This window comes from Hibiscus syriacus, unplaced genomic scaffold (genome assembly GCF_006381635.1).
Source record: "Hibiscus syriacus cultivar Baekdansim isolate YM2019G1 unplaced genomic scaffold, ASM638163v2 tig00110457_pilon, whole genome shotgun sequence".
Classification (NCBI taxonomy): domain Eukaryota; kingdom Viridiplantae; phylum Streptophyta; class Magnoliopsida; order Malvales; family Malvaceae; genus Hibiscus; species Hibiscus syriacus.
Window position 1 is genome coordinate 555320 of NW_024062744.1, and position 72089 is coordinate 627408.

Below are 72089 nucleotides of genomic sequence, written 5' to 3' on the forward strand. Positions count from 1 at the left end.
GGTGAATTACTACTTTCAGCGGGCCGATCATCTCCCTCTTGACTTCGAGAACTATCATGTCCGGACATCTATAAAAAAAAACCCATATCATTATATCAGCAAAACAACACACTTACTATTTTATCAGATCAGAAGTTTTCACTATTTTGTTGGCATGTATACTTTATAAGACACTCTAGACTTTGGTTTATGCCGAGAATCGACTAAACCGTAGCTCTGATACCATTAAATGTAATACCCTCAACCCATATCCGACCCGGATACAGGTCTGAGGTGTCACATTGACTTTTCAAACTTTAACTTTTGACAAAAACCAAGGAAATTTAAAGCTTTTATTAAAATAACACTGTTACTGTACACGAGTTAACCCAAAACAAGACAAAACTGATCAGAGCATTTGTAAATAACACTTTTCTTACATGGCAACACACTATACACCATCAAAATACATACTTTAACAATTACTTCTGATTTGATCTTCTAGCAGTGTTGTTGTTCTTGCCACTTCTATTTCTGTTTTTCCCGATTCTTGGTACCTACGTGTAAATCACTTACACATTAAGTCACAAACTTAGTGAGACAATAAACATATAATGTAACTTTAACTAGTAATCATACATAAACAATTACTACCATCATTTCACACAACTCATATACTTTTACATGTAACAAGTACATGCATACATATATGTCATTATCATTCATATCTCTTATCTCCTATTCCTATGATATTTTATATCCATATCATATATCTTATAGATTTGTTATTCTCTCCTTATGTCAATCAATTATACTCATTCACATATACCTTAACATGTACTCACGTATACCATATAACATATCATGTCATGTAAAACATATATCCTATCGTAAATCAAACACACACAAGCAACTATATCATCATCTTTATTCTTATCACTATCATTGATTCCTTTTATCATATAATCTTATAATTACCATTTGTACCATTATATATCACACATAACATTTCAAAAGTAAACAAACATATCATCATATCCAGTTTATTAATATTATCTCTTTATTAGCCCATGGTACACATGTGAGAACTGTAGATACGTGAGTCTATTGAGGTTGTGCACCACTATGGTGTCACCACAGCTCATATAAATGTCCCGAAGGACCTATCCAGAGGTCATAAAGATCCTCGGTAACTATCCAGAGGTCATAAAGATCCTCGGTAACTGTCCATAGGTCCCGAAGAACCTAGGTAAACTGTTCATATGTTCCTTAAAACATAGGTAAACCCTCGACTCTTGGCATGCCAACTATACCTCTAGCTCTCAATACACATAACATGGGCATTTTCACTTATACACTTTCATTGCTCTTATGATCAAATATTACTTTTCTTATGTCACATATCACATGTGCATATAGTCACATAGTTTACTTTCATGTAATTTATGTCACTTTTCATATAAACATATGATTCACTTTCACATATCACATATACTTTCACTTTCATATAACTCATGTCTTGTGATCATGTAAACACGTATCACATAAAATAACATGTCAAACATATCACATAACTGATATAATATTCTCATATATTCCTGTAGTTCAATATCACATATCATATGAATCATATAAATCATGTCACATATACTCATGCATACATAGAATTCACAAATCAAATAATATTTTAAGAGTTACTTATTACCATAGTAACTCCATCACTGGATCATTGCAAGCCAATACTTATTCGATAATATAAGTACAATGAAATTGCACTCACCTTAGCCTTGCTTTCTTTGATTTGATTCTAATTCTTCGATTGTTACGGAACAAGATTACGCTCTAAATATACATAGTAATACATTGATACATATCAGTATACTAATTGATATATTCTAAGCTATCACTTAATAGGCTAGAAGAAAGCCATTTTCATCTTTTAATGAATGCATGCATCGATGCACTACACCATGTATTGATGCATCCCTTAACAGGTGTATCGATGCACTATCCATGCATCGATGCATAAATCCTATTCGATGTTTGTATTTTAAGCAGGTGCATCGATGCACTAATTGCATTCGATGTTCATTTATTTGAGAGTGCATCGATGCACATAACCCAGAAATGATACTTTGAGCACGAAAATCCCTTCTTTACTCTCTCAACTCTTCATATTCCATCTTTTTTTCTATTCTTAACTCTTATACACCTATTTAAACTAATCTATACTCATTTATTTCATCTTAAACCCCAAACTCCTATCATTCTTATGAGATTCAAGAATTATACCAACTTTGCAACATGATTTAATTCCACTTCTAACACTTAATATGTCTTAACTAGATTGATGACAAGTCAAATCCAACTTCCAATTCTAATTATAAACTCTATATCAAAATTTCATTCAATAACTCAAAATCTTTAATCTTCCCTACCTCTTTTATATTTTGATTTTAAGATAACTTAAGTTTTCCTTAAGCTTAGTTATCATGTAACGATCAAAACCCAAACTTTAAATTAACAAATAATCAATAGATCATAAAGCTTACCTTTTCTTGGCTCTTTTTGACGTATGAAGAAGGAGAAAGAAGAAAGCTCTGGAGAAATCTCTCCTTCCTACGTGTATATATCCTTACCATATCCCATTTTTAATTCATTTCTTGGTCAAATAACCATTTTGCTCTTTAATACCTTTTATAATTACTAGCATCTTTAAGGTAATATTTCCAAATAAATTATTAAACTTTTCAACTATTCCATTTTAATCACCAAATCCTGAAATATTATAAGTTGGTCACTAACCCGGTATTGAGGATGTTACACGTCGTATCCCCATTGGTATGATGCTAACTCTCATTGTGAGTACCATGCTAGAATTGTAGGCCATTCTATCGAGGACTACTTAGCATTTAAGAAAGTTTTGCAGAATCTGATTAATACTAGAGGTTTAGAGTTCAAATCGCCACCTGTAAATACTCACCCGTTGCCAAACAACAGAGGGCAGAGAGTGAACATGGTTATGGAGAATGATAACAGGAAAGTGAAGACTAATGTTTCTAAAGTCAAATCTATTTTCATTTAGATATTCAAGCAGGTATGTGAAGTCGATATGATTAAATGTAATACTAAGCCAATGCTTGTTGATTGTGGATTATGTTATGAATATCATCATAGGAAAGGCCATGAGATTCGGTTCTATTGTGAGTTCAAAGATTTAATTCAAAGTTTAATGGATAGAAAGGAAATTGAGTTATTCGACCAAGGATCTAGAAGAAGAGAAGTGGATGTTTGAACACTCGAAAGTTCTAAAACTGTTAATGGAGTAAGCAAACATGTCATCATTACTATTAAACATGGAGCAACGAGTCTAGTGTATATAACCCCAAAGGTAGTAATTACAACACATTCACTGTCTTCGTTTAAGGATACCAGAAGGGTTCCTTGGAATTATGACACTAGTATAATAATGCCTGAAGGAGTAAGACCAATTGAAATAGTACAAGTAGCCGAGGAGGTAAAAATTATGGCTAAAGAGAAATCATTAGCTGAGACCGTAAGTGAAGTAGGCCACTTCACCAGAAGTGCAAGATGTTATTCCCTTGAAGCCTCGAAGAAAGCCGAAAAGATGAAAAAAAAAACAACAATATTACGTAGAATATTCAATGAGGAACCTCCATCAATAATTAATCAACTAGTAACTGAGACTCAAGCGTAAGAATTATTGAGATTCTTGAAACATAGTGAGTACAGTGTGGTGGAGCAGCTGCATAAGCAACAAGCAAAGATTTCAATATTGGACTTGTTGATAAATTATAAGGTACATCAAAATGCTTTGTTAAAAGTGCTCAATCATACATTTGTTCCTGAAGATATATCGATAAACAAGATGGACCGAATTTTGGAGCACATTGATGCCAACAACTACATCACTTTCTCTGACGATGAGATCCCTGAAGGTGGAATGGGATATGTGAAAGTTCTTAACATCACCACCCATTGTCATTGCTATGTTTGTTTCCTGAAGTATTAATCGACAATGGGTCTACATTGAATGTTATGCCAATGGCCACCTTTCAAATATTACCTGTGGATATCTCGTATATGAAGGCCTACCAAAATGTTCTTAGAGCATTCAATGGAACTCAAAGGGATGTAGTTCAAAAGATAGAGGTGTCATTGCTGAGAGGGCCTGATATATACAATGTGAAGTTCGTAGTCATAAACATTAACCTATATATAATTGCTTGCTAGGGAGACCGTCGATCTATTTGTTAGACTATGCCCAACGACCAATCATAAGAGGATTGTAACGATACCTTCTCTTCACCAATTTTATTGAATAAAAGCATTGCCACTATTATTTTCATTTGTATTTTTGTGTCTAACATAAACTGAAAGATAATAAAGTTCATATAATAATATGATTATTATTAAAGATCCTTAGTTCAGTATTATTATGGGCATGTGATAACTCCATAAAAAGGCTACTTTTAAAGACTTTTTCACTTAAGTTATTGATTGCCTAAAGGCTCATATAGGTCATTTTAGGCCATGTAGTTTCATATAGTTGTATTTTGGTGGTTTTGTTTTGTCATTGCTTTTTTACTTTGTGAATGTGCTATATGATGGGAAAGGTGTGGCTATTTCGTGATGTGCAAGAAACAATAAGCATAAGGCGAGCAGAGAATAATGCCACGGCATCACAAGTTGCTAAACTAGACTGCAATACCTTGGCATTTTTGCCACAAAAAAGGACAAAAAGATACTTTCACAAATGATAACTGTTATTAGCACATGTTTTGTGCTAGTAACCACCTAAATGGGACCCATTGCACCTATGGAATCAATATTCACATATTTGCAGTATACTCGAGGTCTATGATGGGAATTTTGGGGAGAATTCCCTAAGTGTATTCCTTAGATTTATAAAGAAAATGATACTATTCTGGATATATCTAATTCATCATCTTCTCCAAATATCTTTTCCTCCATTGACGAGCTCAATTTCCTCCTTTTTCTTTTTCCTATCCGTTTTTAGTGGTGTTTCTCCATTGGTGAAGCTCAAGGGAGTTGCACGTGCACCCAAGAGTGGCAACGTCCTGTGGTCATTCGTGGTAATTTGAAGGAAGTGACAGGTATGGACATCTAGTGCTTTCTTCTCCAAACTTTGCTCCATTTTATGATTGATCTTTGATTGGGTTGTTAGGAACAAATGATCAAATTGAGATTTTCCATGGTTTATTCGAACCCCACCATGAACTTGACTATATTTGGTGGAGTTCATTGATGGATGCTTTAAACATTATTTTGAATGGTTGATTAATGTTTTCTTTTGCTTATTACTTGTTTTGCTTATCAGTTCTTAATATCTTAAGATTGTAAGAGGCATAAGTGTGTCCAATTCTTAAGTACAAGATTAAGTGTTCGAGAGAAAAGTAGTCACTAATTCTTTAGTATTCGAGAGAAACTAAAGTAAGATTAGTATAAGCAATGGGTTGTAGTTAATTACTAGAATCTAATCCCTTACTATTCGAGAGAAACTAAGCTAGGATTTCAACGACTAAGAGGGGTAAAGCGTAATCAATGGTTTAGTGTGTCACTGCTCAAGCCGAGATGAGATGTTATGGCATTCTATTCTGTTAGGTTCTCATACTAGAGATAGCATAGAACATCTTTAGCAAACTCTGTTGAACAAGTAAGGCACTAGAAGACTAGATCAACTTAATAGATAAGTTTAAAACTTCCTAAGTGACTCCCCACCATTCATTCCAATAGAAGCTTCTTGTGTGAGGATTATCAAGTTATTTCATTTATTTTGTGTTTTTATTATTCTGCATTGCCTTGACATTTTCACCCATTTAGACTATAGACATCTCCATTGCCACGACATCACATTTGTTCACTCATTCATATTTCTTCACCATCATTCTACCCTACAATCATGATTCCTTTACCTAGGCATCATCAGTGTAAATATCATTACTCTACTTAGATAATTTAGTGTATTGATGTGTCCAAACTCATAAACTCCGTCAATCCCTGAGGACGATACTCATTCATCGTTATATTACTTTTGCGATTGTGTATACTTGCACATCAATTGCATATAATTTTATTCTACTCACAACACGCAACAAGTTTTTGGCGCCATTGCATGGGATTAACAACGTGAAGTTAATTAGTTTTTCATAACATTTTATTTTGCTTTTTTATTTTTTTAGTATAGTTTACTTGATATTTTTACTTTCTCTTTTTCAAGCTTATTTGGTGTATAACTAGAAGTCATTCGGAAGAGCCATTGATACCAATTGAACCTGAGATTGAAAGACTATTTAGACAAAGAAGACGTGATCAACGTGTTCAAGGAATTATGTATCAAATTGGAAATCAAGGCATTGATCAAAAGGAAGATCATAATGCCAAGGTAATTCCCAATGTTGGGCTTGTTACTAGGCCTCGTGCTATTCTTGATCACTTCAATCCTATTTTAGATGATCTAAACCCTGTGATTGTGGCACTCAAAATTCAGGCAACACATTTTGATCTCAAACCAGTCATGTTCAATATATTGAATTCTATAGGTCAATTTGGGGGCATGCCAAATGAAGATGTCATGCAACATATTCACAATTTTTGGAGGTATGTGATTATTTCCACTAATAAGGAGTACACGCGGATGTGTTGAAATTAAAGTTATTTATATACTCTTTGTGTGATCGAGCTAGGGCTTGGTTGAGTGGTGTTCTATCTGGCTCGATGAAATCATGGGGTGATATTTGTAAAAGCTTTTTGTTCCACTATAACCATCCAAACATGAACACTCAACTAAGGAATGACATAGCATCCTTTCATCAGGCTGATGACGAGTCCATGTATGAATGCTAGGATCGTTACAATATTTTTCTTCGCAAGAATTCTAATCATGGTTTTCAAGACTGGACCCAAGTAGTGATGTTTTATAATAGAGTCAATGCCCACGAGGATGATGCTTGATGCCTCGATAAATAGGACATCTCTTGAAAATACCTACTGAGGCATTTGTTATTTTTTATAGGATTGCCAACAACGATTATCAATTTCCTTCCTCAAGGCTTGGAATTAGGAGGAAATCACCTGGGGCATTTGAGTTAAATGCCAAGGATTGCGTATGCGCTCAACTCTCAGCTATCACTAATATGTTGAAGAATCTACAATGCTCGAATGAGGTGAAGGAAGTAAAGGCAACTAGTTCGGAATGATTGTTATGCCATGGAAATCAGCACGAGAGTGAGTGCCCAAATAATCATAAGTCCATCAATTATGTCTGCAATTTCAATCGAGGCAATAACAACCCCTACTCCAATACCTACAATCTAGGGTGGAGTCAACACCCTAACTTCTCATGGGGAAATCAATGAGTCCCTAATGTTAGTCAACCTACTCGCTAGTAAAATTTTGTTGAACCTCAAGGCTACCAAAATCCTATACCATGGCATAATACTAACAATAGAGCCTCATCTTCATCTAATATAAGTTATTTGGAGGCCACAATTCAAGACTTCATAGCTACCACTAAGACAATGATGTAAGATAATATTACATCAATAAAAAATCAAGGAGCTTTACTGCATAGTCAATGTGCCTTACTTCAAAGCCATATCTTGTCTCTTAGAGCTTTGGAAGGTCAAGTTGGTCAGATTTCCACGGCATTGCAAGAGCATTAGCAAGGATGTTTTCCAAGTGACACTGAAGTCACTAAGTCTCATGTAAAAGAACAATGCAATGTATTGACTCTTAAGAGTGATACTTATATTAATCAACAAGTCAAGTTTGGGGGAAAACAGTAGGATGATTCTACCCCCACCTCTAAGCAAGTTGAAATTGAATTACAAGATGAAATCATAGTCGATAAGGACAAGGATGGGGGTTCTACTAGTGAACCTGCTGAGGTACCAAATACCTATGCCAAGGCAAAAGTGACTACTACTCCTGCAATAGACCCCCCTCCACCCTTCCCGTAAAGATTGAAAAGGCACAATGATGAAATTCAATTTAAGAAGTTTGTTGACATTCTTAATCAGCTTTATAATAATGTACCTCTTTTGGAAGCCATCGAGCAAATGCCTACTTATGCCAAGTTTCTTAAGGAGATTTGTACCAAGAAAAAGAAAGTTGGGAAGTTTGAGACAATTACCACGACAAAATAATATTGTTCCACATTGAGCAAGCTTATGCCAAAGCAAAAAGATACGGGCAGTTTCATAATTTCATGTTCTATAGGAGCTAATTTTGTTGGAAAGGCACTATGCGACCTTGGTTCAAGAGTGAACTTGATGCCAACATATATATTCTTGAAGCTTGGTATGGGGAATGCCAGACCTACCTCTATGATTATAAAATTTGTTGACTGATCCCATGTTCTTCCTAAAGGGAGAGTTGAGGATGTCATAGTGAGGGTTGACAAATTTGTGTTCCCAGTCTACTTCCTTATTCTTGATTATAAAGTTTATTCAAAGACACCATTATCTTGGGTAGGCCTTTCTTAGTCATTGGTTGTATTTTAATTGATTGCAAAAAAGGTGAACTCACAATGAGAGTGGACGACCAATGTGTGACTGCCAATATTTTCCGTACTCTCAAGTATGATGATGACTCAGAAGAACGCTAAGGCATTTTTGAAGTGAATTCATTAATTGAATAGGAAGTCAAACAATTTTGCCTAAGCAGTTTCATCCAGCTATCAGATTATTAGCATCTTATTGTTCAGGAAAACATACAGGAGCATGACGAAATACCATATGGAGAGGAGCAATCTAGCTTACTACTAGCTAGATCAAGTATGCACTTTGAACCCCTTTATTTGGATGAATTTGTTCCTCCTAAGCCATCATTACAGCATGCACCTACCCTATAGCTAAAGCTTTTAACAAGGCATCTTAAATATGCTTATTTGGGTAGTAATAATACTTTACATGTGATTATTTCCTCTAGTCTTACTCCTAACCATGAGCAAAGTTTGTTAAGTGTTTTTTCGCAGCATAAGAAAGCACTTGGATGGAAGATGGCTGATTTGAAGGGGATTAGTCCCATTATTTGCATGCATAAGATTCTGTTGGAAGAATGCCATGGCAACTATATAGAGCAACAACAAAGACTCAACCCAGTCGTGAAGAAAGTGGTGATGAAATAAATATTTAAATAGCTTGATGCTGGAGTGATTTACCTCATATCTAACAGCTCATGGGTAAGTCTTGTCCAATGTGTCCCCAAGAAGGGTGGCACAATTGTGGTGACTAATGAGGAGAATGAGATATTGCCCACACGCACTGCCACGGGATAGAGGATATGCATGAACTATCTTAAGCCCAACAAAACCACAAAGAAATATCATTTTCCTCTACCTTTCATCGATCAAATGTTGGATCGATTGGTGGGCAAAACATTCTATTGCTTTCTAGATGTGTATTCTGAGTACAATCAAATTGTCATCACACCATAGGACCAAGAGAAGACCACATTCACATGTCTCTATGGCACTTTTTCCTTTAGAATGATGCCTTTTGGACTCTGTAATGCCCTGACAACTTTTCAGCGTTGCATGCAAGCTATCTTGTCTGATATGGTTGAGAATTTCCTTGAGATATTCATGGATGGTTTTTCTGTTTCTGAAGATGACTGTGAGAGATGCCTAGTTAATTTGGCAAAAGTTTTAAAGCGATGTGAGGAGGTTGATCTAGTTTTGAGGAGTCAGTTGCGAATCCAAACTCCAACGAGTCACGGCTCTCGACCTAATAGGCTGGCCTCGTCGGTACCCTTCCACCCTAATTGGAGAACTTATCATTCATTTCTCTTCTCCGCTTGACAAACAATAGTTTTCATGGCGGTTTACCAGTCCAATTATCCAAATTGCGACGACTGAAACATATAAACTTTGGTAACAACAGTTTCAGTGGAGAAATCCCATTGTCTTTAGGCTATTTGCCAAAGCTTGAGATCTTGAGCTCATGGTTTTCAGAACCGGACCGGTTAGCGAACCGGCCATGCTACCGGTTCACTGGTTCAACCGGTCGAACCGGTCTGACCGGTCGGAAGAACCAGACGACGTCATAATTATTTAAAAAATTAAATAAAAATATCAAAAATATTTAATAAAAAATAATTTTTTATATCACAAGTCATATTCAAAGTAAATCATAACATATATAAGTTAAAAACCATAAAATCAAGTGAAACAAAATTATTCAAATTAACTACAACATAATATTTAAGGTAAAACATATTAAATAATAAATATAATTATATAACTATAATTAAAAAATAAATTTGGGGCTAAAAAATCATAACAAAATGATATTGTTTGGTTTAATTTTTTTTTTTTTAAATAATCTTACATGGCTAAGAAACATAGAAGAACATCTCAAAAGTCTAAAGAGTAAAAATATGAGAACAAAACAATCTCACATGGCTAAGAAACATAGAAGAGCATCTCAACTAACTTCTATAAATAATAGAGGTAATTTGGCATTTAAAATCATGGAGTCTTTTGGTGAGCATTGAGTGAATTATTTTTTCACTTTAATCAAACTCGAATTTTAGGCTTCAATCGAGCTTCTAAATTTATTTTAGTTCAAACCTTTTCGAGTTCAAGTTTCAATATTATATTTCGAGTTCGAGTTGAACATGATAATTTTTAGCTCGTGAGTTTGAGTCGAGTTGAGCTTACTTTTAAAGTTTTCAAGTTCTAGTCGAGCTCAACAATACTCGAGTTCGACTTAGCTCATTTAACAAACGACGTCGTTTAATTTATTTTTTTTAAAACAAAATTGGCGATTTTTTTCGGTTTCCATCCGGTCTGGTTCGAACGGTTCAACGGTTCCGGTCGGTTCACTAGTAACGGTTCAACCGGTGTAAATTAAACCGGACTAGACAGCAGTTCCCGGTTGAACTGGCCGGTCCGGTCCGATTTTCAAAATAATGCTTGAGCTTGTATGAGAACCATATTTCAGGCTCAGTACCATCCACCATCTTCAATATATCTTCGTTGTAAGAGATCGCTCCAAGAAATAATATGTTATCTGGTTCCATACCCTCCGTCCCACGGGATTTGCTTTCGTTAGAGGTTCGTTAGAGGTTATCGATTTCACTCTTAATAATCTCACTGGTCATACTTCAAATGATTTGTTTGATCATCTTCCTAATTTGAAGGAATTGGGCTTGAGTTATAACTCGCTTTCCGGTAGAATTCCAACTGGTTTATACAACTGCAAAGAGTTGCAATTTCTGTCTCTTTCGATTAACCAACTGGAGGTAATTTGAGTATGCTGCGAAACTGAATGGTGGCCAAAACCACTTTGAAGGTATTGTATAATTATCACTAGCAATAATGGTGCTATAATTTTCATTAGTGGAAGAAATTTGAATTTAGTTTTACTGTAACAGGTGAAATTCCATAGCAAATTGTAAATCTAACTCATCTTGAAGGATTTTATTGTGGTCATAACAATTTCACAGGTGAAAAACTGCTTCAGGTGACACAAAAGAATTCTCCATATTTTTTTCTGATATACCTGTGTGATAAAAATTTATGACAGGTTCAATACCAGATGAGATTGGCAACCTGAAGAATGTAGGATACTTGGTTATGGGAGTTAACAACATTGCTGGTTCTATTCCTCCTGCAATATTTATAATATTTCAACTTTGTATCAGATTGGTTTGGATGCAAATCAGCTTTCTGGCCATCTTCCATCAAACATGGGCTTTTGGCTTCCAAACCTGGAAGAATTATGTCTTGCGGATAATCAGCTCGTTGGTTCTTTCCCAGTGTCTATTTCCATTGCCTCTCAGCTTACTCTTCTTGACATGCCATATACCTGTCAGGCTCCATTCCTGACAATCTGGGAAATCTTAGAAATTTAAAGCTTCTCAATCTGGCCGTTAAATAATTTAACTTCCTCAAGAATGAGTTTTCTCTCTTCTTTGACAAACTGTAGAGGCTTGGAAGCGTTGGATATTGGTGGCAACACGGTGATCGGCAGTAAACTTCCAGGCTTGGTTGGGAATCTCTCAGGTTCTCTTTGGGAGTTCTCTGCATATGGCTGCAACATCAGAGGTGGCATCCCGAGTGAAATCGGCAACTTAAGTAACTTGATAAACATCGAGCTAGCCGGAAATGAATTGACGGGAATGATTCCTGCTACATTTGGAGCATTAAAAGAGCTGCAAAGTGATTATCTTATGGAAAATATGTTTGTAGGATCAATCCCATCTGAGTTAAGCAATTTGGCTTACTTAAACTTGACGAGTAACAAATTGTCTGGACCGATACCTTCTTGCTTAGGTAACCTTAGTTCTCTAAGAAACCTATTGGTAGGCTCCAATATGTTTTCTTCCTCAATATCTTCAACCTTGACAAGGCTTACCGATCTCCTCATCTTGAACTTGTCTTCAAATTCTCTAAGTGGTCCTCTTCCTATTGACATTGGAAAGTGGAAGGTTTTGACAAGTATGGACTTGTCGAACAATCGTTTCTCGGGTGATATCCCGATCGGAGTTGCAGATCTCAAAGACCTCACTCAGTTTTCCTTGTCCAATAATAGACTCGCTGGTTCTATTCCTACGTCATTTGGTGACATGTTGAGTTTGAAGTTCTTGGACTTGTCAAGAAATAATCTATCCGGAGAGATTCCGAAATCCTTCGATGTCTCTTTCAATAGGCTTGAAGGAGAAGTTCCTGAAGGAGAATCATTTGGCCGCTACTCAATTGAATCATTTAAGGGAAATAAAGCACTGTGTGGTGCACCTCAACTTCATCTTCCAAGCTGCAAAACTAAACCTCTCAAGAGTTCCAAGGCAAAGGCTAAGCTCATAATATATGTAGCAATGTCTATTGCCTCAACAATTTTGGTGATGGCTCTCATTATCATTATCTTGCGAAGTAGGCAAAGGAGGTACAAATTAACAACTCGGGAAGACTTGTTACCTTTAGGAACATGGAGACGGATCTCATACCATGAACTTCATCGAGCTACTGATGGATTCAGTGAGAACAATTTGCTCGGTAATGGGAGTTATGGTTCTGTGTACAAAGGGAGTCTTGAAGTTAGAAGGAGCTTTTAAGAGCTTTAAAGTTGAATGCGAAGTTCTCCGCAACATTCGTAACCGGATTTTAATCAAAATCATCAGTAGTTGCTCAGATGATCTCAATTTCAAAGCTTTATTGCTCGAGTTCATGCCTAACGGAAGCCTTGATGAATGGTTGTATTCTAGCATCCATTTTCTGAATATCTTACAGAGATTGAACATACTGATAGATGTAGTATCCGCACTAGAATATCTCCATCACGGTAACGTAACGCCGGTGCTTCATTGTGATATAAAACCCAGAAATGTTCTATTAGATGAAGATAAGGTTGCACATTGAGTGATTTTGGCATTGCAAAACTCTTATGCAAACGATTCAATGATACAAACCTTGACTATAGCAACAATTGGGTGTATGGCACCAGGTGATACTTCTTGAATTGCAGTCCTATTGAATCCCACTTTAACATGCATATACATAACATTTTAGAAATTCTATAGCATTCTTTTTCATTGATATGTGAATTTGTACACAGAATACGGAACAGAAGGAATAGTTTCGACGAAAGGAGACGTGTATAGTTTCGGAATTCTTGTAATGGAAACTGTCACAAGAAAAAAACCGACAGCTGAAATGTTTGCCGGAGAAAGAAGCCTGAAGAACTGGGTGAAAGAGTCAATATCAACGCTATATCAAGTTGTAGACAATAATTTGCTTAGCACAATTGGGAGAGAGCATGCAGCAGCCAACAATTGTGCCTTGTCCGTTCTGCAAATTGGCTTAGAATGTTCAGCAGAGTTACCGGATGAGAGGCTTGATATGAAAGAGAGTGTTCCGAAACTAAACAAGATCAGAGCCAAGTATTTAAATGATACTGAACTGCTTCGACTAAGGCACCACCGTTAATTTGAGTAAAATAAACTTGAGCTGTGTACGTGATCATACTACTTGAGCTTTGCATATGTACATCTTGTTGCTGCTTGCTATTTCTTAATCATCCTTTATAAAAATCAATTAATTTTCATGGACTTCATTAATTGCAAAATTAAACATGGTTTGAATCATTGAATCAATCCCTCATAGGTTCATAATATCATTAAGAGAGTTGGCTTTAGCTCTGAAGTCATCTGTAATATTCTCTTGGTCGTTATCAGCACTGCACCCTTCCATTCCATCTTGAATTTAATTTTTGGCGTTTTGGTCTTTATTTTTAGCTTTGATGAAAATGTTATTTAAGAGATTAAAAAAAAAATAGATCACGCTCGCAAAAGGCTTTATGATCTGACTCTCTAATTTATTTTTACAATCCAAACCCATAAGAATATCGTCGTACTAATTTTATAATTTTTTTACGAATAAAACTTCAAAATCATATTCACATCAAGATTCCCTAAGAACAATATCTCTCAGTAGGGGTGAGCTTCGATCGAGTCAAGAATTTTTTTTTTAAGTTATTCGAATTGACGAGTCATACTTTACAACTCGGACTTGATTTGAATTTTTTTCAAGTCGAGTTGATTTTTAGAATTTCTGTTTAAATTTAATTGTAAATATTTATAATATTATAGTATTATTTGATTTCAATTTAAGTGACTTTCTATAACCATATATACAATACAAATATATTTCTTCATATTTTTTTCATATGTAATATACATATATCATACAAAGTCCAATGACTCGAGTCAAACTTGAAAATAAATTCATTAGTTACTAAAAATTTGGAGTTATTCGAGTTGCATTTTACAACTCGATTTGAATTTGATTTTTTTTCGAGTTGATTCGAGTTTATGAAATTGTAATTCGAACTCAATTCTAGTCGAACCGAGTTGAAAATTTTGGTTTTTCAAATCGAGTCGAATTTTGCTCACCTTTATCTCTCAGTTTCATCACTTATATATCTCAATAAAATTTTCTTATCTCGACACATATAAAAAGTTTTTTTTATTAATCTAGGATAAATACAAAGTAGTATTTATTCAATAATAACAGATAAAAAAGTACTAAAAATTAAATTTAAAGTATATTTTTATTACAATTTTAATATTTGAATTACATTTTTTTCAATTACATCATTAAACTTTTTGAATTTTCATCCAATCACTGGTGATTAATTTTTTAACATAATGGGGACATGTCATTTCATTATTATTTTTCATACAATACCCTATGCTAATCCCTTCTAATCACCGTTATCGTTCAAATTGCTGCCCAATACTATTCGTTTTTTCATTTTTCTCCTTCTTTATAGTCTATTTTTTTCTCTCAAAATCCATTAAAAATAGAGAAAATCAAGTCAAAGTTTTAACTTATCTCTTAGTTCAATTTGTGACAGTGATTATTCGATGAGATTAATTTTGAGCTATATTATTATTTTTTTTGAATGAATATTTTTATTATTGAGTTTTTTTAATAGATACCTAAATTTAAAAAGTTCGATGAGATTAATTCTACGCTGATTGGAAAGTAGGAATTTCATATGAAATTTTAGAAAAAAAAATATGCAATTCAAATAAAAGCTTAATAATAAAAACAATTTTATATCAATTTAAGAGAAAAAAAAAGTCTACATCAAATACCAAATATATATTTAAACCCTTATTTTACTGTTCATATAAATTGACAGTACCTCTCAAAATATCTTTGTGCCTAGTGATCAGCACGTTATTAGAAACCCCACCACAGCAGCCAATCCATTTGGAAACTGAAGTGTATTCGAAGAATGAATTTAAAATTTTAAAAGAGATGATTTTTTAAAATTCTAAAAACATAAAAATATATTATTAATATAAAATATAAAAATATATTTAAAATATATAATAATTTAAAATTTTTAAAGAAATGATTATTCCATCATGTACCTTTCTCGATCCATCTTGATCATAACAATATAAGAACAAATAAACCAGGAAAAAAGGATAAAAGGACAAAGTAGCGGACAGTTCATTACATGTCGTAAAGATGAAATTATTAATTGAAAAACTAGTTTCGTATATTGGCAAGCTGTGGACTTCCTCTAGACTAATTGTTGAAACCATTTCAGACAAATTGACAGCAATGTGCGGAAAGAAAGAAGTATGAGACAAATCGGGCTTTGAAATTTGGTGAAAATTGTAGTCAAATTTATTGTATAAGTAACAATGATGATATAATTAACGAGTTCATTTCATCTAGACGATATGACAAAATATGCTTTCCATGTGTCAATTGTCATATTGATCAAAAGTTGAGATTGTGAGAAGGGTTTAGGAGCAAAACTCTTTTTGCTTTCACACCACTTTTTTGTGAAGGGTGTTATGCCCTACTAATCGATTAGGGAAAAGGTCGTTTGTCGAAAGTTGGATTTGGTCCCATTAAGTTCAAAACAACTATCATCATGATGTATATGTATATCCTACACAGAAAAATCCCTTCGACTTGAATTATTTGTTTGTAAAATTAAAACTCTTCAATAGATAATTTAAAAGTCCAAAACAAGTCGGCAAAAACTTTCTTTTCAATGATAACTTCTATGTGAAGTGTGGTCGCAGGAAGAATATAAGATCTTACAATGGTTCTAAGGGATGAAAAAATTTATTTCTTGCAGTAGAGGTGATAGCTCATTATATGACTGATCTCAATCATCATATAACAATGTCATTGCTTTCTTTTTAGCTATCTACGACTTGTATTAAGATAAAATATAATCAAATGTATTCTGGATGGATGCCACTAACATTTTAACATGTATCTTTGAATTTTTTTCGACCAAAAGCTTTACATACAAGTATATAACTTCTGAATCTAAATGTTTGTGGTCTTGTGTCAACAAGGTCATTGTACATGCGTGCTGGCTATTGAACCTTGTGACTTCCTACTGCATCTTCTATTGTAAATATGAAACTTGTATCCTTCAGTTACACCCAACGTCATGGTGTGTAAACCTTACGAAATATGTTTTTTGATCAGATTTCGTGACAAAGAATTGGAGATGGGGCTTTGATGCAATACTCCTTTATTTCAAACTGTAAATCTTTTTTTAGTTTCAAACTAGGACCCAATCATCAACTTGGTTGATCCATTGTCTGAATAACCCCAAGGGCATAACATATATCCGATATATCATGGATTTCAAGATTCGTCATAGTATCGTAATTAATGTCATGCATTGCAATTGGATGATGATAACGGGGCAAATTGTTTTAAGGCATTTAGGGCTGAGGTTAATTGGTGTAAGGGCCCAAACATTTAGAGCACTCTATAATTTATGACCTTGTGAAACAGCTGCCTACCATTCATCAGCCTCAATATCCAAACCTTGTCTCTCTAATGTAGACTCAAATTCATTAGAATCATCAAGTGACGGTGTCTCGTCATCTCCTATCAATGGAACAATTGTTTCATCATCCTCACTAAACTCAACAAGGCTTTCATTGAATTGCCCAACAAGATTATCATCTATACCACTTACATCTTGTATAGATGTTCTTGGTTCTTCTGTTACCATTGATGAGGTCAAAACATCTGATGCGTCTGTCATTTTTAAATAAATCTCGATCATATCATTATTTGTTGATTGTTACAATTCAATCATAATAGTAATGTCGTCGTTGTCATGTTGGATTATTGCTAGCGATGTTCATTTTTTGGTTTTAACCTAATTAACTGACTAAACTGAATTAGTTTGGTTAATTTGGTTAGCCACCGAATTAATTAGGTCGGGCAACGATTAATATTATTTTCAATAGTCGATTACGGATTAATTTGGTTCGAAATCATTTAATTAACCGAATTAACTGAAATTATTAGTTATTAAGTATACTATATATTGAATACATATTTTAATCTCAAGCTCATTAAGAATTAAGACCTAATTAATTTTTAATTATACTAGACTCATTAAATTATCAGTACCTAACTAAATTATAACTCAAATAAAAAATACTTTTAGTATATTCAAATTAATTCTAATAAAAATATAATTATTAAAAAATTTTGATTAATTCGGTTAACCAACTGAAATGGTTGAACTTTATTCGGTTAGGTTAATGGTTAGAAAAAAAAAGTTTGGTCAATTTGGTTAATGAAAATTCGGTTATGATGGTGGTCATATTAATCGTTTGAACATCCCTAATTATTGCATATGTGATTGGACTTGATGAGATCAGTTGTCAATAACTCAAACATGAAATAGAAGCTCCAAGTTTTCTTTCAATTTTGTTCTTCATTTGGATATTAGATACATCTATAGTGAACATCATGCGGACGAGCCTGGACGACTTAAGCACAACACCAATATCATTTTGTAGAATTTTGCCATAGTAATGGACAACTGTGAAGAATTTGTTGGTTATTGTTTGAAATACTTTTTTCATTGATTCAACGAAGCTATAAAAAGTAGAAACTTTTTAGGTAACATAAGCTAATTTATAAGATCTTATCATAATATTTAAAAAAGATAGAGAAACTTAACTATTCACATCCTTTTCTTTCTAGTGAAATATCACCTCAAATAAGAATTTCTTTCATATTGAATGAAAAATCTTATTTGATACAATAGTAATTTCAAATGTAATAGAATATTAACTATTCATGTTATTTTCTTTTTAGTGATATATCACATCAAATCATAAAAAAATTTCATATTGAATGAGAACTTTTATTTGGTTCAGTAATAATTTTAAATTACGGAGTATCTTAACTATTCGTATCCTTTTCATTTTAGTGATATATCACATCATATCAGAAAATCTTTTATATTGAATGAAAAAAAATCTTATTTGGTACAATAAAGCAGATAGCAGTAGACCATAACAGACTAGTAGATCAGATAGTAGCAGCTTTGATAACTTGAGCATTTCAGTGATAAACTTTTAGTATGTTTTAGTTGTTAGTGTGGCGCTGAGCTAGTTAGCGCAGCCTTTGGATTGTTTTCCGTAGGCAAGTCAGTAGATCGAGAGATCGAGGAATAGTAGATAGATCAAGGTCCAAACTATTGCAGATTCAGAGTATGTCTTAGCAGTTTTATAAGGATATGTATATTTTATAAACCCTGTTGTATCATTTGAGTCATAAATTTTATAAAGAGTCGGTCTGTAATATTTTAATTTGGAGCTCCTTAGTGTACATATTTTATTTATTCTTCAGTTTATTTTACGGTTGTTTTATATTTAAAGAAAGTAAGAAAAAGTTGGTCAACCACTTTGGTGGTTTTGTGTAGCACCTTAAATCGATTGACTGAGTGTCATACTGGTCTAGGGTGTTATACAAGGATCATCCCAAAACTCGATCACACTTCCGTCACTCATCACACATCTTAGATGTCGAGTTTGGCTAACGGGGCGGTGATGTTTCTCCACACCCAAGAGGACTTGTTATTTTGAGTTAGTCTCGAGAGCATCAAATTTTGATCGAACAATAACCTTTCCCCTCGAGCATTTTGATTCACCGCCATATCTCCAAATCCACGGGAAAGTCTCACGTGCAGCGTCCTTAATATACGGCTAAGGAAATTTTTTTAACAAAACCGGTAAAAAAATTACCGGAAACATTATTATTTATAATGGTTTTGTTATTATTAGACGCTTTACCAGTTTTGTTAACATATCTGGTAAAGCGCTACTGGTTTTGTTATTTTTTCTACCAGTTTTGTTATTATTGAGTACTTTACCGGAAATATTAAAAAAACATTAATGATTTAGATAAAAATAATAATGTCTTAGGAAATTTTTTACTGATTTTATTAAAAAAATAATAACAAAACCAGTAGCGTCTTTCTTTAATCGTATAGTAAAATTGTCGCACAGTAGAAGTTCCCCAAATCCACTTGTTTAAGATTGAATGATTCTTGATTCTAAAGTCAAAAATAAAAACCCAAACCTCCAAATGATCTTGGTTTGCTAATAATATCCTACTTCATCAAGTGGATTTTTCTTCTCCTTTGCACCCCAAATAAAATTGGTCATGCTTTTATTTAGTTTGCCTATCACTGCTTCAGGGATAAGCAAAAGTGAGAGATAATACACCGGAAGGTTTGCCAACACAGACTTGACCAATATTATATGACCACCGAACGAAAAGACTTTTCCCTTCCATCCATTGAGACTAGATTGAAACTTCTTAATAATAGACTGCCATAGTTCTTTCAAATTTCAGGACTACCTCTAAGGTAGGCCTAGATAGACAGTTGATAAAGAATCCCAATAACACTCAATGTCAGTTGCCCTATCCATGATACAAGGATCATCCATATTAATTCTGAAAAGATTGGTCTAACAACAACTTCGAACAATCTTAATACACTTTTTATATTCCTGACCTTCTTTAGGCTAACATCCGAGAAGACTAACAAATTGTTTGCAAATTGTATGTGGGACATACTCAGACCGTCATTTCTCATCGAAACACCCATAAGTACCCCCGCATCTACAGCTTTATGTATTAGACCACTCAAAGCTTCACCAACTATGTCAAATAGAAACGACGACATGAGGCAACCTTGCCGCAAACCTCGTTTAAGGTTAAATCTATTTGCTGATTTACCGTTTACCAAAATCGCAATAGAAGAGGTCGAAATGCAACAGTTAACCCAACCCCTCCATTTCTTGTAGAAACTCATCTTTTTCATTATAAAATTTAAAAAAAATCAGTCCACTGAATCATAGACTTTTCTGAAATCGACTTTGAAAACAATAGCTTTTCGCTTATTATGCTTTAAGTCATCTATGATTTCATTAGCAATCAGAGGGAAATCTGATATGTGTTTGACTTTCACAAAAGCGAACTGATTTTCGCCCACCACTTCACTGATACAGCCTATCAACCTTCTAGCAAGCACTCTTGTCAAAACCTTGTAAAGACTGCCCATGAGTGAAATCGGCCTAAAATTTTCAAAACCTTCAGGTGCAGTCTTCTTCGGCATATGGGTCATGAAAGAATAGTTGAAGGACTTATCCGTTACACTTCCTTAAAAAAAATCATAGAAGAAGACCATAATCTCTCCTTTAATAACATTTTAGAACTTTTTGTAGAAGTCCAGATCAAAGCCGTCGGAACTGGGAGCACGCGACCCATCAGTTGACGAGATGGCATCCCAAATCTCTTGTTCCGAGAATGGATCCCTGATTGATCTTCTTGACTCCACGAATAGTTTTCTTAAAGGAACTTCAAAATGTTTTACTGCCACGGTCTTCACTTCATTAAAGCTGTCACAGAAATGGGATTCAAGGGCCTTTGATATGTGCATCTGACTGTTAACCACCGCATCCCCCACCCTTAAGGAAGAAATATGGTTTACTCTTCCTCGCATGGCAGCAATAATATGGAAGAACTTTGTGTTTTTTTCGCTCTCTTTGAACCACTTCAGTCTTGATTTTTGAAGTCACTCTCTTCCTCTCGCCTATATTTTCTCCATAATTTTGCTTTTAACGTCCGAACTTCTTCTGATAAGTCTTATTGTAGCCCGATGATATCAAGCATCCTTCCAACCTTTCTATTTTATCTTCAATCAATTCAGTAGAATTACGATCCTTATCTCGATCAGCTGCTGCCCATGGCTTCGACGCTTCTTTCACCTTTGTCAAAAGAACACCATGTTTACCGTTGATGCAAATTTTATTCTGAACAGAAATTATTTTGAAGGCTTTGACAACCTTCAAACTTTGGTATCGTTGTTGGTTCCCTTAAAATTTACACTGATCTTTTCTATTTATTTGGGAATATTTTCTCAAAATATTTTTTTTATTGAGCTTTGCATTTTAATTTTGCAGTATTCACCAGGAGTTTAATGCAAAGCATACTTAAAGGTGAACAGATTTGTATGTAAAGTACGTGGATATGCCTATAATACATAAAGAGAGTGATTGAGGTTAAAACATTACTTGTGTTGGGTGATTGATAGCAAAATATTCATTAGCTTTTAACTCTACATATATGCATGTAAACGAACTCGTTCAGCCAACCGTTCGTGAATCGTTCATTTATGTGCATTTATTTATTAAACGAACAAATATAAATAAAACTTTATGTTAGTTTAATTAAATGAATGAGCACGAACAAAGGACTCGTTCGTTCATTTACATTCGTTAATATTCGCTAATCCGTTCGTTTATATTCATTCATTTATGTTCATCTATATTTGTTTATGTTCATTTATGCTAATTAGTTTATATTCAGCCTAATCTCCAGACATGTTTCAAATATTAAGGCTTAATAAATTTTAATCTTAAACTCATTAATATTTTAAAACCAATTAATTTTAAACTTAAATAAAATACTCAAATCAATTAAAAAAAATATAAATCCTAAAAGTATTTGGAAAAGAAAAAAAATCTTCTTAAATATAAACCCAATTAATTTTATATTCGTTTGTTTACGTTTGTTCGTTTGTATTAGTTTATCATTTTAACGAACGAACATAAACAAACACAAACACAAACAAACTAAATTTCTTAACCAACAACATGAACAAAAAATTTCATTCGTTTAGAGAGAGAGAGGGGGGAGAGAGAGAGAGAGGATTATTTGATTTAAATTATTTTAACGATTTGATGTGGTATTTTTTTTCTTTATTTGTTATGATTCCTTTCTGTTTAGAGATTGACAATGACCAATGTCCACTTAGCAAGTTCTTAGCATAAACACACACACGCATTATGTTATGTTTATATATGTATATATAATATACAGAAAGTGCCCAATGTATACATGATTTTTCAGTTTAGTGTCTAATGTTATTTTTTGTTTTAGTTTGGTGTCTAATGTTTCGTTCCATTATTCAAATGGGTCACGTTATAATAGACCTTTAGTTTTCTCCGTTAAGTGACACGTGTCACAATATGGTAATTTTAAAAAATTTCTTTTTAAAAATAAATATTAAAAATATTAGTATATTTATAAAAAACCTTATTTCTTTTAAATTACAAAAAACTCCAAATCCTAACACCGAATCTTATCCACCGTGGCGGACGGCTACTACGACGTGACCCACCAGTTGGGTTTTGAGCGGACGGCTACGAGGAAGCTAAATATAATGATGGGGAGGCAAACGGAGGTCCAAAGCGTTCAGAATCGTCCAAAATCCGAGGAGTCGGGTTGGGTTTTCAGCGAAACTTCAAGGGTTCGATTCCAGCGAACGGCGACGACTATCCACGTATTGTTTTGGGGGGTTTTGATCATGGCGACGATGTGTTTCGATTGAGCTGGGCAGTGACAAGAACGGACGAGCGGCGGCGGCGGTCGACGTGGATTTAGGGGTTCAAATGTAGGTTTTCAAAATTTTGGAATTATTTTGAAATTAAAGTGTTTTTGATTTTAAAAAATATATAATTTTTGAGATTTTTCTCATTCAAACAACCCCTCCTTTTGAGTTCTTACCCCGCCTCTCACCAGAGCCCATGGAGCTCTTACTGGAAAATACCAATGGCGATAACAAATCAATAATCAGTCAAAACCAAATAAAACGGGAAATCATCAAACCCATAAGAAATAACATGAAGGAGAACAAAAACACAAACAATATGCAAGCATTCAATAAACATGAGAAAAATCCCAAAAGTTATATATTTTTTAAAATAAAAAACACATTAATTTCAAAATAATCCCAAAACTTGAAAACCTTCATTTCAACCCCTAAACATATGCCAACCGTCGTTGCCGCTCGTCCCTTCTTATCACCGTCCAGCCCAATCGAAGCGCCTCGCCGCCATGATCAAAACCCCCAAAACAATTTGTGGATAGCTGTCGTCGTTCGTCGGAATCGATCCCTTGAAGTTTCGCCGAAAACCCACCCTGACGCCTTGGATTTTAGACGATTCTGGCCGCCTCGGACCTCCGTTCATTTCACTGCCACTATATTTACCTTCCTCGTCTTCGTCCGCTCAAAATCCAACCGGTGGGTCACGTCGTAGTCACCGTCCGCCGCCGTGGGTAAGCTTCAGTGTTAGGATTTAGGTTTTTTTTAATTTAAAAGAAATAAGAGTTTTTTTATAAATATAATAATATTTTTAATATTTATTTTTAAAAAGAAAATTCTTAAAATTATCATATTGTGACACGTGTCACTTAACGGAGAAAACTAACGGTCCGTCACAACGTGACCCATTTTGAATAACGGAATAAAATGTTAGACACCAAACTAAAACGAAAAAAACGTTAGCCACTAACTGAAAAAATAGGCATACGTTGATCACCTTTTGTATATTATATCCATTAAGTTAATAACAATGATCTATAACTAAAAGTCAGTTGGTCGTCTTATATGCTAGGATAAATATATATTTAATATTTGAATTTAATTTTAAAGTATAATTTGATGTCTTAAGTAATAATGATTGTAAATAATTTATTTAAATTATAAAAATCATATTTAATTATTAATTTAAACATAAAAATTTAATTTTTATTTTTAACTAAATTTAAAAATTAATATAAAATATTTTCAAATAATATTTAAAGGAAAAAATCCGTATAATGTGTTACAATTATTTTTGCATCTAAAGTGAATATTACAACGACTTATGAAAGACATCAAAAGACCTAATGACTTTTTTAAAGATGTTTAGAAGATTCGATGACTTCTTCAAACTCAATGCATAATCGCAATTAGAGGTGAACAAAAAATTCGAATATCCGATTTTGCCTAAAAAATATCCGAAATTAGATTTTGGAAAAATCGATTTTTTTTTAAATCGGATCGGATATTTAAAAACCAGATAGTATAACCGGTTTGGGAAAAAATTGAACGACCGGTTTTTTTACCGGATAAAAAACCGGTTTTTTTTCAAACCGGATAAAAAATCTATTTTTATCCGAAAAAAAATCCAGATTTTTAAAAAAATTGGATTTTTATCCGAAAAAATCTGGTTTTTTTAAAAAACCGGTTTTTTTGCAAACCGAAATCGGTTACACCGGTTACACTATCCGGCCCTCCAAACCGGTTAGGATCCGATCCAGTTTTTTAAAAATCCGGTTTTTGGGTTGGGGAAAAAACCGGATCGGTTTTTATCCGATCCGGATCGGATTGAAATCCGGCTTCTGTGCATCTCTACTCGCAAGTGCTTTTTCAAAAAAAAAATATTGAAATTATGGTATTTACTGAACATTATCTTTATCTTCTAAAGATAATAGTCTTCTAATTATCTTGCATATGATCTTTTAGCATTCACCTAAATACTAAGTTAATTTTCCTAAAACATGAGAAATTTTTTCCCAAAACATTATTTGGTAAAATTTAACAGTTATGTACGATATTAAAAATTAGAAAATGAAGATGTATACTCAACCAAGAGACATGCCTGCCGCACAAGAAGGCACTTAAACCCGAATATCCGTTTGGGGTTCTTTCGGGGGGTTCAATGTACTTACATTGAAGGGCACCTACTTGCAAAACACATGGCGTAGGCAATGACAAAATCACCCACCTCTGCACTTTCTACACCCACTTACTTCACGTCCATGTCCTCCACGTAGCCCTAATCCCTCCCCGCTAAAAGCCAACAATAACCGCATCGCCACGTGGATTCTAGATGCATTCCTACTCAATTCCTGCCACGTGTCCCTTCCCTTCTCTACTCTCCTCTCCTCTATAAATTCCTCGTTCTCCGGTTGATTCCAAGTTTCAATCGCCAGAGCGCGCAAAGCTGAAGAAAAATGACGGCAACGGAGTTACAATTACCCCCTGGCTTCAGGTTCCATCCGACGGATGAGGAGCTCGTCATGCTCTATCTCTGCCGTAAATGTGCATCGCAGCCAATCGCCGCCCCGATTATCGCCGAAATCGACCTTTACAAATACGATCCGTGGGACCTTCCTGGTAAACGTTCTTTCTTTATTCTCTTCAAATCATAAATCTTTTTCATTATATTTTTTCTAATGTGTGTTTTTGTTGAATTTACAGAATTGGCCTTGTACGGCGAGAAAGAGTGGTATTTCTTTTCACCGAGAGATAGGAAATATCCCAACGGTTCAAGGCCGAACCGTGCGGCAGGATCTGGGTATTGGAAGGCAACCGGAGCTGATAAGCCGATTGGAAAACCAAAACCGGTCGGTATTAAGAAGGCTTTGGTTTTTTACGCTGGGAAAGCTCCTAAAGGAGAGAAAACTAATTGGATCATGCACGAGTATCGTTTAGCTGACGTCGACCGGTCGGTTAAGAACAAGAAGAGCTCAAGGGTACAAAAACTTTTTTACTTATTTAAATTTTTCTAATAATCTGAAATGATTACGAAAAAATCACGACATTGGAAAGGGATTTTAGTTATTACTTTCCTGTCGAGGAAAATATTCTTTCCTATTTTACAGGAGTCATGAAAACGTTAAATTTATCGAATTAGGACTTTATATTAGCATTAATTAATGAAAGCTGACGTGTTTGTTGTAGTTGGATGATTGGGTGCTGTGCCGGATTTACAATAAGAAAGGTAGCATCGAGAAACAACCCCCGCAGGCTAGATTCAACCAGATCGTGGACAAGAAGCCGGATATTGCCGCACTGGAGATGGAAACGCGTGGGCTTCGACCGGCTCCGACGGGGACTATTAACGACGTCGTTTATTTCAACACGTCGGAGTCGGTCCCGAGGCTTCACACGGACTCCAGCTGTTCGGAGCACGCGTTGTCTCCCGAGTTCACGTGCGAGGTACAAAGCGCCAACAACGCCAATACTACTCTCGACTTTCATTACAATTACATGGATGCCACTGTGGATACCGGGGTTTCTTCCGAGTTCCAAAGAGGTAATCACCTGTCGCCCCTCCAGGATATGTTCAGGTACCCGCAGAAGCCGTTTTACAAATGAAGGGTGGATTTTGAAATGGGCTGTGTCTACACGTGTGGCTCCCTGTGTGTGCATCGCTACACGTGTGCGTAATAATAACAAAATTATTAAAGAAAAGAAATTTGATTGGTTGACTGAAAAGAAGATGGGCCGTATGAATTTTTGTGATGGTGATGGAACGGTGAAAGCTGGATTTTTTGTTGCGAAGCCCTAGTTTGTTGGTCGTCAAAAGTAAACGGATCATTTAGCCGATGGTATTGGTTTTGGGTCTGAAGAATCAAAATGGAATTTTATATTGAGAATTGTGCTAGAAAAAAAAATGAATTTAGAACGTAATATAAAAATATGTATATAATTTGATAATTCGAACACAAATCTTATTAAAAGAATATTTGTTTTAATTTAAAGGGATGTACTTTTTTGTATATTATATTTAATTTTAATCATTTATATTATTAATTTATTATCAATTGGTTAAATATATGTATAGTTATTGGATTCCTAAGGTACGTTGTAGTATGTTTCATTGTTCTAATTCGATGTTAATACTTATGAGCATGTTAAGAGTTGGGTGCTCCATTTTTACTCGCAATAAATTATGCCGGTTAAACCGATAATGAAAATGGTTAAGTTTACAACTTTAATAAATTAATAAAATAAGCCTTTATTTATTAATTAAGTTTTGGATATAATTTATCTAAGGTCTAAATCGTTGTTATATGAGTTAATAAAAGACAAAAATCTTAATAAGGAGTGGCGGTGGTGGTGTTAATTTGGTCTATATATCTTGATGATGAAAAATAATTAATGTATTTTATTGAATTGATATGTGATGATGAGGAATATTTATAAACTATTAATAGATTATATGGCTTGAAATCGATTAAATGTGTTTAGATGTATTAATAATGTTATATTAGCTTTTTCATCAAGCTGGTAATCGAGGATTTGGAGTAGAAAATTAGTAGTTTTGAAATGGATTTGCAAGTCACATGAGAAGATTATGCTGCTGTTGAAGTGTTAAGACGACTTAAATGTAGGCTTTGGGAAGAGTATAGAAAGGAAGAGCTATCTAAGTTGCAAAAATAGAGAGAGAGATGGATTTCGGAGGGGATCGAAATACTTCTTTCTTCCATAATTTTGCTTCTGCAAGGAGACGGGTTAATTTGATTAATTATTTGCTTGAAAATGGGTTGGGGATTGAAGACCCAAAAGATTAAAGAAGCTGATTTTTTATTATTTTCGAGGGGTTTATAATAAGAAGATTGCTCTGGACGTGGTTGACATGAATATTCCCTTTCCGAAGTTAGATGCAGCCCAAATAAAGCGGTTGGAGAACAAATTCACAGAGGAAGAAATCTTGCAAGCTTTCCAGTCCTCTGATGGTAATCGTGCACCGGGGCGGATGGGTTTAATTTTAATTTCTTTAAGAAATTTTGGTTGGATCTGAAGGATGAAATTATTCAATTTTTTGATGATTTCTACTATTCGGGGGAGCTTGATTCGCGGTTAAATCATTATTTTACTTCACTAATTTTGAAGAAGCTTAATCCTTAGTCTTTATAAGAATACATGTCGATTAGCTTGGCTGGAGGGGTATACAAACTGCTTAGTGAGGTCTTAGCAAGTCATATTCGTTTGGTGTTGGGTTCATTGGTTAGCCCGTTATTTTGGGAAGGCAGATTTTGGACTATGCTTTGGTTGCCAATGAAAGTATAGATATGCTAATGAAGAGCGAAAGATCAGGGTGATTTTCAAGGCTGATTTCAGGAAGGCGTACGACACAGTCAATTGTGAATTTTTTGTTGAGGGTGATGTATTGGGAAATAAATCGAGTACGAGTAATTTTCCTATAACTAGATTAGTGAGAATGTGAAATAAAAGCAGAAAAATAATACCCGAAATTGATAACGGAGTTCAGCCAATTTTTCTTACGTCTCCAGACTGCTGCAGATCTTTTACTAAGAGAGAAAATTTACAGGTTTTTACAAAACACTCACTACTCACAAGAAAGCTCTCTAGTAATGGGAGAAAGAAATGATTTTTGAGATGATTTTGAAGCTAAATGGGTTAGGGTATTTATAGTTGAAGCTTAGGGACTAATCTTATAAATACCCTAAAGTGTACAGTGGTTAAAAAAGTAATTAACCCATTTACAATTTTAATTAAAAATTGGGGCACCGAATTCGATGCCCCTTTTGTTGATTTTAAACGCCCAAAGTTGCCTTTGTAGAAAACCATGTCTCCCGCCTCCCTTTTTGATTTTTTTCTTTCAACAATCTCCCACTTGAAGACTGATTTTAATCTGACTTCACACCTTGATCGATGCAGCAACATTTCTGGTCTTGTTACTCTAACATGCCAACTGAAGCTGAACACGACTTCAGTTTGTCTGTAGTCACCGTCTTTGTTAACATGTATGCCAGATTTTGAGCTCCACTAATCTTTTCAAGTTTCAAAATCCCATCTTCCAGAAGAGACCAGATAAAATGATATCGTAATTGTATGTGCTTCGTCCTGAAATGAAAAGACGGATTCTTTTCTAGATGGATAGCACTTTTACTGTCGCAATACAAGACATTGTTTTCTTGTTTCTTGCCTAACTCTTCCAAGAAACTTTGGAGCCAAGCCATCTCCTTGCTGGCTTCCGTAACAACAACATATTTTGCTTCTGTTGTGGAGAGAGCAACTATCTTCTGTAGTTGAGAACCCCAACTCACTGTGGTTCCTCTTAGTGTATAGACATACCCTGTAGTGCTCCTTCTGATGTCAACATTTCCGGCTAAGTCAGTATTTACATAGCCTATTAGTATCGTATCTCCACCTTTGAAACAAAGTGTTTTGTTTGTAGTACCCCACAGATATCTGAGGATCCATTTGACTGCTTCCCAGTGTACCTTTCCCGGATTATTCATGTATCTGCTAACATCTCCCACTGCATGAGCAATATCTGGTCTGGTACAAACCATGACATACATCAGACTTCCAATTACTGAGGCATACGACACCTTCACCATGTGTGCTCGTTCTTCCTCCGTCTTTGGTGACTATTCTTTGGAGAGTCTAAAATGAACACCTAAAGGTGTACTTACTGGTTTAACATCTTGCATGTTGAATCTGGAGAGTACTTTGTTGATGTACTCAGCCTGTGATAACATCAAAGTCTCCGACTTTGTGTCTCTCTTGATCCTCATCCCAAGAATCTGCTTTGCAGCGCCCAGATCCTTCATAGCAAACTGTTTCGACAATTTTTTCTTCAAGTTTATAATCTTTTGCATGTCTGAGCCTGCAACGAGCATGTCATCAACGTACAATAATAAAATAATGAAGCTGTTGTCGAACCTCTTGATGTAGCAGCAATGATCTGCTTGGTATCTGGTAAAACCACTACTACTCATGAAATTATCAAATTTTTTGTACCATTGTCTAGGAGCTTGTTTTAAACCATACAAGTTCTTCTTCAACCTGCATACCAGGTTTTTCTTGCTTGCCTCTATGAAGCCTTCTGGCTACCTCATATAGATTTCTTCCTCAAAATCACCATTAAAGAAAGATGTCTTTATATCTAACTGCTCAAGATGTAGATTCTCTACAGCTACAATTTTCAACACCAGTCTGATTGTAGACAGTTTTACGACTGGAGAGAAAATTTCATTGTAGTCAATACCTTCTTTTTACTAAAAGCCTTTGACAACCAATCTTTCTTTGTAGCGTTGGCTCCCATCATGCTCTTCTTTGATCCTGTAAATCCACTTGTTGTGGAGCGCTTTCTTGTCTGGTGGTAATTCAGCTAATTCTCATATCTGATTTGACATAAGCGAGTCCATCTCATCTTTCATGGAAGACTCCCACTTAGCAGAATCCTCCACATGCATTGCTTCATCATAACACTCTGGTTCACCATTGTCAGTCAGCAACAAATAGTTCAAAGAAGAAGAATATCGTTGGCTTGGTTTAGGAATCCTGGAGGAGCGTCTCATTTTTGGTGTGCCTGGTTCTTCTTGAACTGCTTCAGGATTGATCTAAATATCATTTCTAGAAATTTCCTCGCACTCAGTAAATTCTTTTGTTTCAGCTTCGGTATTGGAGCTACTTGATTCTACAGTTGACCTGTCTTTGTACATCACATTCTCATTGAAAATGACATCTCTGCTTCTGATGATCTTTCAATTTTCGTAGTCCCAAAATCGGTAACCGAACTCATCACCACCATAACCAATAAAGACGCATTTGTTGGACTTGGCATCAAGTTTACTTCTTTCAGCAGAATCTATGTGTACATAAGAAATACAACCAAATACTCTTAAGTGTGAAAGGTGTATTTCTTTCTTGCTCTAAACTTCTTCTGGTATTCTGTCATCCAAAGGAACTGAGGGCCCACGATTGATCAGGTAAGCTGCAGTGTTGATTGCTTCAGCCCATAGAAATTTGGGCAATCCGGCATGTATCCTCATGCTTCTGGCACGTTCATTTAGAGTTCTGTTCATGTGCTCTGCTACGCCATTCTGTTGCGGTGTCATGGGAACTGTTGTCTCCATCTTGATCCCATTGTTTTCGTAGAAATCTCTGAATCTTCTATTTCTGAACTCTCCTCCATTATCAGACCTCAACCGCTTGACTTTCAAACCATTCTCATTTTCTACCATGACCTTCCATTTTTTGAAGGTATCAAAGACTTCTGATTTCTTCTTCATAAAATAAACCCACACCTTCCTTGTAGAATCATCGATGAAGGTGACATAATATAATGAGCCTGCAAGAGATGGAACTGGAGATGGTCCCTATACATCAGTATGAACCAACTCTAACTTTTCAGCCTTGGGTGTCTTACCAATCTTTGCAAAGCTGACTTTCTTTTGTTTGCCAAAGATGCAATCCTCGCATAGTCCGATATCTACATTCTTTAGATTCGGCAGCTTCCCTTTTGAAAAAAGTGTCTTCATCTCTTTCTCGCTCATATGGCCAAGCCTTTGGTGACATAGGTTTGATTTTCCATTAGCATCTGCTACAGTAATGATATTCTCTAAGTTTGAGGTTACATCGAGAGTACCAGTCTTCTTACCACAAGCAATGACGAGTGCTCCTTTAGTAATCTTCCATTCACAGCCTGAAAAGGTTGTGCTATATCCTTCTCCATCAAGTTGTCCTACAGAAATCAAATTTCTTTTGAGGCCAGGAATATGTCTCACTCTTGTCAGCTTCCAGGTGGTCTGGTTTGGCAGCTTTAGTCGAATGTCTCCTTTTCCGACGATCTTCAAGGTTTCATCATCAGCTAGACGAACCTTCCTAAAATCACCACTGACATAGTTCTCCATGATTTCTCGGGTGGAGTGGAAAGATGCCCCTGAATCCAAGATCCATGATTCAATCGGACTGTTGACGCTTAAAATCATGGCATCACCTGTCTCCTCTGTCATATTGGCTTCCTGTGCGCCGATATCTTTCTTTAGTTCTTTGCAATCTCTTTTAAAGTGACCATTCTTGCCACAATTATAATAGGTAAAATCTTTCTTTCTCGTTCTTGATTTTCCTCTTCTGGATTTGGATCTGCCACGATTTGAATTTCTCTCTAAAGTTCTCCCTCTGGACTTCGTGTGCAAGGCTGAGGATGTTGATGCTTCACCCGATTATCTCCATCGAATTTCTTCACTCAGTACCAGATCTTGAACATCGTCGAATTTCAATTTACTATTTCCCAACGAGCTGCTAACTGCTGTAACAATAGCATTCCAACTGTCTGGTAGAGATGATAAGAGAATTAAAGCTCGAACTTCATCGTCAAATTCAATTTCTACGGAACTCAACTGGTTTGTGATTGTGTTGAGATCATTTAGGTGTTGAGCCACTGATGCCCCTTCCGCCATCCGCAAATTGAATAATCGCCTCATCAAGTGCACTTTGTTTGAGGCCGATGGCTTCTCATACATACTGGAGAGCGCTGCCATAAGACCCGCCGTGGTCTTTTTCTTTCCTATGTTGAAAGCAACATTGCGGGACAACGTCAGTCGGATAACTCTGAGGGCTTGTCTGTCGAGAAGAGCCCAGTCTTCATTCTTCATGCCCTCTGGTTGCTTTCCTGAGAGAGATTGATATAGATTTTTCTGGTACAGAAAATCCTCAATCTGCATCTTCCAAAAGCCAAAGTCCGCACCATCGAACTTCTCAATTTTCACATTCCCTTCGTTTGTAGCCGTCGCTCCCACTCGAATCTGGCTTCTTTGGATCGTTTCTGACAATTTTTCGCGAACCGCCGTGTATTAGAACACCTCCGTCGACAAATTCGTATCGCCGACAAAATTTTTACTATTTACGAAATTTACTATTCACGAAATTCACTATTCACATGAATAGTGAGAATGCGAAATAAAAGCGGAAAAATAAACGAGTTGGGAAATTCGTATCGCTCTGATTACCAGTTGTTGGGAAATAAACGAGTACGAGTAATTTCCCTATAACCAGATTAGTGAGAATGCGAAATAAAAGCGGAAAAATAATACCCGAAATTGATAACGGAGTTCAGCCAATTTTTCTTACGTCTCCGGACTGCTGCAGATCTTTTACTAAGAGAGAAAATTTACAGGTGTTTACAAAACACTCACTACTCACAAGAAAGCTCTCTAGTAATGGGAGAAAGAAATTATTTTTGAGATGATTTTGAAGCTAAATGGGCTATGGTATTTATAGTTGAAGCTTAGGGACTAATCTTGTAAATATTCTAAAGTATGCAGTGGCTAAAAAAGTAATTAACTCATTTAAAATTTTAATTAAAAATTAGGGCACCGAATTCGATGCCCCATTTGTTGATTTTAAACGCCCAAAGTTGCCTTTATAGAAAACCATGCCTCCCGCCTCTCTTTTTCATTTTTTTCTTTCAACATGATGAAGGAGATGTGCTTTGGATTGAAATGGCTTAAGTGGATTTCTGAATGTATTTCCTCAACTTCCATTTCTGTTTTGGTTAATGGATCTCCTACAGATAGATTCAACTTGGCTCAAAGGCTTCGCCAGGGCTGCCCTCTCTCTCCTTTACTGTTCAATTTAGTAGATGGAGTGCTGAATTTACTGATCTAGAAAGCAGTAAGGATGAGATTAATTTCTGGCTGCGTAATTGGGAAGGGCTCATCGATGATGAAGTTTTCGTATCTTCAATACACAAATGATTTGATCATGTTCTATGGTGCCTGTGAAATTCAAATCAAGAATGTAAAAAGGGTACTCAGAGTTTTGGAATTTCGAGGCTTGAGCTGAACTTGAAGATATGCATGTTGTTTGGTGTTAATATTGAAGAGGGTAAAATTAAGAAGTGAGCAAATATAATTGGATGTACAACTAGAAATTTTCCTGCAACTTATTTAGGTTTACCGCTTGTGGTAGGCCGAAATTCTACTAAGTTGTGGGAATCGGTGATTGCTAATGTCGAGAATAGTCTAGTTGGGTGGAAATCTGTATCACTATCTTTTGGTGGTAGAATTGATCTAATTAAATCTATTTTGTTTAATCTCTCTACCTATTATCTGTCCCTATTCAAGTTGTTGGTGTCTGTGTACAAAAAACTCAATGGGCTATTTTCTAATTTTTTGTGGGGCGGCATTCAAAGAAAAATGACCATTCATTGGTTGAGTTGGACGGATGTATGTAAGCTGATGAACGTTGGTGGTCTAGGTTTCATGGATCTTAAGAAAAAATTCTGGTCTTCTTGGAAAATGGTGTCGTAGGTTTTGTAATGAACCATTTAGTTTGTGGAGACAAGTGGTTATCACTAAAAATAATATATCTAAAGAGGCTATCCTTTCACCCTTTTCGCATCCTCGTAGAGCATCGTGGATATGGCGAGGGATCTTCTCTACTTTCGTTGGGGAGAGAGAGATTTAGAGCCTTCGAGAGCTATTCCAACTTTAAGTTGGAGATGGGACTGCCATAAGCTTTTGGCAAGATAAGTGGATTGGCAATCGACCGCTAAAGGAAATGTTTCCAAGAATTTTTGCATTGGCGATTAATAAAGGGGGTTCGAGTTTAGAGTTTGGGGCGAAGAATGAAACAAGGTATATTTGGAATATTCAATTGAGGAGGTATATTTTTTATTGGGAGACGAGTCAATGTGAGGGTTTGATACGACTTCTCACTTGTTTCATGAGTTCGTCATCTTGATCGGATTGGGTAAAATGGACGGGTTCTAGTGATGAGATTTATTCTGTTAAATTAGTTTCTAATCTTGACTGTTCTGTTGGGCAAGGTGATTTTAATTGGAAAATGAAGGTATGGTTGGGTCTAGCCCCGTTCAATGTTGAAGCTTTCATTTAGCGGGTGCTTCGCCGTAGAGTCCTGATGAGAGTGGAACTCAAAAAAAGATGTGTTTCCATATCGGATTCTCGATGTTCGTTGTGCTTATTATGCCCAGAATCGGTTAACCACTTGTTTTTCTCTCGTTTGGCAGTTTGGAAAGTATGGGGAAATTTTCTTTCTTTATGGGGTGTCTCGATTGCACTCCCTAATGATCCAATAGGTTTCATGCAGGTTTGGTTCGACTCCCTCCCTTTTCGATTGACGTTTGATATGGTTTTGGGTCTATTGCCTTTGGCGACGATTTGGTATACTTGGCTTCTGGGCGGAACCAAGGGGGCAAGGGGAAACTTGGCCACCAATTATATTTTTAATTATTAATTAATATAGGAAAATATATTTTTAAAAAAAGTAAATAAAAATTTATCAAATCCCTCAATTAAAAGAAATTATATTTATGAAAAATAAAAAATATTTTAGCCCCCGCTATAATAAATTCCTAGTTCTCCTACAGATTAGTCAAGGTGAAATCTTGGAACTGAAAGACAACCAAAAAATATTTCACGATGTTTAAAAAAAAATTTTAAAAAATAAAATAAAATAATTTTATTTTATGATGTATATGTATTCCAATTCATTAATATATGTGTTGAATTTGATTATAAGTTAAAGTAAAATGTATTTGATTATTGGTTACTATCTTGATTATTTTAAAAGCTGAGAACAATTATCATAATATATATATATATATACATGGATAAAATTGATATTTTATGTGATGAGCGTCGTTTTATCAAATAAAATTCTCTTATCAAAGTAAATAATAGAAATAAAGTAGTGAAATGGAGAAAATGGTCGATCCACGAGGATTTGGGAATTCTCTATATAATTTTACTTCTCGATTCTAATCCAGGTAACTGCAAGAAAAATAAATAAAAAAAGAGGGGTTTGGAGAATGAGAGACAAAAAAAGTAATAAGTACAAAATTAAAGAATTGAAATTGAAACAAAAATAGAAGGATACCTAAATTAAGATTGAAAACAATAATGAGAAAATCGCCTTGAGCTAGCTTTGTTTCAATTATGTTCGATCATCGAAATGAATTTTTACTCCAGGATTCATATCGGTTACAGTCTACAAGGCCCAACCCATTGTAACTTGCATTTCTCTTTATTAACCGATCTTCTCAAGTCACTCTTTGAAATCCGATTCTTGAATGGACTAACCACAACTATTGTCGTTAGAACAAACAGATTAAGTTTTGGAAAAGCCCGACCCGGATTATGTTATCTCATCGAGAATCGAATCCGATCTCGATTTTCCTTAGCGGACTGCCGCTAAGTGTGTTTACAGGAGGTCAAATATACCACAGGTCGATCCCTCCTCCCAATTATAAATTAAAACAACATCCAGACTAACGTCAAATTTTTTTATATGAAAGCGTTTTAATTTTGAAAGTAAGGTCGATTGTCAAACTAATAAAATAGAAAATCGAGAATGTTACCCGAAGTGTCTTAAGTGCTTTTCAATTCTCACTTATGGAATTGAGTCATTTCTAGCTCTTAGCTAATAAGAAAATTAGCTAAGCATGGTAAAAACCATACTTAGCATGTTTTATGAAAACAGTAAAAGCGTAAAGTAAAGAAAGTGAAAAATGAAAGAAAAAGAAAACTTTGATTGAAAACAAACAAAGTAACAAAAGTGAATTCAAGATGAAGACACCTAATTTCGTCTATTTCAATTCGATTGAAATTATTACATTATATAATATATTTACGTTATTTCAAATTATATTATATAATACATATATATTTACATTTTATTTTGTTTTCATGTTACAGGTCCAATAACATTTACAAAGTTGTTGGCCTAAGAATGGCCTGAATCAGTAGCCTGGACCCAACAGTGATCCATTACACGCCAATACCCAACACCCGGATCCAGTGGAGCAGCCAGAACCAGTAACCCACGAACAGGTCTAGACCCAAACTAAAGTTTGACCTGGAAGAGTTAGGGTTTAGAAACCCTAACTTTCACCCCTCTCAACAGCACCGCACGTCCCAGCCGCAGACTCCCACTCCTCACGCCTCCAACGGATGGATTTATCGGCAACAAGAAAACAAACAAGTCAACACAGTAGATCAGTCCTATTATGAGTCTTTCAAACTAAAAATAGCATTTTTTTATTATAAACAAGAATGTAATTAGACAAGAAAGACACACGAAAAATCACGAGAAAAATCATAAAGCAAACACTAGAAGCATACGAAAAGTTTGTAAAAAACCTTGAAGAAATAAAGAAGGTATTATTTCCTTACCTAGTTCGTATAGTGGCCGTTGCGTGTAGTTTTTATTTTTTTCCTTTTATTTTGCTTCGAAAAACCGATGAACTAGGGGAGGTTTCGTGAGTTTCAAACTCAGATCTATCCCTCCCCAAGGCTAGTTTTTAAAAAAATGTTGGATTTTTGAAATGAGAATGCGAAAAGCTTTCGAAAAAAAGAAAAAAAAATCAGCCAGCGCCGATGAACGGCGGTCGACAAGGCGGTGGTCGGCCAGATTTCTGGGTTTGGTTGAGTGTTTTTCATTTTCATGAAGAACACATGAACAAAGGAGAGAAAAAGAGGGGAGTTCGTTTGATCCATTTGTGTGGGGGGAGGAAATGAAAAATGTTTTTGATTTTTTTAACTTTTATACTTGGCCAATGGCTGACCAGCGACCCGACCCAAGGAATAAAGATCCGTGTGTTTTGTTGTTTAAAGGGGGAATTACAATTTCGCCCCCCGTTCACGTTTTTAAAGTCCTCATTTTGCCAATGAATTCTCATTTTTTCTTCGATTTGCTTTGAAATTGACCCTCAAATTTGGTTTTTATTTCAATTCAATCCTTTTATTATTAATATATATATATATATATATATATTATTTTTTTTCTTTTAATTATTTTTTACTATTTTTCTTTTGGTTTTTTTATCATTTATCTTCCTTACATTTTATTTTCACGTATATATATTTATTATTATTTTTTCTTTTTTATATTTAAATATATATATATATATATATTTCCTTTATTAATTTAATTTATTTTAACATTAATATATATATATATATTTACTTTATTTTTTGTTTTTGTTGGTTCTTGTTTTTTCCCTAACATCTTTATATATATATTATTTTCAGTCCTATTTTTTCCCTCTTTTTATCTTACTTTTGTTTCTATTTTTTCTATATAGTTCCATTATTTTTTTCCCTTTGTTTTTATTTTTATTTTTGTTTTTTCTTTATTTTTATTTTTATTTTTTCTCATTTTGTTTGTTTGTTTTATTTTTATTTATTTTACCATGTTATTTATTTTGTTTATTTTTATCATTTTTCCTTTGTTATTTTTTGTGTTGTTCATTATTTTCTTATTTATGCATTTTCTATCTTAATTCGATTTTGCACTTTATTATAAATCTAACATCGTTATCTTTTTAAGGGTCTTCGTTCAAATCTATCACAGGTAAGTAATTTTATAATTTTCTTAAGTAAGGCAACTGGAAATTAATTAGTACCGATTGTGCAGTTCAAGGATGCTAACCCTTCCTTGACTGTTCTGACAGCTTGGCGACTCCACTGGGGACAGGTAAGTGAGTCAGGCTAAGGTTAATTTCCAGTTCTCTTTTTAATAAAAAGGGTAAGTTTAAATTTTAAGGTAATTTTTTATCCTTATTACTTACTTTTGATTATTTTTTCAAATAAATAGTTGTGCTGATGATTTCTTTCAGTGGTTTTAGCTTATCAACCTTGTTTTTTCGTCTAAGTCTCTATACCCGAGCTCCAAACCCATTTTAAGTGGGGGTGAAAGCGACACTCTCGTGAGAATTTATTCTCCGTATGAGCCTAACAAGTAAACTTTGCGATTCATATACCTTATGTCTTTGTGTGAATTTATTCTCCGTATGAGTGTAAGGGAATGTATTCTCTCGAGTTTAACTTTAGTCCACATAAGCTTGTAATGGACTTAGGACTAAGGGTACCCTTTTTTAGAACCTAAACTAGGAGACTGCAAGGAATTAGTGCCTACCCTAAAACTTCATTTCAAAACCTAGGATGTTTTTACCTTAACCATGCAGTTTTCTTTTCTTTGTACTTTTTACTTTCATTATTGTTACTTTTATCTTACTAACTTTTTGCTTTCGTGTTTATCTTTTTAGCATTTGCATCATAAAAATAGGCTATTGATCCATAAAACGGTGTTAGTTACACAAATAATCTACATTAATGGACAAAGGTGTTACAATGAAAGAGATAAAACGTCGAGGTATGACTATGGTCCAAAGACTCAGAAAGGAAAATGAGACAGTCTTCAGGGAAACTATGTGTCAGAGCTGGTTAGCTACGCCTCTGTTACCCTAAAGCAGAATGATGTCCAAGAGTTACGAAGTATTTGGGATAGTTGGAATGGTGACCGGAAATAGAAGTTCAGCCAGCGGTATGGTGATATTGCACTCCTACTCTATATCAAGATAGATGAGCCCTTAATCAGAGCCTTGATTCAATTCTGGAATCTGAGGTACAACTTCATCTCCTTTAACCGAGAGGACATGGTACCCACGATCGAAGAGTATACTACACTTCGAAAGCATCAGATTGGAGCGAGCCTATATCAAGCATATCAAAAGTCAGCCATTCAAAAATGGGTTGACAAAAGTTACAAGAGTAGATGAGAAATGGGTAGCTGACCGGACTCAACGCAGAGGAAGCGGGGAAGGAATTCTTTGGTATGACATCAAGAAACTGATGAAGAATCGCCCTGATGAATGGAAGACAATAGATCTTTTCGCACCAGGCCTTTATGGTTTGGTTATCTTCCCGAAGACTTTAGGTGCATCGACGCAGCTGTGGTGGAACTGTTTGAACAACTCACGAGGTGAGTAAATCCAGCACCGGCAATCTTAGTTGAGACCTTCCACTCTCTCAACCACTGTAGAAACACTGGAGGAGGAAGGTTCATTGGGTGTGCTCAGCTTTTACAAGTCTGGATTCACAGCCATTTCTGGAAAACTAACAGGATTGTTTACCGCCAATTCAGCACCATTTATTCACCTTTGAGAGAATTCATCACTCTGAAATGGCATGAAGGTGCCTCGAAGGAAAAATGGATGAAAGTCTTCACACACCTTCAGGACTGGGACATTGCCTAGAGAGCTCCTTGGTTAACCCACAGTGACATTCTTTTCCGCTGTGGGGATTTAGACACTATGACATTACTTGGACTATGGGGAGGAGTTAGATATTCTCTGCTTTTGGCACTTCGACAGTATGGGGCACATAAGTTTGTCCCAGTAACATACGGACTATCGGGATCAGAATTTGTATACCATGGTGACAACTACAAGAAGATGATCAAGGAAGCAACTGAGTCATGAAAGAAAGTGTTCTGAAAGGATGTCGTGGCTGCCAAGGACATGCTCACTCTAGACTATTTGGAGCAGTGAAGGTTAAGGAAAAATGACAACATCCCAGTGCTAGATCATGAGGACACCCAGACTATGGCAGAACATCTTAAGCATGTTCTTTCCGAACTAGAGATAACAAATGACGAATTTGAAGCTGTAAAGAATGAATTGAAACAAAGGGTAAGAGAGCTTGAGGCCGAAAGATACCAGTGGAAACTAGATTTACTCAGAAAGATCGGGCATATAATTTAGAGAAAGAACAAAAGAAAACTTGTTTTAAGCTTGAAGACTCGAGAAAAGGGTATCGAGAACAAGTCCAGAGCAATTCTAATTTGAAAATGACTTCTAAGTACTAGAAAGGTGAAGTCAGTAGCTTGAAAAAGAAGTTCGAAGGGCACGATGAAAGAGAGACTCTGAAATAACAGCTGAAGACTGCTCAGAGACGTTTGATAGATAGTTAGAATCAGAACAAGCGTTTGAGAATCCAGGTAGTTGATTTAGAGAAGTCTCTTCAGAAACAACAAGAACGAGATGAAAAAACCATATATGAGTTAGAAGCCATTGTGGACTGATTCAAGAGGCAAGCAAGCGAGCTTCAGATAACGTCCTTTGATGTAGTGTTACAGTGGTGTTTTCATTGAGAACAAACTTAGCAAATGGTGAAGGCTAGACATGCATCATCCGCGATTTCCTAGAGCAAGTATAGAAGGCATCTCGTTATTTGCATGGTTTGGCCAGAGAAGCTGGAGTGGTTCGACAAGGCATCCAACTAGTGACAAATGAAGGAAGAAGACTTGTCAACCTACTAGAAGTTATTTGGGGTCTAGAGGATTTAGTTTGGATATACCTTTAGATTGTTTTTCTGTCTCTTAAAAGATAAAACATTTTTGTTTAAATAAGGATTATTTATAATAACATACACATTTTTTGATCAATGCCTCTAAATTTCATATATCATGCAACTCATATTTTGCATGTTATTTTTCATGTTTATTTTTATATTTTCCATGTTTTTACATTCATATTAACTAACACAACATGTCTCATCAGAAGAAAGAACAAACACCGAGTTTACCTCTACAAGCTCTAGACAAGTATCATCCGTACACCCGAAAGAAGAAAAGATAAATGGAGGCCAAAGTCGCTCAAATCAAGGAGAACATGTTGAAGTTACAGAGAGAGCTAGAAGAAAAGATAAACCAGAACAGTCAGAGTACTTTGGATACAATCACAAAGAGCCAAGAGTTATTGGTTGATCATATTGTGGCCAAGTTATCCGGCTTACATCAAACAAGTGCACCTAGGGGTAGTTCGTCTGATGGGGTAACTGTACCACCGACCCCACAGGTGGTTATTTTACCCGGAATCTTACCCGGAGACTCATCTGCTACCAAAGGGAAAGTTGCATCTACTGTAAAGATGCAAACTTCTGCAACCAAACCTGATAATAATCCAGATGATTACCACATTTCGGATTTTGATGAGGAGGATAAGGTAAAGAAGATGAAACTGAAGATTAAGATGCTGGATGACTAAATGAAAGTGGTCAAAGGAGACCATGACTACTATGGGGTGGATGCATTGAAGCTAAGTCTGGTCCTGGATTTGGTGCTTCCACCAAAGTTCAAAGTCCTCAAGTTCGAGAAATTCGATAGAAATAGTTGTCTCTCAGCCCACATCACTATGTTCTGTCGGAAGATGACATGATATGTGGGAAATGACCAACTTCTGATCCACTACTTCCAGGAGAGCCTGTATAGTTCAGCTATCCGGTGGTACAATCAGCTGAACCGATCTCATATTAAGATCTGGAAAGACCTGACCAAATATTTCCTGTAACAGTAAAAACATATTAACGATATGAGACTAGACTGAGTTATGCTACAAAGCCTGGAGAAGAAACATAATGAAAGTTTCCGACAGTATGCACAGAGATGGAGGGATTTGGCTATGTAGGTTTATCCACCCTTGGATGAAAAAGAAACCAGGAAGCTTTTTGTATAGACCCTGAAGGCTCCTTACTTCGGGCACCTGGTCACGATCACATCAGGAAGCTTTTCAGACTTAGTTATGGCTGGAGAAATAATTGAGTTGGCCATAAAACAAGGCAAAATAGAGGGAATGGAATCAAGCAAGAAGCCTCCCATGAAGAACAAAGACAGAAAGATCAACAACGTCAACACCTATTGTGCCAACAAAGGTGTTACGATCTCTAGCATGAAAACAACTGTAGTTGTACCGTCGGGTACTTCTAAACAAAATTAGAGGGAACCCATGAAAGAAAGAGTGAATGAACAATTCGATTATATTCCCATGACGTACAAGGAACTATACCAGCAGTTTTTTGACACTCATGTGGTGTCACCTTTGCATATGAAACCAATGAAGCCCCCTTACCCCATATGGTATGATGAGAATGCTCACTGCAAATACCATGGTGATGTGTTGGGGCACACGATTGAAAATTGTCTCGCATTCAAGAGGCTTGTATAACGAATGCGAAACAAGAATTGGATCCATTTTAACTCTGGAACACCAAACGTTGTACAAAATCTCTTGCCTAATCATCATGAGACTGGGATTAACGCAATCACTACCGAGAAGGGCAGAAGAGTCAAAGTTAGTGTTTCGAAAGTAAAATCTCCTTTGGCTTAGATATGGAGCCAAATGGTGAAAGTAGGGCTTCTCACACCACATTTGGATACATCAAGGAATGAAGATAATAACCACTATTATTACCACAACGGAGAAGGGCACAAGGTGCAAGATTGCCCATAATTCAAAACTTTGGTCCAACTCATGATGGATAGAAATGAGTTGGAATTTTATGAAGAAGTTCAAGATTCTCTGGAAGCAGACGTTTGCGCTACTAGAGAGTTATCTGAGAGGAAGTACGGTAAGGGTAGCCCTTTAATAATTACCCCTAAAGAAAAAACAACAGTGATGACACAAACAAAGGTGGTGATCATAGCACCACGACCTTTTTACTACAAGGACGATCGACAAGTGCCATGGAAGTATGAATGTCAGTTGAGCGCTTTAAGAGAAGACGATCGCAAAGTAGGGAAGAGACCACCTGAACCCTTTAAGGAGGATGTACTGGCGATCAATAAGCCCATAAAAGAGGAAGAAGCTAGAGAATTCCTCAAGTTCTTGAAGCACAGTGAATACAACATTTTAGAGCAGCTGCATAACCTATTGACATGTACTTCAATGTTTGTGCTATTGTTGAACTCGGAGGCACACCGAGAGGCACTGTTGAAGGTCCTGAATCAGACATTCGTGCCACAAAACATACAAATCAGCAAGATGGATCGACTGGTAAACAATATTCAAGCTGATAATCTCATCTCATTTTTAGATGATGAGATTTCATATGGAGGGAGAGGCTGAACAAAGGCATTATATATAATCACCCACTGTAAGGGGTACGCTTTACCAAGTGTATTAATCGATAACGGTTCAACCTTGAATATGATGCCTTTAGTTACACAGAAAAAGTTGTCAATTGATACCTGTCATATGAGAGCCTGTCAGAACGTGGTCTGAGCATTTGATGGGACCAAGAGAGTGGTAATTGGTAAGATTGAGGTTCCATTAAGAATCGGACCGGTCACCTAAAACATTGAGTTTTTGGTGATGGAAATCATGCATTTCTATAACTATCTTTAATAAAGGCCTTGGATTCATCAAGTTGGTGCAGTACCATCCACGCTACACCAAAAAAGTCAAGTTCATTATCGATTGATCCCTGGTGATTATTAACGCTGAAGAATATATCGTGGCAAGTGTGACCACGGATTCTCCATATATCGAAGTAGATAAAGAGGCGGTAGAATGTTTATTCCACTCCTTGGAATTTATGAACACCATATTTATGGCTGAAAGAAGAAAAATTCCTAAACCTCGACTTTCCAAGTGTACCAGAATAGAGATCAGGCAAACTTTGGGAAGAGATTCCAGGACAGAAAGACGGTTTGGGAAGCAACTACAAGGAAAGATAAATTCAGTCCTTCCTATATCAAAACTCGATCAGTTTGGGCTTGGTTTTTAGCCCAGTCATCAAGAAAATGAAGGAAATTTAAAGGAATCGAGAAAGAAGAATAGTCAGGTTAACTGAAGATGATTTCCAACGGGAACCCATAGTATTCCCACCTCTTTACGATACCTTTAAGTTAGGTGGTTATGTGTTTGAGACCACCTCATTAGATTTGAAAGTGGCTCTGAAAGATTTGAGTATCAATGCCGTAATCACAGAAAATGTTGAATATGCAGATAGATCAGGAATTTGCCCATTGCCACCTAGGTCTGTGCTTAGCAACTGACCGGTGGAAGAACTACCAGTGATTTACAAATGTCTTTCAGAGTAATATTCAAACTTTCCCTATTTGCCTATACTCAGGGTAATATGTGATCTTTTGTAAGGGTGAATAAATATTTCGATTTAAATTCAATAAAAGATGCAAGTTTCTTCCATGGAAAATAATTTTCTTATTCCATTTCATTTGAATTCTATTTTTTTCTTTTTTCATTTCAGTACTCCATTTCATCCTCTTTCGAATTTAATTTTCGACTGTTCCATATGGGATATTTTCTTCTCATGCATACACATTTTCTTTGTTCTTTCAGGTCCCAAGATAACGATAATGCAGGCACCGATGATACCGATTCGGAGGTGGATTTTGAATCAACCATTTATCTTGGGGAAGTTGAATGCGACAATGAAGATGAGTGCAATTTACCTACCGAATTGTTGAGAATGATAGAAAGAGAAGACAAACAAATACTGCCACATGAAGAGAAGATCGAAATCTTGAATCTAGGCACCGAAGAGGAAAGAAATGAGGTTAAAATCGACACAACTCTTTCAACTGAAGCAAGATAAAACTTGATAGTCTTGTTTCAAGAATATAGAGATGTGTTCGTATGGTCATATCAAGACATACCGGGGCTAGACACATATATGGTAGTCCATAAACTACCTACCAAACTAGAATGCAAACCCCTACAAAAAAAGTTAAGGAGGATGCGACCAGAAATGCTCTTTAAGATCAAGAAAGAGGTTAAGAAGCAATTTGATGTTGGTTTCCTTCAAGTGCCCAAGTATCCGGAATAGGTGGCTAACATAGTGTCAGTTTCGAAGAAAGACGGAAAAGTGTGCATGTGTGTCGATTACTGGGACCTTAACAAGTTAAGTCTCAAAGACAACTTTCCTCTACCACACATAGACACTTTGGTGGACAATACAGCCAGAAACGCTTTCTTCTCGTTCATGAACGGATTTTCAGCATACAATCAGATTAAGATACATCATGAAGACATGGAAAAGACCACGTTCATCACAATGTGGGGAACTTTATGCTACAAAGTGATGCCCTTCGGATTGAATAATGATGGACCAACATATCAGAGAGCTATGGTAACCCTGTTCTACGACATGATACACAAAAAAATCGAGGTTTATATCGACGACATGATTGTTAAGGTACAAACCAAGAATGAACATGTCGAGAATCTGAGAAATCTTTTTCAGAGATTAAGAAAGTTCCAGATGAGACTGAACCCTAGCAAATGCACATTCGGAGTAATCTCTGGGAAACTGTTAGGCTTTGTGGTTAGTAAGAAAGACATCGAGGTTGATCCTGATAAAGTTAAGGCTATCCAGAATCTACCTCACCCACAAACACAAAAAGAAGTTTAAGGTTTTCTGGGCAGATTGAACTATATAGCACGGTTCATATCTCAGTCAACCGAAAAATGTGACCCAATCTTTCGTCTTCTCCGAAAGAACAACCCTGGAGCATGAGATAAGAAATGTCATATTGTGTTTGAGAAGATAAAGGAGTATTTGTCTCACACTCCTATCATGGTGTCCCTCATTTCGGTAAAGCATATTTTCTTGTATTTATCCATATTCGAGAATTCGATGAGGTGTGTTTTGGGTCAGCATAATGAATCCGGGAGAAAGGAAAAGGTCATTTACTACTTGAGAAGGAAGTTCACCGATTGCGAAGTCAGATATCCTCCTATCGAAAAGGTTTATTTTGTTTTAGTCTGGGCTACACGAAAACTCAGACAATACATGCTATATCACACTACTTCGCTGATTTCCAAGTTAAATCCACTAAAGTACATGATGGGTGTGACTTCCCTCTTTGGAAGGTTAGCCCGATGGCAAATGTTGTTATCTGAATTTGACATCGAGTATGTGAGCTAGAAAGCCATAAAGGGAAGTGCCATATCGGATTTCTTGGCAAACAAAACCGATGAAGATTACGAGTCGCTGGATTTTGACTTCTTATACGAAGACTTGATGGCCATATCCTTAGAAGAGGCAAATACTTCAACAGATAATTCCTAGAGAATACATTTTGATGGTGCATCAAATGCATTAGGTCATGGCATCGGGGTCATACTGGTCTCCCCAGAAGGGAATCACTACCCATTCACCAGCAGACTAAATTTCGATTGCACCAACAACATGGCAGAATATGAGACTTGTGTTTTGGGGATTCAAACTACAATGGGGCAAGATATAAAGACCTTACAAGTATATGAAGATCCAGTCTTAGTAATTTATTATCTCAGTGGAGAATGGGAAACCAGTAAAGCTGGTGGAGTACCGGAAACTAATACTAGATATGTTCGAAGAATTCGATGAAGTAACATTCCACTATGTACCCAGAGAAGAAAATCAAAATGTTGATGCTTTAGGTACCTTTGCAGCCACATTCAAGGCTGACCGGTACTCTGAAATAATGCCAATTGACATGCAGTCATATGAGTACTCGGCTCATTGTTACCAGATTGAGGAAGTGAAAGACACTATGCCTGGTACCACGACATTCTGTAATACATCAAGAATCGAAGTTACCCAGAGGAAACCACCGAAATTGACAAGAGAACCATTACAAGGATGTCAGCTGGATATGTCATTGAAGGGGAGGTCTTATACAAGAAAATCCATGATCAAGTCCTATTAAGATGTGTCGATGCAGAAGAAGCAAAGATGATAGTGAAAGAAGTACATGACGGAGTTTGTTGAACACATGCAAATGGACATGTGATGTCAAGACAAATAATGAGATGCAGATATTTTTGATCCACACTGGAAAATGAATGCATCAACTATCCTAGAAGATGTCATAAATGTCATATTTACGGAGATAAAATAAACATTTCACCTTATCCACTTCATGCGATGACATCACCATGTTCTTTCTCTATGTGGGGTATGGATGTCATCGGGAAAATCCATCTGAAGGCTTCAAATGGTCACTGGTTCATCCTTGTGGCAATTAATTATTTCACGAAATGGGTAGAGGTTACGTCATATGTCAGTGTCTCTCAGTCCACTATTTGCAAGTTTTGAAAAAAAAAAGATCATATGTCAGTATGGTCTACCTGAAAGGATCATTACCGATAATGCTACAAACTTGACCAATAAGATGTTGGATGCTGCTTGTGAGCAATTCAACATAAAGTATACAACTCTATTGCTTATAGGCCGAAGATGAACGGAGCGGTAGAAGCAACAAATAAAAACATCAAGAAGATAGTGGAGAAAACGACTGAGACCTACAAAGATTGGCACGAGAAATTGACTTTCGCTTTGTTTGCTTACCGAACCTCGGTGCAAACTTCGACTGGGGCAACTCCATTTTCATTAGTATATGAGATAGAAGCAGTACTACCCATTGAGGTAGAAATTATGTCACTCCGGGTCTTATCAGAAGTCAAATTGGATGATGCAGAATGAGTGCAATCTCGATATGATCAGTTAAACCTGATAGACGAAAAGAGATTGAAAGTCATTCATCATGGTCAAATCTATCAGAGACAAATGATTCGAGCACATAACAAGAAGGTGCACCCAAGAGTATTCCGTGAAGGAGATCTGATGCTAAAGAGAATTTGGCCAGTTCAGAAAGATTTCAGAGGAAAATGGATGCCAAATTGGGCGTGACCTTATGTCGTGAAAAAGGCTTTCTCCGAAGGAGCACTTGTCCTGGCTGAAATGGACGGGCCAGAACTACCAAATCCCATTAATGTGGACGCAATCAAGAAATACTTCATTTAGTATGAAAACCTGAGAGGGTGTCCTAAGTCGAAAAAAGAAAAGAAAAAAGAAAAAACGTTTAGGGTGAAAACCCGAAAGGGCGCCCTAAATTGAAAAAAAAAAGAAAAAAAAGAAAAATGTTTAGGGTGAAAAATCGAAAGGGCACCCTAAATTGAAAAAAGAGAAAAAGAAAAAGAAAATAAGGAGGGTGCAAGATGAAACCCCGCAAAGGGCGTCTTGAAACTAAGGATGGGTCCAGATTGAAAACCTGAAAGGGCAATTTGCATATTGATTCAAGAAAGGTCTGTAATCCATACAATGAAGCATCCTGGCATCCGAATCTTTTACAGACTTAACGAGTCAGAGAAAGGTTGCACTCTCCCAAATGTTGTCGCATTTTCGAAGATCCATTGACAAAGGCTATGTTCAAGGTCACTTAACGGCTTATCAGCTCAGAAGTTCCCGCATTATTGAGATCTAAGACATCCATTCATACTTCATTTATGTATTCATTTTCCAGAATGTTTGTCATGTATTATTTGTTCTTTTTCCTTATATGAATAAAGACGACCATTTCTCTAAATCAATTCTTTTAAAGCATCTTGGGTTGAATTTGAACCTCATGATTTATTCAATTCTGAAAAAGATAATTGCATATTACTGTACAAAGATTTTTGAAAAGTACAGGTACTCAGAATCTGATCAAAGGCTCATGCACTATACTTGAAATGGTTGAGAAGCATTTCCCAAATCAAGTATTAAAGATAAAATCTGCACGTCATATTTAAACATTCGAAGAATTCAAGATCGTGAATCGGAAATTCAAGATTCCAGAATCAAGAGTCACCAAGACAAGCAACCAGATATAGAGATTTCTCTCCATAGCCCAAAATAACATATTTCGCATATGCATTTTAGGAACACTTAAGAGAATTGCATCCATAGCATCACATATATGCATAATTTTGCATATTTTAGCCAGAGTCAATTTTAACTTCATAGCGAAGGATATTGAACTCAAAGCGGTCAATTTACAAGAGGGGATTTCAACTTCACAACGAAGGATATCCAACTCAAAGTCAATTCAGTGAAACTTACTCAAGATTGGATTTCAACTTCACAACGAATGATATCCAACTCAAAGCCAATTTGGTGAAACAATACTTAGATTTCAACTTCACAACGAAAGATATCCAACTTAAAGCTCAACTTCACAACGAATAAGCCATCCACGATTTCAACTTCACGACGAAGGATATCGTGCCCAGCAAATCAACTTGATTTCACAACAAATAAGTCATCTGCAACAACATGGGTTTATTCCCTAGCCAAGTACATCATAACTCAAGGCGAGAAGAGTTATCTGTCAATAAACGTTATCGAGTTCGATACCACTCAACTCGAAGACGTATTCACCGCAAGGTAGCAGCAAGGAACTACTTTCTGGTCAAAATTTTCACACCAAGTCTTTAAGTCAAGAAGAAGATCAGGTTCAAGAATGGCAACAAGAAGCCACTTTTCGATTTTTCCTACGATTTTAACTTCACAATGAAATATATCGTACCCTAAAGATTAACCCAGCTTCATGACAAATGAGTCATCTGTAATATAGCAACACCAAAGTCTTCATGTCAAATTTCATCTTCACGACGAAGTTTCTTGAGCTAGAAGACGATTCAGGGGCTGTTTGCCAAAGTCTTGAGTTCGGTTTCAATTTCGCGACGAAGGATATCGTGCTCAGAATTTTCCAGTTCAACTCAACCTCACGACGAGGGAGTTATTTCGTGATTCAATTCAAATTGACAAACCATCTTAACATCGGATTTCAACTTTACGACAGAGGACATTCGATATGGAAGTAATTTGTCTTTTAATCTTTGCTCTATTTTTGTTACATTATTATGAGCAAATAGGGGCAGCTGAAGACAACTAATTTCGTCCATTTCAATTCGATTAATATTATTACGTTATATAATATATTTATGTTATTACAAATTATATTATATAATACATATATTTACATTTTATTTTGTTTACATGTTACATGTCCAATAACATTTACAAAGTTGTTGGCCTAAGAGTGGCCTGAATCAGTAGCCTAGACCCAACAGTGATCCATTACACGCTAATACCCCAACACCCGGATCCACTGGAGCAGCCCGAACCAGTAACCCGTGAACCGGTCTAGACCCGAACCGAATTCTGACCCAGAACAGTTAGGGTTTAAAAACCCTAACTTTCATCCCTCTCAACAGCAGCGCACGTCCCAACCGCAGACTCCCCACTCCTCACGCTTCCAACGGCCAGATTTCTCGACAACAAGAAAACAAACAAGCCAACACAGTAGATCAGTCCTATTAGGAGTCTTTCAAACTAGACAAGAAAGACACACAAAAAATCACGAGAAAAATCATCAAGCAAACACTAGAAGCATACGAAAAGTTTGTAAAAAAACTTGAAGAAATAAAGAAGGTATTGTTTCCTTACCTCGTTTGTATAGTGATCGTTGCGTGTAGTTTTTATTTTTCCCTTTATTTTGCTTCGGAAAGTCGATGAACTAGGGCAGGGGTCGAGAGTTTCAAACTCAGATCTAGCCCTCACCGAAGCTAGTTTTTAAAAAAGGTTGGATTTTTTTTAAATGAGAATGCGAAAAGCTTTTGAAAAAAGGAAAAAACATTCGGCCACCGTCGATGAACGATGGCCGGCAAGGCGGTGGCCGGTCAGATTTCTGGGTTTGGTTAAGTGTTCTTCGTTTTCACGAAGAACACATGAACAAATGAGAAAAAAAAGGGGGAGTTTGTTTAATCCATTTGTGTGGGGGGGGAAATGAAAAATGTTTTGGTTTTTTAACTTTTATACTTGGCCAATGGCCGACCCGCGACCCGACCCAGGGAATAAAGATCTGCATGTTTTTGTGTTTAAGGGGGGTAATTGTAATTTCGGTCGCCCTCCCCGTTTTTAAAGTCCTCATTTTACCCCTGAATTCTCATTTTTTCTTCGATTTGCTTTGAAATTGACCCTCAAAATTGGTTTTTGTTTCAATTCAGTCCTTTTATTATTAATATATATATATTTTTATTTGTTTCTTTTATTTTTTTATTCTTTTTTACTATTTTTCTTTTGGTTTTTAATCATTTGTCTTCCTTACATTTTATTTTCATATATATATTTATTATTATTTTTTTCTTTTTTTTCTTTTTAAATACTACATATTCTTATTATTATTATTATATATATATTTTCCTTTATTTATTTAATTTATTTTAACATTAATATATATATATATATATATACTTTATTGTTTGTTTTTGTTGGTTCCTGTTTTTTCCCTAACATCTTTATATATATATATATATATATATATTATTTACAGTCCTATTTTTTTCTCTTTTTCTCTTATTTTTGTTTCTGTTTTTTTCTATTTAGTTCCATTATTTTTTCCTTTATTTTTTTGTTTTTGCTTTATTTTTATTTTTATTTTTTTCTCATTTTGTTTGTTTTATTTTTATTTATTTTACCATGTTATTTATTTTGTTTATTTTTATCATTTTTCCTTTGTTATTTTTTGTGTTTTTTATTATTTTCGTATTTATGCATTTTCTATCTTAATTCGATTTTGCACTTCATTACAAATCTAACATCGCTATCTTTTTAAGGGTCTTCGTTCAAATCTATCACAGGTAAGTAATTTGGATCATATTTTACCTTTTAATTTAAATTACAGTTTTCTTAAGTAAGACAACTGGAAATTAATTAGTACCGAAAGGGCAGTTCAATGGTGCTAACCCTTCCTTGACTGTAAACGTCTCCCGAATCCGACATATATTTGGTAAGATGCAGATCAGGTAAGAAATCGAGGTATCCGATCAACCTATTTGTTTTAAAATAAATGATCGGTGGCAACTCCAACCACTTCATTCAAGTCGAAGCCCAATTTCGGGCCCACCCGAAAGACAGTTCCGACATAATATATACAAAGCCTTACCCTAAGTAGGGTATTTATAGGCTTCTAAACCCTAAAATAACATGTAATTTAAAATAAAGGTAATCAAAAGATAATTCAAATGTTTTAATTTCAAACTTGGAAACTAAATTCCTAAGATATCTCCCAGATTGTGTTGACTAGGTGGCATCCAGAATCTTTCTCGTGTTGACTGGACCTTCTAGAAACTGTCACGTCAGACCTGCATCGTGCCCAGCGTTGTGCTCATGTCTTCAGCTGCGATCAGAAAATAAAAAAGTTACAGAATGCGTCCTTTTGCTGCCAAGTCTGGAAAACAAATCACTACATGAAAATAAATAGAACATAGTCCAAATCAACAGTGATATATTCATAAAACGGGAGAACTAACAAGTAAAAAGTAACAATTTAACATACTCATCAAATTCCCCCTCACTTGTCTTATGCTTGCCCCTAAGAATGCTTTGATCAAATTAGTTAAAATTTAATCTACTTTCCTTCGCTTCGTCTAATACCAAGGCAAATTATGAAACCTAAGTCCACAATAACTATTCAAATCAAAACACCAATCAATCGAATAAACACGAGTAAGATCAACTCAAACAATATTGAAACTTCCAATCATTCGTCAACCAAAATTCATCCTAACTCAATTGCTCACAAAGATTCACTCAATCCACTCAAATGTATTTCAGTTGCAATTACACTCAAAGTCGGAACTAATTAAAATTCAAATGTGTTGAATTTGATTATAAGTTAAAGTAAAATGTATTTGATTATTGGTTACTATCTTGATTGTCTTAAAAGAATAGAACAAACATCATAATATATATATATAGGTAAAATTGATATTTTATGTTAAATTAAATAATATATTCTATTCTATTATTTGTTAGAACCAAATCATAACGAATATGAAAAACAACCAAGATCCAATCATATCAAATCATCAAGAATAAAAATACAAGATGCGGAACCGTACCTGAATTAATTGATAGGTTGAAACCCTTGAATCTTTCTTTGGTTGTGATCTTCCAAGAAGATAGATTTCTTTAATTATAAATTCTCTGACGGGGATAAAAGTAAATACGAAAATGTATATTTTTTGGGGACCATAACCCCTTTATATAATTGATTTAAGAATCAGTTATTGTATGTGCTTACAACTTTGTTCCTCATCAAATTATAAATACAACTTTAATAATATCTACACTTTTATTTTCATAACACTTTTGATACCTTATGTTTTTATAGCATAACTGATCACTTAATTTATGTCATATTTTATGATGACAATATACAATATAAATATGTGCCTATAATTATGGATTTTAATCCAACATTATTTTGAAATATATATTTGCATGGTGGAAAAAATTAAGAAAGAGTGAGAAATAACGTGATCAATTGTGTTGGTCTTGCCCATGAACGTGATGCAAACATGTTAGCTTTCTCAGAGTGAAAAATAAAGGGATTCAAATTAACCGATAGGTAAAGGATATGAATTCTAATATCGGTATTTGTTCTAGAAATGTAATACTTTTCTATTTAGTAAAAGAAGAGGAATGTTCGGATTTGAGGAATTCGGGTGGTAACTAGGAAAAAAGTTTCCCGTCCGATTCGGATTGAACTCACTCGATTCATTTACACACTAAACTCAGTCCTATTAACTCAATAGCCAGAACATAGACTCGAGCTTGAGCCCGACCCAAAAACTGAACCCAAAAGGCCGAAACCACCAGAGCTGCGTTGGTACATAGTAAATTTTGACGCATTAAATTATCACCCACCATAAAAACATGTAAAGAACGACGTGGGCAGTCTCATAGCCCGTCACCAGCCCTCTCACCACATCCACATCTCCCGCTCCCTTGTTCAGAAACACAACTTTGGAATCTAAAAGCATTAAAAGAAAATGAGAGGATATTCAGCTTCAAAAGACAAATATATCTTCCTCTCCATCACAAACATATCTCTTGAGATTCACAATCAATGGCTCAAACCATGCTGGTAATGTCCGGTACTAGCGCTTCAACAAGCCATGCAGTGAACTTGAGGAGAGACCATCCTCTTCTCCATTCCCAAGCACAAGGCTTAAAGCCTAAACCCTTGTCCCATTTCTTCTTCAATCCACTCTCCAACGGTGTTGTTGCTTCATCATCAAGATCTTTCACCACTTTTGCAATCTTCAAATCTAAGACCAAAGCTGCTCCCAAGAAGGTAATCTTTTTTCTATATTTCTTCAGCTGGATGTCTTCTTGTCTACTTTAATGGTGGTTTGATTAACTTGATTTTTTAATTATACCATTTTTTTGTACTTGAAAAAGGCTGTGCCGAAGCCGAAGCCACAGGTTGAAGACGGAATCTTTGGCACTTCTGGAGGGATTGGTTTCACCAAACAAAATGAGCTCTTTGTTGGACGTGTTGCCATGATCGGCTTTGCTGTAAGTAAATTGCCATGCTATTTTTCTTTAAAGCATTTTAACCTCAATGTTTCATTTTAGGATAAAAACGCCTTTATCTTGGAGGATTACCCGTTTGCTGACTAGCGATTTACTTCTACGGAGGGATCCTTTTATCTAAAATGAAACTTTGGAATCTAAATGATCTAAAAAAATGATTATTTATTGTAACGTCAGGGACATTATCATTATGCAGTCATTCTATGATTAACCGGTGACTTTAGAGATTTGATTTGTTAGTTGTTCCAATACATTGTTTTTGAGGGTTGGTGTTGTTTTGTTAGAAATTATAATAAGCAAATTATATATATGCAGGCATCCTTGTTAGGTGAAGCTATAACAGGGAAAGGAATTCTAGCACAGTTGAACCTGGAGACAGGCATTCCAATTTATGAAGCTGAACCCCTTCTTCTCTTCTTCATCCTCTTCACCCTCCTCGGAGCAATCGGAGCTTTGGGCGACCGAGGCCGCTTCGTCGACGAGCCTTCAACAGGCATTGAAGGGGCAGTCATCCCTCCTGGGAAAGGCATTAGGAGTGCCTTGGGTCTCAAGGAAGGAGGTAAACAACTAAACATGAATCATTCCACCAAATTCAACAAAAGACTTTACATTGAATCGTACATACATTGTCAGTGCATTAAATATACACCCGTTCGTTTTGGTGTCGAACAGGTCCGTTGTTCGGGTTCACAAAGGCAAATGAGCTGTTTGTGGGAAGATTGGCTCAGCTGGGAATTGCCTTCTCGTTGATAGGAGAGATTGTAACGGGGAAAGGAGCACTGGCACAGCTAAACATTGAGACAGGGATTCCAATTAGCGACATTGAACCACTTGTGTTGCTCAATGTTGCCTTCTTCTTTGCTGCTGCTATAAATCCTGGGACTGGTAAATTTATAACTGATGAAGAAGAAGACTAGATTCCCCTAAGCAACTTGTAATTAACGTCGTCTACATTTCTCTCCCTTTTTTCTCATGTATCAATGGATTGCTGCGTTGCTTTCAAACAAAAGCATTTTGGGAAAATAATGAAAAAGGATTACGAATTCTCAACATAATTTCCTAAAGGTGGTAAATAGAATCGCTGAGGTTTAAAATCCTAAGCGAAAGGGTGATTTTATTATTATTTCTCAAATTATTCTACTTTTACATCTGTTTCTCAAAATCTATCATTTTTTAAGGATAAACTTGAACCACATATTTTAAAATATAAAGTACTCATATGATCATTTAATATTTAAGGTGTTTCTCTCTTTTCAATTTAATCAGTACTATTAGAGAAATTGTTTATTTTGATCGCCAAGCGTTAAACTCCTAACAATATTAATAATAAATTATTTAATTAGGTGATCATAATATTAAAAAATTATAATTAAAATAAAGACACCCTAAAAATCGAATGTCAAATTAAGTAATTTATCAATAATGCTATTAAAGATTTAACGTTTAAGTGTTTAAAACAGATAATTTTTCTCGGTCTCACTTTCTTTTTTTTCCTTGCATCAGTGTTAGTCCTTTTTCTTCTTCATCTCTGTGATTAGAAACGATACTAATTTTAGTGTCGATCGTCAATAGTATGTGTTCATTATTTTTACTTTATTTTATTATATTGTATCTTAGTTTTTTTTTAATTTTAAATAATTGTCTTTATGTCACATTTTCATCATTCTTTATGACACATTTCTCTCTATTTTTCGACACATTTTGTTTTTGTTCGCTTGACCGTTATTTTCGATTATCTTTTCTCTTAGGATTGGATTTGACATCACTGCGACTGATCAATATGATATTTATTTGTTATAGTATTGATCACTTGAGGAAGTACACGAGTTTTAGAAAACTTTTGACACTCTTTAATAAACAAATTGACGTCACCTTTTAAAAATATTTAACAATAAAAATTTTAAAACTCAAATTTTCTTACTTAAAAAAATCCTTCATATAAATTTAAAATTTGACACCTCAAAATAAATTTTCTAGCTCTGCCCCTTATTTGATCTTTCTTGCTTTGGACTATCGAATTAAATTTGGATACGCTATTTGAGTTCGTGGATATTTTCTCACGTCGTTCGATTATGATTTATGATTTACTGATGGTCTTGTGATAATTTAATCCTCTTTTGTGGTTTGTGTATAGATGCAATTAGATATGTTCATATCTATATTTTTTTCAAGTTTATTTGATTATATTTTTTTAACATTTTTTTTGCATGGTTCTTGTGTCATCTTAAGTGGTTAGTTTTTTGTGTTAATAATTATTTTAAGAAAATATCTTTATTATCTATTTAGTTTACGATTGTTATTGTAAATCTTTATTGTAATTTGAATTTTTTTTTTTTAATAAAACTAATTGTTTCTATCTTGCAAAAACAAAAACAAAAAAACTTCTCTAATGTGAAATTGAATAGATTTTTTTTACCAAAAAGGAAAACATTTTAAAAGTTATTCTCCGTCTAGATATTTTACTTATTCTAGAATATAATCTCAAAAATATATGCATGAATTGAATAACATTAGTGATTAAGAGGTTTGTTGTTATCTCTTGAGTTTTCATGTTCGAGCACTGTGTATGCAGTAGTATGATCATTCATTGACAAACAATTAAAAGATTCTAAATAGATACTACATTGTATTTACCCTAGATTTATTTAAAAAAAATAAAAAAAATACCAATAATAATACTAATAATAAATTAAAAAAACTATGATAACAATATCTTAAAACACGAACCAAGTGTCCTCCGTGGTAAATAAATTATTGTTATTCTTTGAGGATACGGGTTCACGCACCATGTATGCCAGGGGTATGAGCATTCAATGTTAAATGATTGAGAGTTATATTTAAATAGATACTATATTTACCCTAAATTAATAATAAAAAAAGAATAAAAATAGATAAACTTATAATTGAATCTTAATTTGATTGATATTATTATTATTTTCGTAATATTTTAGAGGTTATAAATTTAAATGCTAGCACATCTCTAATTTAGAGATTTGAGATTATGCTAATTTAAATTAATTTAAAATTTAAATTAATCAATTACTAAATAATAGCATAATTGGATTCTCTAATTGCGTATGAGAGACAAAGATGTTATGATTTGTTTCTCTTATTAACATTAAAAATTTGGATTATCTACCTAAAGCCTCTCCATCCTACAGTAATCATGAACCAATGATAATGCCTTAAAAAATTCAAATGATCGGTGAACAAACATAACCTCTTTAATCAGTATAGATCAATGCTACTAATCATTCCAAAAATAAAAATAAAAATAAAAGAATAAAAAAAAATCTAGGATGGTGACTTTTTATTTTGAATTAATCACTAATATTCGATTTATTGACCGATTAATCCAGATCAGATATTGCAGAGCCAAGGGCAGTCCTTACAACCCAGTTTGTTCCATTCACAAACACTAAAATTCGAACCACTAATTTTATTTAACGAATCTAGTGTCTCTTTCCACTAGACCAAGTGGTTGTTAATTAGGTTGATTACTTTATTATGCTACTTACTTTACTTATTCCCCTCTTAACGACTAAAATAAGGACACTTGTACATTAGGAATAAAAAATATATATAATCGGGTTTAATTATGTTCTTAGTGCTTATACTCTGCAGACTTTTAATGATAAGCCCTAGCCAATCTCACAATTTAAGTTCTTAAAACTGGTATTAATATTTTAATGAAATTCTTTTGTTTATTAAAATCGAGTAAGTACAATATAATATATGTTCAAAGATAATTCTTAATTATTTGATGTTGAACGCTCACACCTCTAACATTATTAATACTCGAACACGAGACCTCAAAGAGTAAGAACAATTTTTTTACCACTAATATCAGTTCGTGCATTTTAATGAAATTCTTAAAAATAGTATCAATGTCATTAATAAATTTTACTATTACATTTATTTTGTATAGTATCCCTTATTTAGAGTAATAATATTGTATTAATATATTGCCTTAATATTTTTAATAAAATGAGTGAATATTAGTGGGGTATCATTTTTATTATGATAGTACATGTAACCCCCAGACCGATGCGGGTAGTCCGATCCGATCCGGAAAGTCACATTAGGACCACCGGAGCGACCCACTGTAAAAAATAGCGGAAAATTTAAAACTTTTTATCAGAACATGTAAACTTATAAAATCAGTTTTCACTATTTAAAAATAAAACAGATTTCCAAACTCGTATATAAATCAAAATACAATTACATGCCCCCTAATCACATGTACCATACTCTGCAACAACACCGGACGAACTCCCTTACTGAAGTCGATAGATGCACTGGTACAATTCTTTTAACCTGAAAAGGTGAGTAATAGAGTGAGCTTTGAAAGCTCAGTAATACAGAACTACCAGATGATGCTACATGACATGTAGATAAATGGAAAGCCATATAATTTCCTTATTGAATCATATGTATACCAGTTTGCAGAATAATTTGGGGTTCCCCTAGAAGTTCATCGAGTAGAAGCCATGAATCTCAGTTCATAAGAAACCTTTCAAAGTATGACATTTTCAGGAGATCGAATAGGATGTCTAGTGTGTTCCAACAGTATAATAAAATCATAATAGGTACACTTATCAAATGATAGTTCAGTAAATCTCATAAAATCATAATGAAATTTAACTTTTGAAAATCATAGTTTAAACTCTTTTCTTGTACACCATCAGTAATTTCCAAAACTATTTTCCATATAGCTTACTCTAAGCACACAGCAAAAAGAAAGCCAACATAAGGATAAGCTTTATAGCTTGTATCCTTAAGCCCGTAAGTCCAAGTCCATATAGCTTACCCTAAGCACACAGCAAGGGAAGCCAACCTAATGTATCTTGGGGCCCCAAGAGTCACATTAGGCCCATTCTGTTTATTAGCTTGATCAGAGCTATACTATTGTAATTCAATCCAAAAGTTCAATTGCACCGTGACACAAATTCCATAAATCATCACATTAAATTGGTGCATCAATAAAACAGTAACCAAAGAACTCAGTGTACCTCATATTAAAACCAATAAAACAGTTCAGTAATAATTAGGGAACACACTAGAGAATCCAAGTATTTTCAGAGGCCATTGTAGTTATCATTTTGGATAACATGAAACTTATGAAATTTGATCGAATTCCAGGAACAAGGTCCTATTGAGGAGAATCGATTACTAACCGATCTAGCCAGACATTTAAGGTTGATACATTAGAATCCCACTATATTTTCGTGTGCTTTAGGAAAACGTTCAGGAACCTTTATACATAATAATTCTAAATTCATATTTACTGCGAGTGATTCCATTACCCAAACAATCAGGGGTATTCAGGAATATACTTTAAATTCATAGGATTTCAGCCCAATTGAACCAAATGAGATATTCAAAATCTTTTCCATATGCGTTACTTGTTTTTTTTCAAACATGACTGAAGTGATTTTAGATGAAATATAGAATCGAAGATTCAAGTCATTTACAATCTACGACTATCGATCATATTATCAAACAACTCGAGTTACACAACTCTCAAACTGATGCACGTCAACAAGTCAATTCATTATCATTCCAGTGTATTCACTCTTTAATACCATAATGCAGATCCATAGATCATCCCCATAATTATCACTGAATAAATATTCCAACGGTCTTTATTTCATTTCCACGTTTCAACAATATCAGGAAATACTGACGTACTTGATCCATGGCTCATAACCCATAATGACAATTCATCATGTAAGTTCAACAGTGTTTCCAAACTCATCAAATCACCTATTTAATCGTTAGTCATTGATGTTACTGAGTTCGTTTGGTAAGCAAGTCTATCCCGATTACTAAAGTTTTCCAGAATAATTCAGACGTTTCTGAATTTCAAATACACGTTGTACTTCATTTCATTTCAATTTATTCATATAATAAAGTCATTCTGGTATTCGTGGTTGATTTGGCTAACGAATACCCACTTATTAATACTGTATGCGCTCTAGAGTCCAGAATTATCATCGATCCAAATTTGAGAAGATGAACAAACATTCAAGTGATACTTATATCATTCAGGTAATGATATAGTACTAACGTTGGTTGATCACTTAAGTTGCGTTCCATAACTTTTACTGGTAGCACAACATCCATGTTTATTTGGATTTCTTAATTAATCCAAGACATTTACTTATTCTAGGTCATAAGGGCATTTTGGTCATTTTGGTGCTCAACATTTTTCTATTCATTTCAAAGCTTGAGTATATCCATTCATTCCTAAGCTTGGTGACATTCTTGAGTCATTTTCATTCCAGAGGTAATTTGGTCATTTTATAATTCTAGAATATTTCAATCATTTCCTTTCATCCGATCTTATTATTTAATTCAATCTTATCATTTACTTCAGTCCTTTCGAACAATTCTGTCAGCAGAATACCTCCGATAAATTACTCTTCAAGTATTTACTCCTTATTCGAATATTTTCGGGTCAAGTGTCTTCTCAGATTTTACAAACGGAATATTATAAATTTTTCTGTACAAAGACAGGATCTTAACAATTAAATTCGTACTTAATCGAGTTAAGTACAAATCCTCAAAGTACTCTCTCATTCAGGGTCAATTCAGACTATTTTATTTCTCAAGGGCATTTTCGTAATTTCTTAACCAGATAATTTCAATATTATATCTTAACGAAAATAATTATAATTTAGAGATCCTATGATCAATTGCTTTCCCGAACATTCTCTTATCTTGAAATAATTCCTTAATAGAATTCTAATATCTTGCACAAACCCTCTTGGTTTTAAAAACCGGTTATTCGCATTTCCTATACAAAACTAGCATTTCTTATGCACATAAGTAGTTTTATCAGATCAACATGTCTTTTCAGATTTACTAATCAACTTCCAGGGACAATTCTTATCATTTTCCAACATAAGGGTAATTTCGTAATTTTACCATATCGAAGTATTCTCATAATTTTTCATCCAAGAACCTTTAACATTTAACCCTTGATGATATAAAATATAAGTTACAAATCCAAAGCTGATTTCTTTATCACCAATCACAAACTTGTAATTTAATTCTAACAATTATCAATCTCTTATCTTAGTCATTCGATCCGTATTCAGTTACAGAATTTCTACCACATTCATATCAAGTGTATAAATTATTCAACTCCACAAAAGTGATCAATATTATCTTATTCATGCATTTACCGATATCAACATATTCCATAAAGCATAAAAAGGTAGTAAAGTATTACCTCGATTTCCATATCATACTGATCGACCATTAAAACTTCATTCGATCGCCCTCGAAGCATACAGATGGATCAGAAGGTACTGGGTCGAGATTCCAGTTTTCTTCTCTCACGAACCCGTACCATCAAATATACGAACTTGAATCCAATATAATTCCCCTCGTGATAAAAATTATTATTAGAACTAATTTAATAGTTTGGAAACCCAAATGATAAAACTAAAACTTTTAGTGTCGCTAAAATATTTAATAACTAAAATCAGGAACTACATCAATTTAATTTAAACTTATCATAGCTTGATTGAAATTTATTAAAACTTAAGAACAAGTTAGAACCTTACCAAACATATAGGATGGGAACTATGATTTGCCCATCTTAATTTCTCAACACCCCACAACCACGTGATTTTAAAAAAAAATTATGAAACAACTTCTTCATTACACGCAACCTTCCACCATTTCTATTTATTTTTCTTTTATTCTTCTGTGTTGTTCATATCTCAATCAAAGATGTTCCAACGACTGCTCATCGACCGCCATTATTCACCGGTGGACACCACATCGACCGTTGTCAATGACCGCCAGTCGAAACCCATATTATTCTGTTCGAATCATATCATTCTCCTTATCACAAATCTAGCCTCTGATCATAGAGAATATTGATAAATATTTGTAGATCTACCAAAATGTTTCGGATCCGAGGCTCTCCCTGTTCCCATCCGGTTCATTTGTCTCCATTAGAATTTTGGAGTGGAAGCCATGATTGCCTCGCCTGCTGTTGAGTGTTCTTTGGACATGGGTTTCTCCCGAATGATTCTTGCGAAGAGAATAAAGATAACCTCATGTCTTTATTATTTTTTTAGCACAAATGTCGAATGGTGGTGATTACGCTGTTGCCGATGATGTCGAGGATGCCTAAAGTGAGGATGATGCCTCGATGAATCAACCCGTCACTCCATGGACCGTCTCTGTTGCTAATGGTTATTACTTGATGCGTGATCTTCGACACAACAAAGGGATCACCTTCACCGAAAATAAGAGAGAGATACACACTACCTGCGTAGCCTTCTTCCCCTGTTGTTCTCAGTCCAGAGCTTCAAGATAAGAAGCTCATGAATAACCTTTTCCAATATCAAGTTCTTCTGCAGCGATGCATGGCCTTGATGGATCTTCAGGAGAGAAATGAATGAATTTTCTACAAGCTTCTCGTTGATAATGTGAAGGAACTGCTCCCTGTTGTATACACTCTGACAGTCGGTGAAGCTTGCTAGAAATATGAAAGCATTTTCAGGCGCCATCAGGGCCTTTACATTAGTTTGAAAGAGAAGGAAAATATTCTTGAAGTATTGAAAATTTGGTATGCGATGAAATGGGCATTCGATGAAGAAGAAGAGATATGAAGGAGGAAGATGAAAATGAGCAATAAACGTTGTGGAGCCATTTTGTTTTCTTTTGTCAACAAAATAAAGCTGTGAATCAACAAGTAGGAAATAAAATAACATTTCCTCTAAGCTGGAAAATAATGGATTACATGGTGACAATGTATTATCCTTAATTTATTCCTATTTTACCCAACATTTTGTCATCATTCTACCTAATTCTGAACAAACCACGTGAATGTTATAATTAACTAAAGATTGGTGTGTTACGGTACATATCGGTACTAGCACAGTTTGGTCTACCTGTCACAATAATTGTTAGTGAATATTTTTAAGATTAAAGATATATATATATATATATATATATATATTAACAATATAAAGTTATATAATTATTTGTAAATATAAATAAAATTTTAGAAATGATATAATTAATGAAAATAATTAGATATTTTTGACAAATTTTAAATTTAATCTTAATCTTATTTGGAATGTAATAAAATGAAGGACTCTAGGAGAAGGAAGAGAATTTCTCCTAATAGATTTAGAATTTATGACCTAAAGAAAGATAAAAAAACATATATGAATAATTTAATCAACCAATTAAATATACTTGTTCAAAAAATAATCAAAAATTAAGATAATTAAATACCCTATACATAGGATAAATCCACTACTATAGTTGACACTTTTAAATCATACATGTTATACAATAATCTTAATATACTTTTAAAGAAATATGGGAATTAAACAATTATTACTCTGTCATAATCTTCCTTGGGGTGAGCCCGGAATTGGGCTTCAACTTAAATAAAACATGTTAGAGCCTCCATCGATCATTATTTTCTAAAATTAGGTTGACCGTACACCTCACTTTATCATTTGGTTTGCTGGGTTAGGCCTGCTGGCTCGGTTGGGCTGCACTTTAGACTGGATTAGACCTGCTAAAATTTAATAAATAAATAAATAATATAACCTAAAATAATAATAAATAATATAAATAATAAAAAACTATATAACATATATTATATTTCCAAAAACTATATAATATATTAGTATATTTTCAAAAACCGTTTTCAAAAACCATTTTTAAAAACTATATTATATATAGGTTTTCAAAACCCGTTTTAAAAAAACATATATTATACGTTTCAAAACTATTGTTTTTTAACTATATATAGAATATATTTCAAAAACTATATTTATTATATATACTATGATATATAAAAAAACCAAGATGAAAATACGTGTCTACAGCTGCCCCTCTTTGCCCATTTATCGTGTAACGAAAATAGGGCAAAGATATAAGGACACAAATTTTCGTTCGGTAAGAAGATGGTCCAAAAGTGAATTTGCTCCTTTGAGTCTGATATCTTTCTCTATGATTGAAATCCAACTTATCGAATATCTTCCATCGCGGAGTTAAAATTCGACTTGAAAATTCTAATAAATCATGGCTCTTTGCTGTTGAGCTGAATTACGAGTGACTCCTTTGTTATGAATTTGAATCGATCTTGGATGCTTCGAGCATGATATCCTTCGCTGTTAAGTTGAAATTTAGTTTGAAATATGAACTGAAAAATGGTTTCTTGTTGCCAAATCGTAGTCAACCTTAGTCTTCTTCTTGGCTTAAAGACCACGATTTAAAATTCAACCGAAAAGTAGTTCCTCGCTGCTACCATGCGGTGGATACGCCCTCGAGCTAAATGGAATCGAACTCTAAAGTTTTCGTTGACAGACAACTTTTCTCGACTTAAGCTATGCTGTAAATTAGGCTGTAAGATAGTTCCTTGTTGCTAAATCGCATGCAACCTACGTCTTCTTCTTGGCTTAAAGACCTCGGTTTAAAATTTAACCGGAAAGTAGTTCCTCGCTGCCACCATACAGTTGATATGCCCTCTAGCTTAATGGAATCAAACTCGAAATTTTTTGTTGACAGACAATTTTTCTCGACTTAAGCTATATTGTGATTTGTTCCTCTAAGTGAATGATGGCTCCCCTTCGTGGATATATGTCAGTCATAATTCCTTAGATGACTCCCCTTCATGGGAAAGTCAAGTGATATGTTCTTCAGGTGGTTTCCCTTTGCGGGTCTAAACCAGGTGAGATGATCTTTGGATGACTCCCCTTCACAGGAAAGTCATGTGGTATATTCTTCAGGTGACCCCTCTTTGCAAGAAAGCCAAGTGAGGTAGTCTATCAGTCAGATATAATCCGTCGTGGAGTTGAAATCTGGCTTGAAAACTTTAACTTAAAACTAGCCACTCGTCGTTGAGTTAAGCTAAATTGAATCCATCCCGAATTGGCTCTCGAACCCGTCTGAATTGGCTCTCGAACCTGATTTGAAGTTGATTCTAAGATCTATTAATTTTTCCATAGGTCAAGTTGGCTAAGGTGTAGCACCTTGCCATTTAGTTAAGCAACCACCATCGATTTTTTTGAAGATGCTCTTGAATCGAGTATCTTTTGATGTGAAGCTGAAACTTGACTCTAAAGCTGTAAAAATCATGTATTCGGAAAATGATAAATATGATGCTCTTAAGTATGTCTAAGATGCATGCAAAATGAATTAGTTCTTATTTTATTTATTGGATGGAGTCTCATTATTTATATGCTGGTCTTGTCCTTGGAATCGATCATGCCCTAACACTAACGACTTCATGGAAAATATCTGACATTTTCTCATTTGTTAGCTCAATCCAATGATCTTGTACTCTTGTTTGTATGGATCAATTTTAATCTAGAGATTTTAAGCGTTCTTTTAGCCTTTGTTTACTCGAGGGAGTAAGACTCTTTTGCATTTTGGTTGATGATCAACTACTGGAACTGGTTGAATCATCATCATAATTGAAACATCAATATTCAGTAAAAAGCTTCCTTACGTGGCTTGGAAGCTCAAATGACAACTTCTACAGCCAATGCTACCTCTTCAAGTGTCCATGAAATTATTTTGATTGTCATGAAAAAAGACTGGTGAACAAAAAGGCATGCTACCTTGAAATTATATCAAGCAACCTCAGTTCTTTTGAGGTCTTTGCTTCTTGTACTCGTAGAGTACTTTGAATTTATTGCATGGGAATATTGGCAACAAATCTTGTCTTTACCCTAAGCGTCGTCTAGTTATAAGCATCTCATTTCCTTCATTTCACGTTCATTTCATGTCATTATCATCAGGGCTTGTATTCATGTTGTTTCTCTTTGATATGACATCCTCAAGTACAACAGTAAACTCATGCTTTATGAGGGACTCGATGGTGAACAAATTTCTCGCCATTATAGGCTAAACTCTTTCCGGCCAACTCATTGTTATAGGTCTCTTGCACCATACTGGACAACCATCTTCATAGTAAAGAGAGACATTATGCTTGATAAAGCAATCATCTGTGTTTCTCATACTTACTTTGAAATGATTGGTTAGAATGATTATTTTTTGTCCCTTTGATCTAGTATCATGCTTGGCCATGGATTGTAACACTACCTTCTTCTTCACAACGTCAAGCTCTGTTTTGATAGGAACCACATCAAGAGGCTCATATGGTAGATAGAGAAGAGACTGGAAATCTGGAGATTCCCCTCATCGTTTCAGGTCCTTCAACCAATTTTTCAAGAAACTATGTCTTGTCTGAGATATATTTCATTTTAAAAAAAAGGTTTGGTATAAAAAATGATGTCAGAGCAATTGAAGCAAAGTATCAGTTCACTGAATATCAAATAAACAAATCATACAAGTTGTTTTCAAAAGTTATAGCCCTTTGACAAGTGTCAAGATCCATGGGTGATATGAAAAGGCAATACGATTTGATTTTGATTTTCATTATTTTCAAATTGGATGTAAACAAAATAGTGCAACTGATGCATTCCACTGTAACTCCCCTTAAAGAGAATTTCTATTTCAGTTATCAGTAATCTTCCATTTATTCAAGTTTCGCATACTCCTTAAGCAGAGATAGCGTCAAAAAATTGATCTAAAAACAAAACCTCTGAGTGCTTTTGTGTAGTCAACTATAACATATGTTTCTTGACTCTCTTAGTCCATCTTTCATCATAATTTAATTTCAAATCCACGTTTATTTCAGGCCTTATCATTTTTCTTTAAATTATACTTTGTTAGACTTGATGTCCTCGCTTTAGATTTTTCTGAGAGATTCATCTCGACACACAGAGACTAATGTCATGATATGAATGTACTCGTATTCATAAAGTTAGGGAACTTAACATTACCAATTACTTTAGTGGAATATCCTTAGTTAAAGGATTCAAGTGTCAAAAAGTCTTCGACTTGACAAACTCAAATGAAACTCACTTCATATAGCTCGTGCATTACCACCATAGCTGCTTTAGACATTACCTCCGAAGATTAACAGCTTACTACTTCCAGCGGAGTGCCCCCAGCATTGTTAAATTATCATTCATTAATATCACATTAATTCTTCAATTTTTAGATTTTCTAAGCTTGTCAAGAAGAACATGTTATAGTCTGAGTGCCAGTGAAAATAAAAAAATTAATCTTTAGAGCTCAATTCCTAAGCAACTGATCTAAGCCAAATTTGTCTATTCCATAATTTCATTTTTGAAAATTATATATCGTAACGGAACATCCTTAACAGACATGTAGACTAAATGCTCTTGTAATGTCATGCATCGAAGATGCCTCATCTTGTCTACTTCCAAACTTGTACGCATGAGAAAACATTTTTTTCTTTTCCGAGCAAAATATATGGATCTTTTTTAAAGGAATTTGATCTTGGCATATATAAAAAAGGTTATAACCTCATTTCTAAAAAATGTGCATTTCATTATACTTGATATTCACTGAATTTCAAGCAATTCTTTATTACTCAAAGAAATGCCATTTAAAAAAAAGTTCAAGCATATAAAAGATAAATTCAAACAAGACATTATTTCACAGGCAACACAACTATGTGGTAATAGTGATGATCTCCCCTTGTCTCGTCCCAAGATACTCTGTTACTTGATTACGACATTCACTTTTCAGATGCATCTCTAGTTGCACAAACATCCACTTCGGGAGTGTCATTATCTTCATCTTAAAATTTCATCCCTTTTTTGTCCATCATTAGCTGGATCAAGGCTCTAAATTTGACATATTCTTGTACATCATGTTCGTCCTCATTGTTATAACAACAATGAATGCCAACTTTGCAATCTGATGTGCTAGGATGCAGTGCAAGAAACCTCGCATTTATTATTTGCTTCCATACCCAAGCCAGAGGTGACTTCTCTTCGAAAACTCTAGTTTAGACCTTCTTATCCTTCTCCTTTATGATTGCATTTTCACCATTCTCTTAGTGATTAGACAGAGGGTTTTGTGCAACGTTGGGTGATTCTGAATTATTGAAATGAATCAAGTTCCTGTTGCACATTCTTTGGACAATCCTCTTAAAAGTGAGGCAATTTTCAATAGCATGCCCTGGAATACCGCCATGATATTCATAGTGTGCATTTTCATCATACCACCTGGGGTATAGGGGTTTTAGAGGTTCCTCTGAATATGATGACACCGCATGTGTGTCAAAAGGTTGTTGATAAAGCTCCTTATATGTCACGGGAATAGGATCAAAATGTTCATTTCCATTTTCTCTCATTGATTCCCTCGAATCTTGTCTAGAAGCACCTGACGGTACAGCTGCAGTTGGTTTTGATTTAGAGATCGTAACATTTTTGCTGGTGTTGATGATGTTGATCTCTCATTCTTTCTTCTTTATGTGAGGTTTTTTACTTGACTTACCTATTTTTGTATTTCTTGCTTAATAGTTGTTTCCACCATCTTTACTTTGACTTCCTCATAAAACTCCGAAATATGGTAATAATCTGGATTATTTTGATGGTTGGTTATAACGGCCTGTGCTTTTGTGACAAATGAATTCCCTTTAAGTCTTGGTAAGATTCCAAGTGAAATAACCAATTGTGGAGTAAGTGGTACAACTATCCCCTCAAATGCCCTTGCCCTAGGAACATTCATTTGATTTAGGCCAGACAACCTTGCAACGATTTGGTCAACCAAATACTCTTTGCTTTTAGTGATTATTTCAAAGTTCTTTGATTATTCTAACTTATTTTTTCTTCAAGCTCCCTTTGTAACCTCAGCATGTTCTCTTCAAGTTGATCTATCTTAGCTTCTATTTTCCTTTTCTTTTGAACGGGTATTGTGAGAATGAGGAGTGTCCAGTGTTTGTTCCTTTTTCGACAAGACATATTTTGTTAGTTAATGTGAATGTAATGAAAAGAAAAAGAAAAATAACGCAAAATATGCAAGAATGCATGTGTATGAAGTTTCATTGCACTGATCCAAAAATGTGTCTGTTATTATAAACAATCTTTATTGGGACAAAAGTGTTATTTCTTAAGAGACTAAAAACATCTCAAAGGTATATTCTGACTAAGTTCTCTAGACCCTGAATGACTTCTAACAGGTTGACAAGTCTTCTTCCTTCATCTGCCATTGGTTGAATACCTTGTTGGACCACTCCAGCTTCTCTCTCCAAACCGTGCAAGTGATGTTTCTTTTTCTGTACTTGCTCTAAGAATTCTTGAATGACCATATCTCTAGCTTTCACCCTTTGTTGAGCTTGCTCTCAACGAAAACACCATTGAAATCCTCCATCATAGGGAACTATATGAAGCTCACTTGCTTGTTTCTTAAATTTGTCCACAATGGTCTCCAACTCATTTATGGTTTTTCTATCATGTTCTTGTTGTCTTTGAAGAAACCTCTCCAGATCAGCTACAGTGGTCTTCAACCGTTTATTCTGGTGTTGGCTTTCTAACAAACGTCTTTGGAAAGTCTTTAAATGTTCTTTCATTGTCTCCTTTTCATCTTGTCATTCAAACCTCCTTTTCAGGTTACTGGCTTCACCTTTCCAGTATCCAGAAGATATTTTTAGATTGAAATTGTTCTGAACTTGCTCCTGATACCCTTTTCTCAAATATTCCAACTCAAAGCAGATTTTCTTCTGTTCTTTTTCTAACACGTCTGCCCGAACCTTATGAGTATCGACATCTAACTTCCATTGGAATTTTTCAGCCTCGAGTTCCCTTAGCCTTTGTTTCAGCTCTTCCTTTTCAACTTCAAATTCTTTCTTTACTATCTCCAATTCGGAGGGAACTGATTTATGGTCCGAGTATCTTTATGATCGGGTATGGGAACAGTGTCATTCTTTCTTAACTTTTTCCATTTCAAATAATCTGGAACAGGCATGTCTTAGTAACCACGATCCATACGAAATATCTTCTTCCATGACTCAGCTACATCTTTGACATTCTTCTTGTAGTTGTCCTCATGGTATGTACATTTTGATCCAAATATTCCATGTGTAGATGGGACAAACTGGCGTGTCCTATACTGTCAATTGCCAAAAGTGGAGAATATCCAACTTCTCCCCATAATCCAAGCAACATTATGATTCCTGAGTCTCCACATCGATAAAGGATGTCACTATGGGTCAACTAAGGGGCTCTCCAGACAATGTCCTTATCTTGAAGGTGCATGAATACCTTTACCCATTTTTCTTTTGGGATGCCTTCTTGCCATTTTGTGTAAGAAATTCCCCAAAAAAAGTAAGTGGTGCTGAACCGACGATAAGAAACCCCATCAGTGTTCCAAAAGTGACTATGGATCCAGACTTGAAGAAGCTGTGTGCATCCTATAAATCTTCCTCCCCCAGTCTTTCTGCAATGGTTGAGTGAACGAAAAGTTTCATCTAATATTGTTGGTGCATGGTTCACTCTTTTCAGTAGTTGTTCAAACAGTTCCACCATAGCCGCCTCGATGTATCCCAAAGATTTTGGGAAGATAACTAAGCCGTAGAGACCTAGTACGAAAAAGTCTATTACCTTCCATTCATCTGGATGATTCTTCATTAGTTGCTTGATATGGGTCTAAGCAATTCCCTTTCCTTTACCCTTGTGCTGAATCCTTCCAGTTACCCACTTTTCATCTACCCCTGCAATCTTTGCCAACCTATTCTTGAAATGTTGACTTTTGATGTGCTTGATATAAACTCGGTCCATTCTGATTCCTTCACAATGTAGTAAAGTAGTATACTCTTCGATTTTGGGCACCATTTCTTCTTGATTAAATGTAAAATAGTTGTACCCTGGATTCCAGAATTACACTAAGGCTCGAATTAAGGGCTCATCTATCTTGACATATAGTAGAAGCCTGATATCATCATACCGTTGGCAGAATTTCCGTTTCTGGTCATTTTTCCAACCGTCTCAAATGCTCCGCAATTCTTGAACATTATTTAGCTTAAGGCTGACAGAAGCATAACCAACCAGATCTGACACATAGTTGTCTTGCAGACTGTCTCCATTTTTCTTCTGAGTCTTCTCTGACCATAGTTGGACCTCTACATTTTTCATCTTTAGCATTACAACTCCTTTGTCCATTAATGCAAATTATTTGTGTTTAGCGAACACTTTTTTTGTGGATCAATCACCTCATTAAAATGATGAGA

At 35.1% G+C, this 72089-nt stretch overlaps 3 protein-coding genes across 3 annotated transcripts; all 3 read left to right on the forward strand.

The window, feature by feature from the left end:
* The first annotated feature begins 10616 nt into the window (after window positions 1-10616).
* LOC120126268 (receptor kinase-like protein Xa21) lies at window positions 10617-13951 on the forward strand. The gene is made up of 4 exons (XM_039144496.1): window positions 10617-10628; window positions 11842-13062; window positions 13256-13307; window positions 13581-13951. Exons 2-4 carry the CDS (start codon window positions 11923-11925, stop codon window positions 13949-13951), a joined length of 1563 nt encoding a protein of 520 aa, XP_039000427.1. The 5' UTR covers window positions 10617-10628; window positions 11842-11922.
* Window positions 13952-25585: 11634 nt separating this feature from the next.
* Window positions 25586-27119, forward strand: LOC120126315 (NAC domain-containing protein 2-like). The gene is made up of 3 exons (XM_039144537.1): window positions 25586-25835; window positions 25920-26194; window positions 26403-27119. Exons 1-3 carry the CDS (start codon window positions 25673-25675, stop codon window positions 26817-26819), a joined length of 855 nt encoding a protein of 284 aa, XP_039000468.1. The 5' UTR covers window positions 25586-25672; the 3' UTR covers window positions 26820-27119.
* Window positions 27120-54483: 27364 nt separating this feature from the next.
* On the forward strand, window positions 54484-56047 carry LOC120126299 (photosystem II 22 kDa protein, chloroplastic-like). The gene is made up of 4 exons (XM_039144522.1): window positions 54484-54755; window positions 54863-54979; window positions 55313-55556; window positions 55670-56047. The coding sequence occupies exons 1-4, from the start codon at window positions 54528-54530 to the stop codon at window positions 55912-55914; spliced, it is 834 nt and encodes a 277-aa protein (XP_039000453.1). The 5' UTR covers window positions 54484-54527; the 3' UTR covers window positions 55915-56047.
* Window positions 56048-72089: the final 16042 nt, after the last annotated feature.

Bases quoted from the DNA above. Each gene is read 5' to 3' on its own strand.
- LOC120126268 (XM_039144496.1), top strand. From the start codon at position 11,923: ATGAGTTTTCTCTCTTCTTTGACAAACTGTAGAGGCTTGGAAGCGTTG. The intron at 13,063-13,255 runs GTTAGAAGGAGC...AATATCTTACAG, and splicing joins TGTACAAAGGGAGTCTTGAA to AGATTGAACATACTGATAGA. The intron at 13,308-13,580 runs GTAACGTAACGC...ATTTGTACACAG, and splicing joins ACTAGAATATCTCCATCACG to AATACGGAACAGAAGGAATA.
- LOC120126315 (XM_039144537.1), top strand. From the start codon at position 25,673: ATGACGGCAACGGAGTTACAATTACCCCCTGGCTTCAGGTTCCATCCG. The intron at 25,836-25,919 runs GTAAACGTTCTT...TTGAATTTACAG, and splicing joins CGATCCGTGGGACCTTCCTG to AATTGGCCTTGTACGGCGAG. The intron at 26,195-26,402 runs GTACAAAAACTT...TGTTTGTTGTAG, and splicing joins AGAACAAGAAGAGCTCAAGG to TTGGATGATTGGGTGCTGTG.
- LOC120126299 (XM_039144522.1), top strand. From the start codon at position 54,528: ATGGCTCAAACCATGCTGGTAATGTCCGGTACTAGCGCTTCAACAAGC. The intron at 54,756-54,862 runs GTAATCTTTTTT...TACTTGAAAAAG, and splicing joins CCAAAGCTGCTCCCAAGAAG to GCTGTGCCGAAGCCGAAGCC. The intron at 55,557-55,669 runs GTAAACAACTAA...GGTGTCGAACAG, and splicing joins CTTGGGTCTCAAGGAAGGAG to GTCCGTTGTTCGGGTTCACA.